This window comes from Mixophyes fleayi, chromosome 8 (assembly GCF_038048845.1).
Source record: "Mixophyes fleayi isolate aMixFle1 chromosome 8, aMixFle1.hap1, whole genome shotgun sequence".
NCBI lineage: Eukaryota > Metazoa > Chordata > Amphibia > Anura > Limnodynastidae > Mixophyes > Mixophyes fleayi.
This window is the reverse complement of record NC_134409.1, coordinates 139824843-139894554: the sequence shown is the minus strand read 5'-3', so window position 1 is coordinate 139894554 and position 69712 is coordinate 139824843. Positions and strand designations below refer to the sequence as shown.

The following is a 69712-nucleotide window of genomic DNA, read 5'->3' as shown; positions in this document are numbered from 1 at the left end:
TGTGTCCTCTCATTATATGTACAGCTGTCCTCTCATTATATGTACAGCTGTCCTCTCATTATATGTACAGGTGTCCTCTCATTATATGTATAGGTGTCCCTCTCATTATATGTACAGCTGTCCTCTCATTATATGTACAGGTGTCCTCTCATTATATGTATAGGTGTCCCTCTCATTATATGTACAGGTGTCCTCTCATTATATGTACAGGTGTCCTCTCATTATATGTATAGGTGTCCTCTCATTATATGTACAGGTGTCCTCTCATTATATGTACAGGTGTCCTCTCATTATATGTATAGGTGTCCTCTCATTATATTTACAGGTGTCCCTCTCATTATATGTATATGTGTGCTCTCATTATATGTATAGGTGTCCCCTCATTATATGTATAGGTGTCCTCTCATTATATGTATAGTATCCCTCTCATTATATGTATAGGTACCCTCTCATTATATATATAGTATCCCTCTCATTATATGTATACTATCCCTCTCACTATAAGTATTGGCACCCTCTCATTATATGTATAGGACACCTATACATATAATGAGAGGACACCTCTACATACAATGAGAGGACACCTATACATATAATGAGAGGACACCTATACATATAATGAGAGGGACACCTATACTATGAGAGGACACCTATACATATAATGAGAGAGATACCTATACATATAATGAGAGGACACCTATACATATAATGAGAGGACACCTATACATATAATGAGGGGACACCTATACATATAATGAGAGAGATATCTATACATATAATGAGGGGACACCTATACATATAATGAGAGAGATACCTATACATATAATGAGAGAGATACCTATACATATAATGAGAGCGATACCTATACATATAATGAGAGGACACCTGTACATATAATGAGAGGACACCTATACATATAATGAGAGGACACCTATACATATAATTAGAGAGCACCTATACACATAGAGAGAGATACCTATACATATAATGAGAGGACACCTATACATATAATGAGAGGACACCTATACACATAATGAGAGGACACCTATACATATAGTGAGAGGACACCTATACATATAATGAGAGGACACCTGTACATATAATGAGAGAGATACCTATACATATAATTAGAGAACACCTATACATATAGTGAGAGGACACCTTATACATATAATGAGAGGACACCTATACTATGAGAGGACACCTATACATACAATGAGAGGACACCTATACATATAGTGAGAGGACACCTATACATATAATGAGAGGACACCTATACATATAATGAGAGGACACCTATACATATAATGAGAGGACACCTATACATATAATGAGAGGGACACCTATACTATGAGAGGACACCTATACATATAATGAGAGAGATACCTATACATATAATGAGAGGACACCTATACATATAATGAGAGGACACCTATACATATAATGAGGGGACACCTATACATATAATGAGAGAACACCTATACATATAATGAGAGAGATATCTATACATATAATGAGGGGACACCTATACATATAATGAGAGAGATACCTATACATATAATGAGAGAGATACCTATACATATAATGAGAGGGGTACTATACATATTATGAGAGGACACCTGTACATATAATGAGAGGACACCTATACATATAATGAGAGGACACCTGTACATATAATTAGAGAGCACCTATACACATAGAGAGAGATACCTATACATATAATGAGAGGACACCTATACATATAATGAGAGGACACCTATACACATAATGAGAGGGACACCTATACATATAGTGAGAGGACACCTATACATATAATGAGAGGACACCTGTACATATAATGAGAGAGATACCTATACATATAATTAGAGAACACCTATACATATAGTGAGAGGACACCTATACATATAATGAGAGGACACCTATACTATGAGAGGACACCTATACATACAATGAGAGGACACCTATACATATAGTGAGAGGACACCTATACATATAATGAGAGGACACCTATACATATAATGAGAGGGACACCTATACATATAATAAGAGGACACCTATACATATAATGAGAGGACACCTATACTATGAGAGGACACCTATACATATAATGAGAGGACACCTATACATATAATGAGAGGACACCTATACATATAATGAGAGGACACCTATACTATGAGAGGACACCTATACATATAATGAGAGGACACCTATACATATTATGAGAGGACACCTATACATATAATGAGAGGACACCTATACATATAATGAGAGGGACACCTATACTATGAGAGGACACCTATACATATAATGAGAGAGATACCTATACATATAATGAAAGGATACCTATACATACAATGAGAGGACACCTATACATATAGTGAGAGGACACCTATACATATAATGAGAGGACACCTATACTATGAGAGGACACCTATACATACAATGAGAGGACACCTATACATATAGTGAGAGGACACCTATACATATAATGAGAGGACACCTATACATATAATGAGAGGGACACCTATACTATGAGAGGACACCTATACATATAATGAGAGAGGTACCTATACATATAATGAGAGGACACCTATACATATAATGAGAGGACACCTATACATATAGTGAGAGGACACCTATACATATAATGAGAGGGACACCTATACTATGAGAGGACACCTATACATATAATGAGAGAGATACCTATACATATAATGAGAGAGTACCTGTACATATAATGAGAGGGACACCTATACATATAATGAGAGGACACCTATACATATAATGAGAGGGACACCTATACATATGAGAGGACACCTATACATATAATGAGAGGACACCTATACATATAATGAGAGAGATACCTATACATATAATGAGAGAGATACCTATACATATAATGAGAGGACACCTATACATATAATGAGAGAGATACCTATACATATAATGAGAGAGATACCTATACATATAATGAGAGAGATACCTATACATATAATGAGAGGACACCTATACATATAATGAGAGAGATACCTATACATATAATGAGAGGACACCTGTACATATAATGAGAGGACACCTATACATATAATGAGAGAGATACCTATACATATAATGAGAGAGATACCTATACATATAATGAGAGGTCACCTATACATATAATGAGGGGATACCTATACATATAATGAGAGAGATACCTATACATATAATGAGAGGACACCTATACATATAATGAGAGGACACCTATACATATAATGAGAGAGATACCTATACATATAATGAGAGAGATACCTATACATATAATGAGAGGACACCTATACATATAATGAGAGGACACCTATACATATAATGAGAGAGATACCTATACATATGAGAGGACACCTATACATATAATGAGGGGACACCTATACATATACCTATATATGTATAGGTGTCCTCTCATTATATGTATAGATGTCCTCTCATTATATGTATAGGTGTCCTCTCATTATATGTATAGGTGTCCTCTCCTTATATGTATAGTATCCCTCATTATATGTATAGGTGTCCTCTCATTGTAATTCTAGTTGTCCTCTCATTATATGTATCCCCAAATATTATCCTAATTTTTACATGTACTTGTACCCCTCTCATTATATGTATAGGCACCCCTCTCCTGGTTAGCGGGCATAGTGTATAGTGTTGGTACTGGATGCTGGGTTCCAACCTCAGAACAGCCGGATAACAGATTGGATTGGTCCAATCTGCTGGTCTCAGTTACTGTCGCAGGTAAGTAGGCGTCAAAGCAGGATCTTGAAGCAGTGATGTTTCATTAGCTCAAGCAGTCCTTATAAGGACAGTTACACGCCAGTCTATGGTACTAGCGATCTTTCCAGAAATTACAAATGGAATAATACATTACATGGTCAAACAGTGCTCTTTTTATACAGATTCTGACATTCATGTGGGCAGGGTGTAACCCAGCCCCCTGATTCCAGCTGGCAATGCAACGTCTGAGATATTACATTCAATAATTAACATCAGGATGCAATATGTTCTCTATCCTTAGCGTTAACACATTTTTATAACTTAACAGAATTTAAACCAATCTGTTTTTTTCTAAAATTTGCTGGTTACATTATTCAGACAGGTTCTAAGATACAGGATGAAAACTGCACATGAAAGGAAGGTAACGACTTCCTGCGGTGCATTTAGACTAAACTTTCCTCCCCAATTTGCATACTGTATCAGAAATCAGTACATTTGCAATTATGTAAATTGGCACCTGCGCCAATAGAATAAATGTATGCAATAAGTTATTTATAAATGATCCAGCTACTCTATCTATCTATCTATCTATCTATCTATCTATCTATCTATCTATCTATCTATCTATCTATCTATCTATCTATCTATCTATTGTTGGAGATTACAAGACTACAAGTCCCTTAATTACTACATAAGATGTAAAATTATTACCCCCCCCCCCCCCATCCCCTGGGGTCTCCAGCTTTACTCCTAATATTATGCCAGCAGCAAATATTCCATTGTGTCAGCAATTCCATCAGTGATAAATACTGTCCTATCCCATCAGTGATACAAACTATCCTATCCCATCAGTGATACATACTGTCCTTTCCCATCAGTGATACATACTGTCCTATCCCATCAGTGATACATACTGTCCTATCCCATCAGTGATACATACTGTCCTATCCCATCAGTTATACATAGTTTCCTATCCCATCAGTGATACATACTGTGCTATCCCATCAGTGATACATACTGTCCTATCCCATCAGTTATACATACTGTCCTATCCCATCAGTGATACATACTGTCCTATCCCATCAGTGATACATACTGTCCTATCCCATCAGTGATACATACTGTCCTATCCCATCAGTGATACATACTGTCCTATCCCATTAGTGATACATACTGCCCTATCCCATCATTGATACATACTGTCCTATCCCATCAGTGATACATACTGTCCTATCCCATCAGTTATACATAGTTTCCTATCCCATCAGTTATACATAGTTTCCTATCCCATCAGTGATACATACTGTCCTATCCCATCAGTGATTACATACTGTCCTATCCCATCAGTGATACATACTGTCCTATCCCATCAGTGATACATACTGTCCTATCCCATCAGTTATACATAGTTTCCTATCCCATCAGTGATACATACTGTCCTATCCCACCAGTTATACCTAGTTTCCTATCCCATCAGTTATACATAGTATCCTATCCCATCAGTGATACATTCTGTCCTATCCCATCAGTGATACATACTGTCCTATCCCATCAGTGATACATACTGTGCTATTCCATCAGTGATACATACTGTCCTATCCCATTAGTTATACATACTGTCCTATCCCATCAGTGATACATACTGTCCTATCCCATCAGTTATACATAGTTTCCTATCCCATCAGTTATACATAGTTTCCTATCCCATCAGTGATACATACTGTCCTATCCCATCAGTGATACATACTGTCCTATCCCATCAGTGATACATACTGTCCTATCCCATCAGTGATACATACTGTCCTATCCCATCAGTGATACATACTGTCCTATCCCATCAGTGATACATACTGTCCTATCCCATCAGTTATACATAGTTTCCTATCCCATCAGTTATACATAGTTTCCTATCCCATCAGTGATACATACTGTCCTATCCCATCAGTGATACATACTGTCCTATCCCATCAGTTATACATAGTTTCCTATCCCATCAGTGATACATACTGTCCTATCCCATCAGTGATACTTACTGTCCTATCCCATCAGTGATACATACTGTCCTATCCCATCAGTTATACATACTGTCCTATCCCATCAGTGATACATACTGTCCTATCCCATCAGTGATACATACTGTCCTATCCCATCAGTGATACATACTGTCCTATCCCATCAGTGATACATACTGTCCTATCCCATTAGTGATACATACTGCCCTATCCCATCATTGATACATACTGTCCTATCCCATCAGTGATACATACTGTCCTATCCCATCAGTTATACATACTGTCCTATCCCATCAGTGATACATACTGTCCTATCCCATCAGTTATACATACTGTCCTATCCCACCAGTGATACATACTGTCCTATCCCATCAGTGATACATACTGTCCTATCCCATCAGTGATACATACTGTCCTATCCCATCAGTGATACATACTGTCCTATCCCATTAGTGATACATACTGCCCTATCCCATCATTGATACATACTGTCCTATCCCATCAGTGATACATACTGTCCTATCCCATCAGTTATACATACTGTCCTATCCCATCAGTGATACATACTGTCCTATCCCATCAGTTATACATACTGTCCTATCCCACCAGTTATACATAGTTTCCTATCCCATCAGTGATACATACTGTCCTATCCCATCAGTGATACATAATGTCCTATCCCACCAGTTATACCTAGTTTCCTATCCCATCAGTTATACATAGTATCCTATCCCATCAGTGATACATTCTGTCCTATCCCATCAGTGATACATACTGTGCTATTCCATCAGTGATACATAATGTCCTATCCCATCAGTTATACCTAGTTTCCTATCCCATCAGTTATACATAGTATCCTATCCCATCAGTGATACATACTGTCCTATCCCATCAGTGATACATACTGTGCTATTCCATCAGTGATACATACTGTCCTATCCCATTAGTTATACATACTGTCCTATCCCATCAGTGATACATACTGTCCTATCCCATCAGTTATACATAGTTTCCTATCCCATCAGTTATACATAGTTTCCTATCCCATCAGTGATACATACTGTCCTATCCCATCAGTGATACATACTGTCCTATCCCATCAGTGATACATACTGTCCTATCCCATTAGTTATACATACTGTCCTATCCCATCAGTGATACATACTGTCCTATCCCATCAGTTATACATAGTTTCCTATCCCATCAGTGATACATACTGTCCTATCCCATCAGTGATACATACTGTCCTATCCCATCAGTTATACATAGTTTCCTATCCCATCAGTGATACATACTGCCCTATCCCATCATTGATACATACTGTCCTATCCCATCAGTGATACATACTGTCCTATCCCATCAGTTATACATACTGTCCTATCCCATCAGTGATACATACTGTCCTATCCCATCAGTTATACATATTTTTCTATCCCATCAGTGATACATACTGTCCTATCCCATCAGTGATACATACTGTCCTATCCCATCAGTGATACATACTGTCCTATCCCATCAGTGATACATACTGTCCTATCCCATCAGTGATACATACTGTCCTATCCCATCAGTTATACATAGTTTCCTATCCCATCAGTGATACATACTGTCCTATCCTACCAGTTATACCTAGTTTCCTATCCCATCAGTTATACATAGTATCCTATCCCATCAGTGATACATTCTGTCCTATCCTATCAGTGATACATTCTGTCCTATCCCATCAGTGATACATACTGTCCTATCCCATCAGTTATACATAGTTTCCTATCCCATCAGTTATACATAGTTTCCTATCCCATCAGTGATACATACTGTCCTATCCCATCAGTGATACATACTGTCCTATCCCATCAGTGATACATACTGTCCTATCCCATTAGTTATACATACTGTCCTATCCCATCAGTGATACATACTGTCCTATCCCATCAGTTATACATAGTTTCCTATCCCATCAGTGATACATACTGTCCTATCCCATCAGTGATACATACTGTCCTATCCCATCAGTTATACATAGTTTCCTATCCCATCAGTGATACATACTGCCCTATCCCATCATTGATACATACTGTCCTATCCCATCAGTGATACATACTGTCCTATCCCATCAGTTATACATACTGTCCTATCCCATCAGTGATACATACTGTCCTATCCCATCAGTTATACATAGTTTCCTATCCCATCAGTGATACATACTGTCCTATCCCATTAGTGATACATACTGTCCTATCTCATCAGTGATACATACTGTCCTATCCCATCAGTGATACATACTGTCCTATCCCATCAGTGATACATACTGTCCTATCCCATCAGTTATACATAGTTTCCTATTTCATCAGTGATACATACTGTCCTATCCCATCAGTGATACATACTGTCCTATCCCATCAGTTATACATACTGTCCTATCCCATCAGTGATACATACTGTCCTATCCCATTAGTTATACATACTGTCCTATCCCATCAGTGATACATACTGTCCTATCCCATCAGTGATACATACTGTCCTATCCCATCAGTGATACATACTGTGCTATTCCATCAGTGATACATACTGTCCTATCCCATTAGTTATACATACTGTCCTATCCCATCAGTGATACATACTGTCCTATCCCATCAGTGATACATACTGTCCTATCCCATTAGTTATACATACTGTCCTATCCCATCAGTGATACATACTGTCCTATCCCATCAGTTATACATAGTTTCCTATCCCATCAGTGATACATACTGTCCTATCCCATCAGTGATACATACTGTCCTATCCCATCAGTGATACATACTGTCCTATCCCATCAGTGATACATACTGTCCTATCCCATCAGTGATACATACTGTCCTATCCCATCAGTGATACATACTGTCCTATCCCATCAGTTATACATACTGTCCTATCCCATCAGTGATACATACTGTCCTATCCCATCAGTGATACATACTGTCCTATCCCATCAGTGATACATACTGTCCTATCCCATCAGTGATACATACTGTCCTATCCCATTAGTGATACATACTGCCCTATCCCATCATTGATACATACTGTCCTATCCCATCAGTGATACATACTGTCCTATCCCATCAGTTATACATACTGTCCTATCCCATCAGTGATACATACTGTCCTATCCCATCAGTTATACATAGTTTCCTATCCCATCAGTTATACATAGTTTCCTATCCCATCAGTGATACATACTGTCCTATCCCATCAGTGATACATACTGTCCTATCCCATCATTGATACATACTGTCCTATCCCATCAGTGATACATACTGTCCTATCCCATCAGTTATACATACTGTCCTATCCCATCAGTGATACATACTGTCCTATCCCATCAGTGATACATACTGTCCTATCCCATCAGTGATACATACTGTCCTATCCCATCAGTGATACATACTGTCCTATCCCATCAGTGATACATACTGTCCTATCCCATCAGTGATACATACTGTTCTATCCCATCAGTGATACATACTGTCCTATCCCATCAGTTATACATAGTTTCCTATCCCATCAGTGATACATACTGTCCTATCCCACCAGTTATACCTAGTTTCCTATCCCATCAGTTATACATAGTATCCTATCCCATCAGTGATACATACTGTCCTATCCCATCAGTGATACATTCTGTCCTATCCCATCAGTGATACATACTGTCCTATCCCATCAGTGATACATACTGTGCTATTCCATCAGTGATACATACTGTCCTATCCCATTAGTTATACATACTGTCCTATCCCATCAGTGATACATACTGTCCTATCCCATCAGTTATACATAGTTTCCTATCCCATCAGTTATACATAGTTTCCTATCCCATCAGTGATACATACTGTCCTATCCCATCAGTGATACATACTGTCCTATCCCATCAGTGATACATACTGTCCTATCCCATTAGTTATACATACTGTCCTATCCCATCAGTGATACATACTGTCCTATCCCATCAGTTATACATAGTTTCCTATCCCATCAGTGATACATACTGTCCTATCCCATCAGTGATACATACTGTCCTATCCCATCAGTGATACATACTGTCCTATCCCATCAGTTATACATAGTTTCCTATCCCATCAGTTATACATAGTTTCCTATCCCATCAGTGATACATACTGTCCTATCCCATCAGTGATACATACTGTCCTATCCCATCAGTTATACATACTGTCCTATCCCATCAGTGATACTTACTGTCCTATCCCATCAGTGATACATACTGTCCTATCCCATCAGTGATACATACTGTCCTATCCCATCAGTTATACATACTGTCCTATCCCATCAGTGATACATACTGTCCTATCCCATCAGTGATACATACTGTCCTATCCCATCAGTGATACATACTGTCCTATTCCATCAGTGATACATACTGTCCTATCCCATTAGTGATACATACTGCCCTATCCCATCATTGATACATACTGTCCTATCCCATCAGTGATACATACTGTCCTATCCCATCAGTTATACATACTGTCCTATCCCATCAGTGATACATACTGTCCTATCCCATCAGTGATACATACTGTCCTATCCCATCAGTGATACATACTGTCCTATCCCATCAGTGATACATACTGTCCTATCCCATCAGTTATACATAGTTTCCTATCCCATCAGTTATACATAGTTTCCTATCCCAACTGTGATACATACTGTCCTATCCCATCAGTGATACATAATGTCCTATCCCACCAGTTATACCTAGTTTCCTATCCCATCAGTTATACATAGTATCCTATCCCATCAGTGATACATTCTGTCCTATCCCATCAGTGATACATACTGTGCTATTCCATCAGTGATACATACTGTCCTATCCCATCAGTTATACCTAGTTTCCTATCCCATCAGTTATACATAGTATCCTATCCCATCAGTGATACATACTGTCCTATCCCATCAGTGATACATACTGTGCTATTCCATCAGTGATACATACTGTCCTATCCCATTAGTTATACATACTGTCCTATCCCATCAGTGATACATACTGTCCTATCCCATCAGTTATACATAGTTTCCTATCCCATCAGTGATACATACTGTCCTATCCCATCAGTGATACATACTGTCCTATCCCATCAGTTATACATAGTTTCCTATCCCATCAGTGATACATACTGCCCTATCCCATCATTGATACATACTGTCCTATCCCATCAGTGATACATACTGTCCTATTCCATCAGTTATACATACTGTCCTATCCCATCAGTGATACATACTGTCCTATCCCATCAGTTATACATAGTTTCCTATCCCATCAGTGATACATACTGTCCTATCCCATCAGTGATACATACTGTCCTATCCCATCAGTTATACATAGTTTCCTATCCCATCAGTGATACATACTGTCCTATCCCATCAGTGATACATACTGTCCTATCCCATCAGTTATACATAGTTTCCTATCCCATCAGTGATACATACTGCCCTATCCCATCATTGATACATACTGTCCTATCCCATCAGTGATACATACTGTCCTATCCCATCAGTTATACATACTGTCCTATCCCATCAGTGATACATACTGTCCTATCCCATCAGTTATACATATTTTTCTATCCCATCAGTGATACATACTGTCCTATCCCATCAGTGATACATACTGTCCTATCCCATCAGTGATACATACTGTCCTATCCCATCAGTGATACATACTGTCCTATCCCATCAGTGATACATACTGTCCTATCCCATCAGTTATACATAGTTTCCTATCCCATCAGTGATACATACTGTCCTATCCTACCAGTTATACCTAGTTTCCTATCCCATCAGTTATACATAGTATCCTATCCCATCAGTGATACATTCTGTCCTATCCTATCAGTGATACATTCTGTCCTATCCCATCAGTGATACATACTGTCCTATCCCATCAGTTATACATAGTTTCCTATCCCATCAGTTATACATAGTTTCCTATCCCATCAGTGATACATACTGTCCTATCCCATCAGTGATACATACTGTCCTATCCCATCAGTGATACATACTGTCCTATCCCATTAGTTATACATACTGTCCTATCCCATCAGTGATACATACTGTCCTATCCCATCAGTTATACATAGTTTCCTATCCCATCAGTGATACATACTGTCCTATCCCATCAGTGATACATACTGTCCTATCCCATCAGTTATACATAGTTTCCTATCCCATCAGTGATACATACTGCCCTATCCCATCATTGATACATACTGTCCTATCCCATCAGTGATACATACTGTCCTATCCCATCAGTTATACATACTGTCCTATCCCATCAGTGATACATACTGTCCTATCCCATCAGTTATACATAGTTTCCTATCCCATCAGTGATACATACTGTCCTATCCCATTAGTGATACATACTGTCCTATCTCATCAGTGATACATACTGTCCTATCCCATCAGTGATACATACTGTCCTATCCCATCAGTGATACATACTGTCCTATCCCATCAGTTATACATAGTTTCCTATTTCATCAGTGATACATACTGTCCTATCCCATCAGTGATACATACTGTCCTATCCCATCAGTTATACATACTGTCCTATCCCATCAGTGATACATACTGTCCTATCCCATTAGTTATACATACTGTCCTATCCCATCAGTGATACATACTGTCCTATCCCATCAGTGATACATACTGTCCTATCCCATCAGTGATACATACTGTGCTATTCCATCAGTGATACATACTGTCCTATCCCATTAGTTATACATACTGTCCTATCCCATCAGTGATACATACTGTCCTATCCCATCAGTGATACATACTGTCCTATCCCATTAGTTATACATACTGTCCTATCCCATCAGTGATACATACTGTCCTATCCCATCAGTTATACATAGTTTCCTATCCCATCAGTGATACATACTGTCCTATCCCATCAGTGATACATACTGTCCTATCCCATCAGTGATACATACTGTCCTATCCCATCAGTGATACATACTGTCCTATCCCATCAGTGATACATACTGTCCTATCCCATCAGTGATACATACTGTCCTATCCCATCAGTTATACATACTGTCCTATCCCATCAGTGATACATACTGTCCTATCCCATCAGTGATACATACTGTCCTATCCCATCAGTGATACATACTGTCCTATCCCATCAGTGATACATACTGTCCTATCCCATTAGTGATACATACTGCCCTATCCCATCATTGATACATACTGTCCTATCCCATCAGTGATACATACTGTCCTATCCCATCAGTTATACATACTGTCCTATCCCATCAGTGATACATACTGTCCTATCCCATCAGTTATACATAGTTTCCTATCCCATCAGTTATACATAGTTTCCTATCCCATCAGTGATACATACTGTCCTATCCCATCAGTGATACATACTGTCCTATCCCATCATTGATACATACTGTCCTATCCCATCAGTGATACATACTGTCCTATCCCATCAGTTATACATACTGTCCTATCCCATCAGTGATACATACTGTCCTATCCCATCAGTGATACATACTGTCCTATCCCATCAGTGATACATACTGTCCTATCCCATCAGTGATACATACTGTCCTATCCCATCAGTGATACATACTGTCCTATCCCATCAGTGATACATACTGTTCTATCCCATCAGTGATACATACTGTCCTATCCCATCAGTTATACATAGTTTCCTATCCCATCAGTGATACATACTGTCCTATCCCACCAGTTATACCTAGTTTCCTATCCCATCAGTTATACATAGTATCCTATCCCATCAGTGATACATACTGTCCTATCCCATCAGTGATACATTCTGTCCTATCCCATCAGTGATACATACTGTCCTATCCCATCAGTGATACATACTGTGCTATTCCATCAGTGATACATACTGTCCTATCCCATTAGTTATACATACTGTCCTATCCCATCAGTGATACATACTGTCCTATCCCATCAGTTATACATAGTTTCCTATCCCATCAGTTATACATAGTTTCCTATCCCATCAGTGATACATACTGTCCTATCCCATCAGTGATACATACTGTCCTATCCCATCAGTGATACATACTGTCCTATCCCATTAGTTATACATACTGTCCTATCCCATCAGTGATACATACTGTCCTATCCCATCAGTTATACATAGTTTCCTATCCCATCAGTGATACATACTGTCCTATCCCATCAGTGATACATACTGTCCTATCCCATCAGTGATACATACTGTCCTATCCCATCAGTTATACATAGTTTCCTATCCCATCAGTTATACATAGTTTCCTATCCCATCAGTGATACATACTGTCCTATCCCATCAGTGATACATACTGTCCTATCCCATCAGTTATACATACTGTCCTATCCCATCAGTGATACTTACTGTCCTATCCCATCAGTGATACATACTGTCCTATCCCATCAGTGATACATACTGTCCTATCCCATCAGTTATACATACTGTCCTATCCCATCAGTGATACATACTGTCCTATCCCATCAGTGATACATACTGTCCTATCCCATCAGTGATACATACTGTCCTATTCCATCAGTGATACATACTGTCCTATCCCATTAGTGATACATACTGCCCTATCCCATCATTGATACATACTGTCCTATCCCATCAGTGATACATACTGTCCTATCCCATCAGTTATACATACTGTCCTATCCCATCAGTGATACATACTGTCCTATCCCATCAGTGATACATACTGTCCTATCCCATCAGTGATACATACTGTCCTATCCCATCAGTGATACATACTGTCCTATCCCATCAGTTATACATAGTTTCCTATCCCATCAGTTATACATAGTTTCCTATCCCAACTGTGATACATACTGTCCTATCCCATCAGTGATACATAATGTCCTATCCCACCAGTTATACCTAGTTTCCTATCCCATCAGTTATACATAGTATCCTATCCCATCAGTGATACATTCTGTCCTATCCCATCAGTGATACATACTGTGCTATTCCATCAGTGATACATACTGTCCTATCCCATCAGTTATACCTAGTTTCCTATCCCATCAGTTATACATAGTATCCTATCCCATCAGTGATACATACTGTCCTATCCCATCAGTGATACATACTGTGCTATTCCATCAGTGATACATACTGTCCTATCCCATTAGTTATACATACTGTCCTATCCCATCAGTGATACATACTGTCCTATCCCATCAGTTATACATAGTTTCCTATCCCATCAGTGATACATACTGTCCTATCCCATCAGTGATACATACTGTCCTATCCCATCAGTTATACATAGTTTCCTATCCCATCAGTGATACATACTGCCCTATCCCATCATTGATACATACTGTCCTATCCCATCAGTGATACATACTGTCCTATTCCATCAGTTATACATACTGTCCTATCCCATCAGTGATACATACTGTCCTATCCCATCAGTTATACATAGTTTCCTATCCCATCAGTGATACATACTGTCCTATCCCATCAGTGATACATACTGTCCTATCCCATCAGTGATACATACTGTCCTATCCCATCAGTGATACATACTGTCCTATCCCATCAGTGATACATACTGTCCTATCCCATCAGTTATACATAGTTTCCTATCCCATCAGTGATACATACTGTCCTATCCCACCAGTTATACCTAGTTTCCTATCCCATCAGTTATACATAGTATCCTATCCCATCAGTGATACATTCTGTCCTATCCCATCAGTGATACATACTGTCCTATCCCATCAGTGATACATACTGTCCTATCCCATCAGTGATACATACTGTCCTATCCCATTAGTTATACATACTGTCCTATCCCATCAGTGATACATACTGTCCTATCCCATCAGTTATACATAGTTTCCTATCCCATCAGTTATACATAGTTTCCTATCCCATCAGTGATACATACTGTCCTATCCCATCAGTGATACATACTGTGCTATTCCATCAGTGATACATACTGTCCTATCCCATTAGTTATACATACTGTCCTATCCCATCAGTTATACATAGTTTCCTATCCCATCAGTTATACATAGTTTCCTATCCCATCAGTGATACATACTGTCCTATCCCATCAGTGATACATACTGTCCTATCCCATCAGTGATACATACTGTCCTATCCCATTAGTTATACATACTGTCCTATCCTATCAGTGATACATACTGTCCTATCCTATCAGTTATACATAGTTTCCTATCCCATCAGTTATACATACTGTGCTATCCCATCAGTGATACATACTGTCCTATCCCATTAGTTATACATACTGTCCTATCCCATCAGTGATACATACTGTCCTATCCCATCAGTTATACATAGTTTCCTATCCCATCAGTTATACATAGTTTCCTATCCCATCAGTGATACATACTGTCCTATCCCATCAGTGATACATACTGTCCTATCCCATCAGTGATACATACTGTCCTATCCCATTAGTTATACATACTGTCCTATCCCATCAGTGATACATACTGTCCTATCCCATCAGTTATACATAGTTTCCTATCCCATCAGTGATACATACTGTCCTATCCCATCAGTGATACATACTGTCCTATCCCATCAGTGATACATACTGTCCTATCCCATCAGTGATACATACTGTCCTATCCCATCAGTGATACATACTGTCCTATCCCATCAGTTATACATAGTTTCCTATCCCATCAGTTATACATAGTTTCCTATCCCATCAGTGATACATACTGTCCTATCCCATCAGTGATACATACTGTCCTATCCCATCAGTTATACATAGTTTCCTATCCCATCAGTGATACATACTGTCCTATCCCATCAGTGATACTTACTGTCCTATCCCATCAGTGATACATACTGTCCTATCCCATCAGTTATACATACTGTCCTATCCCATCAGTGATACATACTGTCCTATCCCATCAGTGATACATACTGTCCTATCCCATCAGTGATACATACTGTCCTATCCCATCAGTGATACATACTGTCCTATCCCATTAGTGATACATACTGCCCTATCCCATCATTGATACATACTGTCCTATCCCATCAGTGATACATACTGTCCTATCCCATCAGTTATACATACTGTCCTATCCCATCAGTGATACATACTGTCCTATCCCATCAGTTATACATAGTTTCCTATCCCATCAGTTATACATAGTTTCCTATCCCATCAGTGATACATACTGTCCTATCCCATCAGTGATACATACTGTCCTATCCCACCAGTTATACCTAGTTTCCTATCCCATCAGTTATACATAGTATCCTATCCCATCAGTGATACATTCTGTCCTATCCCATCAGTGATACATACTGTGCTATTCCATCAGTGATACATACTGTCCTATCCCATCAGTTATACCTAGTTTCCTATCCCATCAGTTATACATAGTATCCTATCCCATCAGTGATACACTGTCCTATCCCATCAGTGATACATACTGTGCTATTCCATCAGTGATACATACTGTCCTATCCCATCAGTGATACATATTGTCCTATCCCATCAGTTATACATAGTTTCCTATCCCATCAGTTATACATACTGTCCTATCCCATCAGTGATACATACTGTCCTATCCCATCAGTTATACATAGTTTCCTATCCCATCAGTGATACATACTGTCCTATCCCATCAGTGATACATACTGTCCTATCCCATCAGTGATACATACTGTCCTATCCCATTAGTTATACATACTGTCCTATCCCATCAGTGATACATACTGTCCTATCCCATCAGTTATACATAGTTTCCTATCCCATCAGTGATACATACTGTCCTATCCCATCAGTGATACATACTGTCCTATCCCATCAGTGATACATACTGTCCTATCCCATCAGTGATACATACTGTCCTATCCCATCAGTTATACATAGTTTCCTATCCCATCAGTTATACATAGTTTCCTATCCCATCAGTTATACATAGTTTCCTATCCCATCAGTGATACATACTGTCCTATCCCATCAGTGATACTTACTGTCCTATCCCATCAGTGATACATACTGTCCTATCCCATCAGTGATACATACTGTCCTATCCCATCAGTTATACATACTGTCCTATCCCATCAGTGATACATACTGTCCTATCCCATCAGTGATACATACTGTCCTATCTCATCAGTGATACATACTGTCCTATCTCATCAGTTATACATACTGTCCTATCCCATCAGTGATACATACTGTCCTATCCCATCAGTGATACATACTGTCCTATCCCATCAGTTATACATAGTTTCCTATCCCATCAGTAATACATACAGTCCTATCCCATCAGTGATACATACTGTCCTATCCCATCAGTTATACATACTGTCCTATCCCATCAGTTATACATAGTTTCCTATCCCATCAGTAATACATACAGTCCTATCCCATCAGTGATACATACTGTGCTATTCCATCAGTGATACATACTGTCCTATCCCATCAGTTATACATACTGTCCTATCCCATCAGTGATACATACTGTCCTATCCCATCAGTGATACATACTGTCCTATCCCATCAGTGATACATACTGTCCTATCCCATCAGTGATACATACTGTCCTATCCCATCAGTGATACATACTGTCCTATCCCATCAGTGATACATACTGTCCTATCCCATCAGTGATACATACTGTCCTATCCCATCAGTGATACATACTGTCCTATCCCATCAGTTATACATACTGTCCTATCCCATCAGTTATACATACTGTCCTATCCCATCAGTGATACATACTGTCCTATCCCATCAGTGATACATAATTTCCTCTACATGAGTGAGGTTATCAAGATAACTTTAATAGTTGCATTGTATGTAAATATATATTTGCATATACACTGCATATCATTGAGATATGTTCTTCTATTGGTCACATATAAAACAAGACTGTAGAGCGTCACCTTATTGTACAGACGTGTAGCTGTATTGCTGTGTTTGGATGACACAATGTGAGGTCTGTGGCACAGGAGCTATAACGAGAGCTCAGTGACATCACACACACCTTATTATAGAATCCAGTGACAGGCTGGCTGAGAGATCACACGGAATTCAGTAATCTTCTGTCTTATTATACAACACGTGAAGTGTTTTATACTAACGCTGAGTTTCTCCACCTATAGCTTTTGATCTTGAATCCTGCCTGGTGATCCTCTTTTTTTTTTTTTTTTTTGAAACAAAGTTTTTTATTTTTTATTTAAACAGGATTTTACATATATAATATCAGCCAAGAGTTGTATGAATGGAGAAGAACATAAATACATGAGGATAACATGTTGACAACATTTGCAGGCATATAACAAATGAAGTGGTGTAAAATCTAGATGTAAATTTGGTGTATTGAATACAGAGAGAAATAGTTTGTAGGTGAGGGTAGACATACAGGGGGTTTGGGGGGAAGAGGAGGGAGGTATCTGATGAGGGAGAAAAAAAATAAATAAATAATAAGAATAAAAAAAAAAATAAATTTGAGGATGAGAGAGTTTGTCTATGGTAGCTAGAGCAAGAGAATGGCGTATTTAGTCAGTCGTCTCCAATCAAAATTAAGCAAATAAATAATAAGTTAAAATTAGTGAATGAATGTCAAACGGTAGATAGGGGCGGTTCTGCTTCATAAAAGGATGTCCAGGGGTTCCACACAGCTTTGAATTGAATAGGGGTATCGTTGAGGGTGGCGGTTATACTTTCCAATCTGTATGTTGACCAGATAAAATTTATGGTCATAGTAAGTGAGGGAGGGATCGGGCTCTTCCAGTGCGAAGCGATCAGACAGTTAGCTGCATTAAGAATATGTCTAATTAGTTTTTGGGTTGGGCGGGATATATTAGGAAGGGGTCTAGGGAGCAAAGAAAAGAGCGGTGAGTCAGGAATTTGAATATGAGTAATGGAGAATATTAACTTGTGGACTTGCTGCCAGAATGAGATTATCTTGGGGCATGACCACCAAATGTGCAGCAGGGAGCCTCTACAACCACACCCTCTCCAACATCTGTCCGAAGAGGCTGGGAATATCGTATGAAGACGCGATGGGACCAAGTACCATCTACTATATATTTTGAATGAATTTTCTTTGATTCGAACAGAGATAGAGGTTTTAGCCAGATTGGTTCTGATCTTGGTCCACTCTTTAGGATCTATAGCCTCTCCTGTGTCTTTTTCCCAAGCGACTTCATGTGGTTCTTTAGTTGGAAGGCCGTAGTTATTTAAAAGTTGGTATAATGTGGATATGAGGTCTCTCGTTGAGTTTGGGTGCTTGCAAAATGATTCTAGGGGGGAGCACTGGGCTGCGAGGGCTGGTTTAGGTAGGGAGTTGTAGAAGTGTCTAATTTGTAGGTACTGATAAAATATTGAATTGGGAAAATTGTATCTTTTTTTAAGCTCCGCAAATGTAGGGAAGATGTTCATTGGGGCAATGTCCCATGGAAATAGAAGGTGGTGGCGAGTCCAGTAATGGAAGGCTTTATGATTTATCCCTGGAGGGAAATCAGGAGAGTTCCATAATGGGACGAGCAGCGGGTATTGGGAACGAAGTTCATAGATACGTGTCACTCGGTCCCAAATAGATAATGAGAATTTAGCTGTGGGGATATGGTTTAAGAGTTTGGTTCTGTGCTGGGGCTTGGTCCAAAGCAGTGAGGAGGGTGAGTATATGTTGAGTAAATCAGCTTCTATATGTGTCCAGACCCGCCGATTTGGGGGAGAGTGCCAAAGTACGCATTGCACTAAGTGAGTGGCTTGATAATATTTTATTAAATTTGGTAAACCCAGGCCTCCTATACTTTGGTGTTTGAATGAAAGCTGGAGTCGAATTCTTGGTTTACGACCAGCCCATATGAATTTTGACAGGGATTGCTGTAAGTTTTTAAGAACATGTGTGGGAACATGTATGGGAAGGGTCTGCCATAAATAGAGGAGGCGGGGTAATATATTCATTTTTATAGTGGCTATACGACCAAACCATGAGACCGTAAGTTTAGACCACTGTGTGAGGTCAGTTTTTATTGTATTAATGAGTTTTGGAAAGTTAGCAGCGTAAAGTTGGGAGTAAGATTTAGTTAGGTATACGCCCAGATATTTGAGTTGTTTAGATTGCCACCTAAATTTGAAGTTAGTTTTGAGTGTCTGAGTTTCCCCGGGTGCAATATTTAAACTCAAAATCTCGGATTTGTCAGCGTTAATCTTATAGTTGGAAAGGGAGCTGTATGTGTCAATTTCTTTTATAAGATTCGGGAGCGTAATATGAGGATTAGTCAGTGATAAAATGACATCATCAGCGTATAAAGCTATTTTATGGTCCCTAGTGGAGGTTGGTATACCCGTGATATCGGGGTTGTTTCGTATGCGTGCTGCAAGGGGCTCCATAATGAGGGCAAATATAAGGGGGGAAAGTGGGCATCCCTGTCTGGTGCCATTGTGTATAGAAAAGGGAGTAGAGGTGAAGCCATTGGCTAATATTGAGGCTGTTGGGTTATGGTATAATGCTGAGATACCACGACAGAAGTCTCCCTGAATTCCCATAGAAACTAATGTTTGTTGCATGAAGGGCCATGCGACTCTATCAAAGGCCTTTTCGGCATCTAAGGCGACCACCAGAGCCGGGAGAGCGTCCGTGTTAGCTATGTGAATCAGATTAATCAGTCTTCTGGTGTTGTCCGAAGGTTGTCTACCCGGGATGAAGCCCACCTGGTCTGGGTGAACTATTGAGGGTAGTACTGGGCTCAATCTATTGGCAAGAACCTTAGCAAAGATTTTTAGATCAACATTTAAAAGTGAGATGGGGCGGTAACTGCCTGCCTCTGTAGGATCTCTCCCAGGTTTAGGAATGACTACGATCCCTGCTCCAGTGGTCGCCCCGTCGGTGATCCTCTTTAGTATAGGTCCTTTATTCACACATTTATATTGTATAAATGTGACATAATATTGTCATCTGGCTGAGTCAGCCTCACATTTGGATGGTTCCACAATGATAATACCTGACTGTCAGGTTGTCAGTCATACAAGATCTGACACAACAGCTTGCAGTCTCTCCAATCATGTGCCAGCCCCTTACAGTAGGTGCCAACTTCTTCCACCAGCCGGATAATGTATTAAATCACGAAACTCTGACATGCGTTACCAATATTTTCTATAAATGTGCTCACTAGTCTCTAACATAAATTGTTACTAATTGTCTTTTGATGTCTTACAATGGCCATCTACTTTAGTGCAGGGTAATTACTGTAATATCTATTATCTGGCGTCTGGCAGCCTCGATTACTGCATTCTCCTATCTGAGATCCCCCTGACCTATCCAGCCGATCAACGAGTGATCTCCCTCTCGCCGTTCACATCCGGCGCAGCCCTCAAATCTTTAAACTCGGTCTGAAAATCCACTTTTTTATTAGATCTTACCCTACCCCCATCCTTTACTGCTGACCTCACAGCTGTCCATCCCCCATTCTGAGTCACACTCGCTCCTCTTGTCTCAGATCTGTTCTTTGGAGGGAAAGATTTTGGACCGGAGGTGGGTTGATCAGTATTTGGGAGGTACTCATGTTTTTGTCATATTATGTGTGAGAATGGGACTGTGACAGGATGGACGCTTATGCCACCCTGTCTGTTGTTGTTGGGAACCAGCTGGGCTTACTTTGCCATGGTCCCCTATCTCCCAAACTGCGCCCTCTAACCGCAGTAGGAGGGGCTTACCATACTGCCACCACTGGACTCCTATAACGGCTCCTAGAATGGCTTTCTTCTGGGTAACTGTCACTGCTCGTGTACCCCCTGACTGCGCACCTGGGCTGGGACCCCTGACATCTTCCAGTAGATCAGGATGCTGTGGATGGTTCCCCCCCTGGCCTATCACACTGACTAGAGCTGCCGGTAGCGGGCAGAGCGTTGGTACTGGATGCTGGGTTCCAAAGGAATACTAGGATTAGACTGCACTCTGTGAGTAGAACAGAGAGAGGGACCAGCATTAGGAGAGACATCTCCAGAAACTAGGAAGAGGAGAAGGGAGAGAGAGAGAGTGGAATATGGAAGTGTGAGGTGAGTACTTGGAGGGGGAGAGGAGAACAGCCCATGAGAACAGACCGAGGAGATAAGGTGCAATGTGAATAGAATCACAAACAGTTGGTGAATAGATGGTGTTGGAGCATTTCTGGGAGAGAGAAAAACAAACTGAAATGTTGGGTGAACAGTGACGGAAAGATGGAAATAGAGAAACGAGCGTTGGAGAGGAAGTCGGTGTCCTTGGTGACTGCAGGTAGAGGGCTGTGGTTGTTTCTGCACGGTGATTGGGCTGTGATCTGAGCAGTGGTTCCATTTCTTCCAGATAATATGGCAGCAGAACATTTGCAAAATATCATCCAAACTTAAAAAAATTAGACTTATTCAGTGAACTGTTATTACTGGGGTGAGGGGTAATTCACAGGGGGTATATTACTACCTCTGTAGGTTCCATATGATAGTATCATGTTACTGTCTTTCTGCCATTTCATCTTGGATGTCCTCTCTTCCACTCAAACTCAATCTTTCAAAAACTGAGCTAATAATATTCCCACCCGCTATCAGCTACCTGACATTTCTATTTCTGTTGATAACATGACCATAAATCCCACCCCACAAGCTCGCTGCCTAGGTGTAATCCATGACTCACACCTATCCTTTGTTCCCCTCATCAACTCTATATTTACATCATGCTGCGTACATCTAAAAACATTTCCAGAATACGCACATATCTCACACAAGACAACTCAAAAACCTTAATTCATGCACTCATCATCTCCCGCATCGACTATTGCAATTCCCTCCTTACTGGTCTTCCCAAAATCAGACTCTCACCCTTACAATCTATTCTGCACGCAGCGCCTACACTGATTTTTCTTGCAAATCGTTCTTCCTCTGCTGAGCCACTATGTCAGTCTCACATTGTTGGCCTGATTTTCAGCTAATCTTATATATAAAATTCATTGGTCTGTTTGTCTGTCTGGTTATGCATTCGGACACCTCCGATTGAGATGAAGGCAACGCGATGTGGTCCAGTTGGATCCTGCCCAGGTTTTTAGTGGGGTTAATGTCCCGGTCGGACCTCCTGTTGGTGTACACTACGCAGAACTTTTGACCGGGGAGCCTGTTCTGGACCTTTCACTAGATGGATTTGGATGACATTTAAAATAAAAAACAAAAAGGACACTGGGCAGCCACCTCATGGGTGCGTTGGAAGAGCTGCTAATTATTTTTAAAAGGTTGACAGTTGCATCCAACTCATTGGTAACTTAATAAATTGATTTAAACCCGGGCAACACGCCGGGTACTTCAGCTAATCCAATATAAATCTCTTCTACTAACATACAAGGCCATTAACAAGATTGCACCGACATACATTTCCTCACTTGTCTCAAAATATCTCCCAACTCGACACCTCCGTTCTGCACAAGATCTGCGTCTCTCTTTCACTCTCATCACATCCTCTCATTCTCGGTTACAGGACTTTTTTCGGGCTGCACCCACTTTGTGGAATTCCCTCCCTCGCACAGTAAGACTTTCCTCTAGTCTTCAAAACTTCAAGCGTTCTTTGAAAACCCACCTCTTCAGACAAGCTTATAATATTCCTCTACCACTGTCTTAATCTCCCTAGGTTACCCTATTACCACCCTCTACACAGCTAACACAAGACAACAACCCTCTGACCAACATTGCTGTGTGACTGATCACACAGCCCACTCAATACTTTTACTTTTGCATTCTAGCTGGACCAATGTGCAGTATGATGTAGCACATGCCCTCGTGTTTCAAACTCCCATTGTCCCATAGATTATAAGCTTGTGAGCAGGGTTCTCTTACCTCTCTATCTGTATTACCCAGTATTGGTTTTTTTCACAGTTGTAAAGCACTATAGGATTTGCTGGCACTTTATAAATAAATGTTGATGATGATGATGATCATCATGTATATAACAAACTGGAAATTAATATTGGTAAGCTAATAGCACCCTCTAGTGGCACATGGACAAAATGCAGCTGTTATGCACAATTGGGAATAGCTATTTCTCATGATAGCCTAGTGACGTCTCTGGGAACATCTTTTGCAGATGTGAAGTCTGCAAAATAACATTTCCTATCTAGCAAACATATAACTAAGGTTACATAGCTGAAACTCCCCCCTGACCTCGGAGTCAAATCAGACGTGTATGTACCAATGTAGATTATTTATTGTAACACCCAGTTTCCACTTTACACAGGAGGTGATATCATTATGCTCCTCATTCAGAGAGATTCCTGTAATTGAACAAGTCTTGCTGTAGTTTCCTCTATTGCGAAGTCTGTGGGCCCTAAAATTAGTGCCACAGAGAGGAAATTTTGGGCCCTAGAGCAGGAACTTCTTGTACCCCCTGTATACAGCCTGGGGGGGGGGGGGGGGGGAGACTGACTGGACCAATATGAAGCTATTAGTCCACACAGACACCTGCCCCCCACTATCCTGCAGTGAGCACCGCCTGAAGGCTGCAGATCTCAGAGACCAGACTTAGGGGTCTTTATAAATTCTGAGGAGTTAGCACAAGACAGTAGTTTGGGAGGTTAAGGTGTATTTTCCTGTTTACTAAAAGTTTCATTATATTTTGATACTGTGTTTAAAGGCTCATTCTCCTGCAATATATTGTGCTCAAACTCTTTTCACTGAGCCTCACATATTAATTGTCTGCAGGAACTGAGCCTCGCATGTTAATTGTCTGCAGGAACTGAGTCTCAGTATTAATTACCTGCAGGAATTACTTTCATTTAGGATTGCCATGTCAGCAAAGTACATCCACATACATGACACATGCAGGAACCTGCACAGTAGAAGCGGCATCATGTGATCTACATGCAGTACAGCCGTGCAGCCTGTGTGTTCCAAGCGTGTTCAGATGTATGTAGCTGATGCGGTAACATGACTGACATCTTTTTAGTTTAATCTCTAAGGTGATATTAGAGCGACTGTGTGCTTAGTTGTATGAGACAAACTGCAAGTCATATAACCATCAGATCCCGCGGCCTACACCGCTGTATAAAACACGTGTGTAGCTGGATCCATCATGTGATTTGTGTGTCATGCACAATAGCGAATTAGGAATCGGCAGAGTCGCCCTAGACTTATATCCGGGGACATTTAGCCCTTGTGGCTCCTCCGTCTCTTTATATTCAATGGGGTAATTGCAGCGGATGCTCTGTGGATGCCCTAAGCGTTGCCTCTCCCACCTTGGAGGTGGAGACCCCCAGCCCCTCCGCTTCTTACCATGGCAGGGGGAGGTAGGGCAGTATATTCTGCTCATACTGGGTGTGTGGCGTTTAGCTGTGACATCATAGCGACAGACTCTCAGGGTATCGCTGAAATGGAAGAGAAGCAGCCGCCAGCGCTGACATTATACCAGTGTTTTAGGCTGACCGATAGATGGGGCCAGTTAAAGTCTCTTGTCCTGGCTCCTCCAGAGATGTCCTTGGTTAGTTCTATCTGTTCCAGTGAGTTCCAAACTACAACCTGCATATACCTCTCAGTCACGCCTGGTATCCCTCTACCTGCCGCCACGTCCGATACCTGTGCGGGGGATAGCGGTTAGGCCCATACTTCCTTGTGGGGGTCCCTGATGAGTACCTGACCTTTGTTAGACTCCGCCCCTCTTTCCAGGGTCTGACTGTTCCCATTGTGATTCCTGATATAGTCCATAAAATAGAAGGATTGGGACTATAGCTCATATTTAGGGTCGTCCTTCTTGTCCTCCATATTTTATCACATTATTTCGCCATTTTTCCGTCACTTCTTATGCCGAGTATAACGTGGTTGTGATGTTTAATGCCCAAATAAAATGTTACGTTCATATAATGCACATTTTAGCCATTTTTTATATATATAATTTTTTCCTGATGCAATTAAGACTTCGGCTTTCAAAAAGTATGAAATGTTATTGTCTGAAAATTATAGAGAACTCTAAAAATATATATACAAAGAAATTACTTTTATAAGGACTAAAACAGGACAATATGGGACTTTTACATCCCAACGATCTTATATTAGAATATGGTGGAAAAGTTCCACCAAAGAATCCTCCAGTTTATGCAACAACATTAATGAGCACAGCACTCTGAAATTCATATATAATTAAATAGATGGTCCCGGACTCCTACGTAAGACATTATTATTTTGCCATGACTGGGAGAAGAATTTGGGACATCCTCCTGTGGCGATTTGGCTCAACATATGTAAGTAAATGCGCGTTACTCACATAGTGAAGATGTCCAACTGTAAACAAGGCCCTAAGAACACGTAGACATCACGTCAGACGTAGTGCAGGATGCACTTATGGGAGAAATGGCTCCAGCTACCATTTAATATAAAACTATGAATCTAGCTGTAACGATGCGGATTAGAGCACCAGGCCTCTCTGTGTGTCATGCACAAGACAGCAGAAATAAGGATGGAATGTGTCTTATGTTACATTTATCTCCTTATTCTACAGGAAACAGCTTTCATCCATCTCCTCGCTGTTCTCTCACTGCTACAATGTTGCACTTGGAGAAGACAGGAAAACAAATCTGTCTCTGTGGGCTCATTTCGCCAATCCTAAAGAAACCACGACCTAGGCTAATCTGGCTCTAAGAGAGGATGGATGAGCCACGAGCCACAAGGCAGAGAGGGAGGATTTAAGGTCAAGTCTGCACAGAGCTGGTATTACCACAAGGCAACCTAAGCAGTCACCTAGGGCACCTAAAATCTTTACTGTCACTGTGGCGCCCCCACCTATGAAGAGGCAATGGCTGGAAAGTTTTCTATGCCATCTGGTGCTCCTCCATATTGGTGACAGGCTGGCAGTGTGGTGTTGGGCTATAAAGTCACAGTCTAGCGCCACACTCTCAAAAATAAAAGATGCCATCCCACCCCTCTCCACACAAGGTAAGAAGCAGGGAACAGGGGGAAGGCGGCTGGGGAGGAGGGGGCAGGATGCACGCCCCAGCCCTGGCCAGGTGAATGGCCGCTGTGTGTAGGTAGAGTAAGTATAACCTTTATAATGTGCTCCACCTCTGCAAACCACAATCAGCAACAACACTTCACCGCAGCAATCGCAGTGGGAGGAGCTGACGCGCTTCAAATGCCAAATACAGTAAAGACTTTTATCAACAATTCAGTTCCATAAATATTTATATGTATGTACACACAGGGTATGTTATCCCAATACCCAACAGTGAAGTGTTTAAAATATACTACAGTTAAACAAAAGACCATAAAAATATCTAAGAGCCACAGAAAATCTCCGATGATCGGAGATGTGCACAGCCACGTTCTCCACCAGGATTTTGCGCAGTCCTATTGGTTGTTACAGCTAGTAGGAGGCGTAGATCCGTCACCTTGTTTCTTGCGTCGCTTGTTGAGTAATTTGTTCGTGGACGAGTTGAGATCTTTTATCTTCACTTGGTCGTAATCCACTCTCATTGTGGCCAGAGCACTCGTCATTTCCTCCTGATGAGAAAGAAGAACAATGAGTGAGGAGTGAGGAGTGACCAGGGCAATGAGGGAGAAGGAAACAGAAGAGACAGTAGGAGAAGAGGATCAGGACTAAAATAAATGAGAGGGGCAAGAGGAACAGAGAAGAGATGGAGGTGGGAAGAGAAGAGCCGCAAAAAACGTTTAGGAGCAGAAGAAGAAGACATAATGGACCGGTATGGGCAGGATAATGAGTAGAGAATAAATAGGAGAGACGATCAGCGAGAGAAAAGCTGGGGGTATGGACAGAAGGTCTGGGAGAGAAGAACAAGGGAAGGGTAGAGAACGTCTGGGAGCAGTGAGAGAAGATTAGTAAGAGAATATCTGAGAGCAGGGGAAAGAAGAGAAGGGAGAGAATATTTGGTAATGGGAAAAAGAGGATCTGGGAGTTGGGAGAGAATAGAGCTTGGAACAGCTGGAAGTGGGGACAGAGGAGCCGGGAGTGGGGACAGAAGACCCGGTAGTGGGGACAGAGGAGCAGGGAGCGGGGACAGAAGACCCGGGAGTGAGGACAGAAGAGGTGGGAGTGGGGACAGAGGAGCTGTGAGTGAGGACAGAAGAGATGGGAGTGAGGACAGAAGAGATGGGAGTGGGGACAGAAGACACGGGAGTGGGGACAGAGGAGCTAGGAGTGGGGACAGAAGAGATGGAAGTGAGGTCAGAGGAGCTGGGAGTAGGGACAGAAGACCCGGGAGTTGGGACAGAAGAGCTGGGAGTGGGGACAGAAGAGCTGGTAGTGAGGACAGAAGAGCTGGGAGTGAGGACAGAAGAGCTGGGAGTGGGGACAGAAGAGCTGGGAGTGGGGACAGAAGAGCTGGTAGTGAGGACAGAAGAGCTGGGAGTGAGGACAGAAGAGCTGGGAGTGGGGACAGAAGAGCTGGGAGTGGGGACAGAAGAGGTGGGAGTAGGGACAGAAGAGATGGGAGTGAGGACAGAAGAGATGGGAGTGAGGACAGAAGAGCTGGGAGTGGGGACAGAAGACCCGGGAGTGGGCACAGAAGACCCGGGAGTGGGGACAGAAGAGCTGGGAGTGGGGACAGAGGAGATGGGAGTGGGGACAGAGGAGATGGGAGTGGGGACAGAAGAGTCGGGAGTGGGGACAGAAGAGCTGGGAGTGGGGACAGAAGAGCTGGGAGTGGGTACAGAAAAGTCAGGAGTGGTGACAGAGGAGAAGGGAGTGGGGACAGAAGAGATGGGAGTGGGGACAGAAGAGATGAGAGTGGGGGCAGAGGAGCTGGGAGTGAGGACAGAAGAGATGGGAGTGAGGACAGAAGAGATGGGAGTGGGGACAGAAGACACGGGAGTGGGGACAGAGGAGCTGGGAGTGGGGACAGAAGAGATGGGAGTGAGGTCAGAGGAGCTGGGAGTTGGGACAGAAGACCCGGGAGTGGGCACAGAAGACCCGGGAGTGGGGACAGAAGAGCTGGGAGTTGGGACAGAAGAGCTGGAAGTGGGGACAGAAGAGCTGGGAGTGGGGACAGAAGAGGTGGGAGTAGGGACAGAAGAGATGGGAGTAAGGACAGAAGAGATGGGAGTGAGGACAGAAGAGGTGGGAGTGGGGATAGAAGAGGTGGGAGTGGGGACAGAAGACCCGGGAGTGGGGACAAAAGAGCTGGGAGTGGGGACAGAGGAGATGTGAGTGGGGACAGAAGAGTCGGGAGTGGGGACAGAAGAGCTGGGAGTGGGGACAGAGGAGATGGGAGTGGGGACAGAAGAGATGAGAGTGGGGACAGCAGAGCTGGGAGTGGGGACAGAAGAGATGGGAGTGGGGACAGAGGAGATGGGAGTGGGGACAGAAGAGATGGGAGTGGGGACAGAAGAGATGGGAGTGGGGACAGAAGAGCCGGAAGTGAGGACAGAAGAGATGGGAGTGAGGACAGAAGAGATGGGAGTGAGGACAGAAGAGATGGGAGGATAGAGGAGCTGGGAGTGAGGACACAAGATCCGGGAGTGGGGACAGAAGAGCTGGGAGTGGGGACAGAGGAGATGGGAGTGGGGACACAAGAGATGGGAGTTGGGACAGCAGTGCTGGGAGTGGGGACAGAAGAATCGGGAGTAGGGATAGAAGAGATGGGAGTGGGGACAGAAGACCCGGGAGTGGGGACAGAAGAGCTAGGAGTGAGGACAGAAGAGCTGGGAGTGGGGACAGAGGGGATGGGAGTGAGGACAGAGGAGATGGGAGCGGGGACAGAAGAGATGGGAGTGGGGACAGAAGAGGTGGGAGTGGGGACAAAAGAGTCGGGAGTGGGGACAGAGGAGATGGGAGTGGGGACAGAAGAGATGGGAGTGGGGACAGAAGAGATGAGAGTGGGGGCAGAGGAGCTGGGAGTGAGGACAGAAGAGATGGGAGTGAGGACAGAAGAGATGGGAGTGGGGACAGAAGACACGGGAGTGGGGACAGAGGAGCTGGGAGTGGGGACAGAAGAGATGGGAGTGAGGTCAGAGGAGCTGGGAGTTGGGACAGAAGACCCGGGAGTGGGCACAGAAGACCCGGGAGTGGGGACAGAAGAGCTGGGAGTTGGGACAGAAGAGCTGGAAGTGGGGACAGAAGAGCTGGGAGTGGGGACAGAAGAGGTGGGAGTAGGGACAGAAGAGATGGGAGTAAGGACAGAAGAGATGGGAGTGAGGACAGAAGAGGTGGGAGTGGGGATAGAAGAGGTGGGAGTGGGGACAGAAGACCCGGGAGTGGGGACAAAAGAGCTGGGAGTGGGGACAGAGGAGATGTGAGTGGGGACAGAAGAGTCGGGAGTGGGGACAGAAGAGCTGGGAGTGGGGACAGAGGAGATGGGAGTGGGGACAGAAGAGATGAGAGTGGGGACAGCAGAGCTGGGAGTGGGGACAGAAGAGATGGGAGTGGGGACAGAGGAGATGGGAGTGGGGACAGAAGAGATGGGAGTGGGGACAGAAGAGATGGGAGTGGGGACAGAAGAGCCGGAAGTGAGGACAGAAGAGATGGGAGTGAGGACAGAAGAGATGGGAGTGAGGACAGAAGAGATGGGAGGATAGAGGAGCTGGGAGTGAGGACACAAGATCCGGGAGTGGGGACAGAAGAGCTGGGAGTGGGGACAGAGGAGATGGGAGTGGGGACACAAGAGATGGGAGTTGGGACAGCAGTGCTGGGAGTGGGGACAGAAGAATCGGGAGTAGGGATAGAAGAGATGGGAGTGGGGACAGAAGACCCGGGAGTGGGGACAGAAGAGCTAGGAGTGAGGACAGAAGAGCTGGGAGTGGGGACAGAGGGGATGGGAGTGAGGACAGAGGAGATGGGAGCGGGGACAGAAGAGATGGGAGTGGGGACAGAAGAGGTGGGAGTGGGGACAAAAGAGTCGGGAGTGGGGACAGAGGAGATGGGAGTGGGGACAGAAGAGATGGGAGTGGGGACAGAAGAGGTGGGAGTGGGGACAGAAGAGTCGGGAGTGGGGACAGAGGAGATTGGAGTGGGGACAGAAGAGATGGGAGTGGGGACAGAAGAGGTGGGAGTGGGGACAGAAGACCCGGGAGTGGGGACAGAAGAGCCGGGAGTGGGGACAGAAGAGTCGGGAGTAGAGATAGAAAACATGGGAGTTGGGACAGAAGAGCCGGGAGTGGGGACAGAAGAGCCAGGAGTGAGGACAGAGGAGAAGGGAGTGAGGACAGAGGAGAAGGGAGTGAGGACAGAGGAGAAGGGAGTGAGGACAGCAGAGCTGGGAGTGAGGACAGCAGAGCTGGGAGTGGGGACAGAAGAGCCGGGAGTGAGGACAGAGGAGAAGGGAGTGAGGACAGCAGAGCTGGGAGTGAGGACAGCAGAGCTGGGAGTGTGGACAGAAGAACCGGGAGTGAGGACAGAGGAGAAGGGAGTGAGGACAGAGGAGAAGGGAGTGAGGACAGCAGAGCTGGGAGTGAGGACAGCAGAGCTGGGAGTGAGGACAGCAGAGCTGGGAGTGAGGACAGCAGAGCCGGGAGTGAGGACAGAGGAGAAGGGAGTGAGGACAGAAGAGATGGGACTGAGGACAGAAGAGATGGGAGGATAGAGGAGCTGGGAGTGAGGACACAAGATCCGGGAGTGGGGACAGAAGAGCTGGGAGTGTGGACAGAGGAGATGGGAGTGGGGACACAAGAGATGGGAGTTGGGACAGCAGTGCTGGGAGTGGGGACAGAAGAATCGGGAGTAGGGATAGAAGAGATGGGAGTGGGGACAGAAGAGATGGGAGTGGGGACAGAAGACCCGGGAGTGGGGACAGAAGAGCTAGGAGTGAGGACAGAAGAGCTGGGAGTGGGGACAGAGGGGATGGGAGTGAGGACAGAGGAGATGGGAGCGGGGACAGAAGAGATGGGAGTGGGGACAGAAGAGGTGGGAGTGGGGACAGAAGAGTCGGGAGTGGGGACAGAGGAGATGGGAGTGGGGACAGAAGAGTCGGGAGTGGGGACAGAGGAGATGGGAGTGGGGACAGAAGAGGTGGGAGTGGGGACAGAGGAGATGGGAGTGGGGACAGAGGAGATGGGAGTGGGGACAGAAGAGGTGGGAGTGGGGACAGAAGACCCGGGAGTGGGGACAGAAGAGCCGGGAGTGGGGACAGAAGAGTCGGGAGTAGAGATAGAAGACATGGGAGTTGGGACAGAAGAGCCGGGAGTGGGGACAGAAGAGCCAGGAGTGAGGACAGAGGAGAAGGGAGTGAGGACAGAGGAGAAGGGAGTGAGGACAGCAGAGCTGGGAGTGGGGACAGAAGAGCCGGGAGTGAGGACAGAGGAGAAGGGAGTGAGGACAGAGGAGAAGGGAGTGAGGACAGCAGAGCTGGAAGTGAGGACAGCAGAGCTGGGAGTGTGGACAGAAGAACCGGGAGTGGGGACAGAAGAGTCGGGAGTAGGGATAGAAGACATGGGAGTTGGGACAGAAGAGCCGGGAGTGGGGAGAGAAGAGATGGGAGTGGGGACAGAAGACCCGGGAGTGGGGACAGAAGAGTCGGGAGTAGGGATAGAAGACATGGGAGTTGGGACAGAAGAGCCGGGAGTGGGGACAGAAGAGCCAGGAGTGAGGACAGAGGAGAAGGGAGTGAGGACAGAGGAGAAGGGAGTGAGGACAGCAGAGCTGGGAGTGAGGACAGCAGAGCTGGGAGTGGGGACAGAAGAGCCGGGAGTGAGGACAGAGGAGAAGGGAGTGAGGACAGCAGAGCTGGAAGTGAGGACAGCAGAGCTGGGAGTGTGGACAGAAGAACCGGGAGTGGGGCAGCAGAGCTGGGAGTGGGGACAGAAGAGTCGGGAGTAGAGATAGAAGACATGGGAGTTGGGACAGAAGAGCCGGGAGTGGGGACAGAAGAGCCAGGAGTGAGGACAGAGGAGAAGGGAGTGAGGACAGAGGAGAAGGGAGTGAGGACAGCAGAGCTGGGAGTGGGGACAGAAGAGCCGGGAGTGAGGACAGAGGAGAAGGGAGTGAGGACAGCAGAGCTGGGAGTGAGGACAGCAGAGCTGGGAGTGGGGACAGAAGAGCCGGGAGTGAGGACAGAGGAGAAGGGAGTGAGGACAGCAGAGCTGGAAGTGAGGACAGCAGAGCTGGGAGTGGGGACAGAAGAGCCGGGAGTGGGGCAGCAGAGCTGGGAGTGAGGACAGCAGAGCTGGGAGTGGGGACAGAAGAGCCGGGAGTGGGGACAGAAGAGCCGGGAGTGAGGACAGAGGAGAAGGGAGTGAGGACAGCAGAGCTGGAAGTGAGGACAGAAGAGTCGGGAGTAGAGATAGAAAACATGGGAGTTGGGACAGAAGAGCCGGGAGTGGGGACAGAAGAGCCGGGAGTGAGGACAGAGGAGAAGGGAGTGAGGACAGAGGAGAAGGGAGTGAGGACAGAGGAGAAGGGAGTGAGGACAGAGGAGAAGGGAGTGAGGACAGCAGAGCTGGAAGTGAGGACAGCAGAGCTGGGAGTGTGGACAGAAGAGCCGGGAGTGGGGCAGCAGAGCTGGGAGTGGGGACAGAAGAGCCGGGAGTGGGGCAGCAGAGCTGGGTGTGGGGCAGAAGAGCCGGGAGTGAGGACAGAGGAGAAGGGAGTGAGGACAGCAGAGCTGGGAGTGAGGACAGAGGAGAAGGAAGTGAGGACAGCAGAGCTGGGTGTGAGGACAGCAGAGCTGGGAGTGTGGACAGAAGAGCCGGGAGTGAGGACAGAGGAGAAGGGAGTGAGGACAGAGGAGAAGGGAGTGAGGACAGAGGAGAAGGGAGTGAGGACAGAGGAGAAGGGAGTGAGGACAGCAGAGCTGGGAGTGAGGACAGCAGAGCTGGAAGTGAGGACAGAGGAGAAGGGAGTGAGGACAGAGGAGAAGGGAGTGAGGACAGCAGAGCTGGAAGTGAGGACAGCAGAGCTGGGAGTGGGGACAGAGGAGCCGGGAGTGAGGACAGAGGAGAAGGGAGTGAGGACAGCAGAGCTGGGAGTGAGGACAGCAGAGCTGGGAGTGGGGACAGAAGAACCGGGAGTGTGGACAGAAGAGCCGGGAGTGGGGATAATGGATCAGGAAGACCCTGACATGAGAAAATCATGACTGGTAGAATGTGGTCAGAGGATCTACAAATCCAACATGGAAACCAACACTGCACGTGGATAATAATGTGATCCACTCACCTTGACCTCATCCCAGTGTTCTCTGTCCTCCTGCAGTACACGAGCTGTATGTAGTGGGGTCTGAGGCACCACCATAGATTGCTGTACAGGGGAAAATCATTAGCACCAAATAGCAAAGAACCAACATGTAAACTACCTTAATAAATGAGTATTAAAGGAATATAATGCTGGTTAATTGGTAAAATATTACATACAAGGACATTGCTGGTCCCAGAAAATGCAACATTAAGAAACTGAACTTTACTGTAATTTAACAGGTGATGCATTTCCTCTCCTGGCCTGTAGGGGGAGTCATGTACCTATGCCATCTATGGAAAGCTCTTCGTTATAAATACATTATAATACCACCCACCGGCTGCAGGGCTCACTCAGATCTATTCATATAAAGCTTTTAGCTTCTCTGTAGCCAAACAAAACTGACACACAAGGATCATGTCACATCCGATGCCGGGCAGTGAGATTGATCCCTTCTAACTCTGTTTCATCTTGTTTAGAAACATTTGTTTTCTCATCACAACTACAGTGAATATTTATATCATTGTCTGGGCGACGCAGGGGGTGGAGCTCGCTGCTGCTGGGCGCCCTGTGATCTCTTGTCCTGTAGAGTACGGAAAGCAAATCCATCTGGGGCCAACTTAGGGTTCCCAGGGGAAAGACCCCCTCAAACTGATACAAATAACAGGGGGCTAAGTTGTCAATGCTCCATAACTTCCAAGGACAGTCCCAGGATCTAAAGATTTATCCCAGTAAATTATATTAAAATGTTGGCAATGATGAGAGTGATGTGTGAAAGAAACCAGGTGAGAACCAGGTGATTCAGGACCATATAATATTCAACTTACATTATAATTGTAGTGTTAGAATCATATTGATAGTTGGATTATGTTTATTAAATACTGCACCAATTAGGCACCCCAGATCTCCGCACCCAGGGGCTGGCAAATGTTAACCTAGGGGCAGGGCCGGTGCTAGGGTCCACGGCGCCCTAGGCATTTTTAAAAAAGCGGCGCCCCCCCCTGCAAAAATCGCCGTCTCCTCCCCTCCACTCACTGACACTAGTAAGTGGAGGGGAGGAGACAGAGCAGAGAGGCGGCGGTGGTGACAAAATAGCCTCTTCCCCCCTCCCCGTGCATCTGAATGCTGTGCGGCGGCCGTGACAGGTATGGTCAGCGGTCGCCGCACAGTTTTAAAGTCTTTTAGTATTCTGTGGCGCCCTCCAGAGCCCTGCGCCCTAGGCAAGTGCCTAACCTTGCCTAATGGGAGCGCCGGGCCTGCCTAGGGGGCAAGTGACCCAGCCCAAGCGCTATGGAACCAGCCCACGGGGCAGATGCCCTCCTGCCCCCCAGTCCACCCCGCCCCTGTCCGCAGCTGTGGTTATTTTGCAGACAAGTTGCTGCTAGATGTTGAGTCTTTATTTGCAGTCTGTAACCGCAGCCATTGGAATATATAGCGTGACGAGTCTCTTCCTCTTTCTTGTATACAGCAACTGATTTCCAGAAATAGGTTTGAGGTTGTAGAGTGTTCTTACCACCGAGAGATGTTTCGTAATCACTGAGCTGAAAAGTTTGTGCAATTTCATATTACGGTTCACATTAGGCAATCCTGACGTTTACCAGAGGGGCCGGTTTGTCTACTTTCCCTCAGTCACCTCCCCGGCCTCCGCCCTTTAACAAAATACTCTGCACTTGGCCCCCACAACTGTGCTGGGTCAGAGGAGTATTTATTGTATATCTATTACTGGGATGATGGAGAGCTGTTCTGCTAAATTTCTTCAGACCTAAGAGACCAGTTAGCTGAACCCTTACACTCTCCTGTGAGTGATACAGTCGGTCTGGCCAACCTGTGGATCTCCAGGTGTTGTGAAACTACAAGCCCCAGCATGCTTTGTCAGTAGATAGCCAGCCGCTGGCTGGTAAGATATGCTGGGACTTGTAGTTTTCACAAGACCTGGAAAGCCACAGGTTCGCCAGGTCTGCTATATAGACTATATCTGACTCCTCATATGATACAAAGGGGGAGCAATGAGCCTGTGTCTGAGGTGAAATGAGGTGCTTGGCCCCAGGAGACTGTTTACATTGCTTTGTCTAAGTGTATGATAAAGTGTAACCAGCTGATTGTAAGGGTGATACATCTGGTGACAGATCCGGTTTACTCGCCACTGGGCTGGGAAGGCTACAACAAGATGGCGTCAGACACACTGTAATTCACAACCAGCAACAGACAGATCACGTTCTGCTGAGGAGTTCAACCTACGTTTATCCACAGGTGGTTCATAAACTGAGTGATTGTCATCCGCTCCGTCGGGTCCGTCCTCAGAAGCTGCTGGATTATCTGTTTAGCTATTAGCGGACAGACAAAAAGGAGGCGATTATTAACGGCGTCTTTATGTGATTGCATCCACAGATGCGCCTATTAGGAGCGATGGTACAATGATAGTGTTAATGATAATGAGCGGTACTATCTGCCACTTCTGATTGGCAGACTGTATATTGACCCCTTAAATCATTAGCAGAGTTCATAGTCTTACTCAGTGTTATGAAACAGGTCTGTCTTATATATAACTGTATTCAGAGAGCAGCATCTGTGTCAGATCTCAGGCCAGTAAAGCTGGGTTCACACTGATGCGATTATTGTGCAGATCACACGATTCACAACCGGTTGGTCAGATATTGGAAGAGTGAGCACGCTGCCACCACCATGTTTTATCGCACTAAAACACATCGCATCTGTTGATTTGGTTTTAGAAACTTCCTAAAAATCACGATCAGCGATAGAACAATGTCGGGCAAATATGGCAGTGTGTACACACTCACCACCAGCAGTGTAGGCAGATATCTGTACAGTGTACATGAGTCACGATCATTTCAGCAGATGGTTATGAGAGATGAAGATGACAGATCTGAAGGTAAGTTGTGTAGGTGTGTACACATGGATCGGCTCATCTGGACTTTTAGTCGTTGCTGAAATCGTTACAGAAATCTCATCTGCAGTAAGATTACATAGGTGTGTTCCCAGCTTTAGACTAAACCCCCTTTGCCTGATGATGTAACACAAGGCTGAAAACAAAGGTAAGCTAGTTAATGTTGCGGACTGCAGCTCGGTACCTTCTGCCGACACATCGTTCCACTCCGGTGCTGGGAACTCGTACTGGCCCATGCGGATTCTCTTCTTCATCCCGGGAGAGATGGCCTGGCCGGTGTTAGAATAAAAAGGGGGATAACCACAGAGCCTGGGGATAAGAACAGACATCAATACATGCTGGACTGGTAGATATGTGCAGAGGATGAATGGAGGACGGACAGGGAGGCCAGAGGCCGAGTAGACGGTCGACACGTGGAGGATGGATTCAATAATGTCTATTATACTTGCAGGATATACATGATGACCCCGAGAGACCACATGTCGCAGGACTTGTCGTACTTCTCTGGACCCAGGACCTCGGGAGCTGCGGAGAAGGGAACAAATTACCAATGTTATCAGGGAACGGCCATCACTCAGCTGAACCGCCTATAACCCCGGGTCTTCCAACATGGCTAGCGGGTGCCCTAATCCACCCTCCCCATCAGATGCCCCCCATAGGGATCGCCCCACACCTTGTGTGAAGTGTGGGGCAGGATGGCATCTGTCTGGGCAGAGTGGCGCTGTCTGTGACATCATAGCGCCACACTCCCAGCACATTACCAACATGGCATCAGGTAAGACGCTCCCAGCTGCTCCTATAGTCGCACCGGGCCACAGTAAGAATAAGGACACTGAATGACTCAATTAGTGTTTTAGCCTCTTACCCCCAGAACGTCCCCAGTTGCACCCTCCCTGGATGTCTTCACCCCCCTCCCCCTGCCCTTTACTCACCCACATAGTATGGGGTATAACACGGGGTCTGCAGGGCGTTCTGTATGGTGGTCTCTTTGGAGAAGCCGAAGTCAGTGATCTTCAGCTCGGCGTTGGTGTCCTTGGACGTGTACAGCAGATTCTCCGGCTGGGGGGATGTACAAACAATGACATAGAGTCACAAAGAAACTCACGTGTAGCCGTCACGGGACATAAACATGTATGTACTGACCTTAACATCCCTGTGAGCAATATTCAGCTCATGTAGGTGCTGTATGGCCATCCCTATGTCACGCATGATCTCTGAGGCCTCTGATGGAGGAGAGCGGATTGTGAGCCCTTATCAAACTAAACTTCACTTTCATATTTTTTCTCACATTAAACGTGTCACAATGGGGCTCATTGTCTTATATTAACCAGACACTCATAATACACAGATAAAAGGTAATTGCAACGGTAGTGAAGGCGCCATTATCCTGCACCTCTCAAACGATCCCCACTGTGGTTGCAAGACGAGAGCACATATAGGCCGTACATATAAACATGTGATAATCCGTCTCCTTACCTCGCTCAGTGAAGGCCTGGTCTCCTCTCTGTTGGATGCGAGTGAACAGCTCCCCGCCCTGCATACTGACACACAACACAGAAGCAGAAATCAATGTATATACAATGTAAAGATCGCCCGTCTGCAGTACATCAGTGATGTCACTGCCTCTTGTACAGGAAGCCTAAATGCCAATTTCACATATGGACCATGAACACATGGCCCAGTGCTAACATGACATCCCACCAGCTCTGTTATAAAGTACCAGTCCATTTGTTTAAAGACAGCTGGAGTACAGTGTCCAAACGGGATCTACTGCAAAGCAGAGACTGCAGTCTGTTGAGCTGCTGTGACATCACTGGTTTAAATCACATCAAGTTTATCTATTGCCCTCTGTATGGATTAACCTCCTTATCACCTATAAATCCTTGTTAAATGAAGGACACTCTATGGGTGTGAAGACTACTATTTCCTAAATATTTCTCAAGGCGAGTTTGTAGTTCTGCAATTGTGACAGCAAGAACGTTGATGGAATTCACAAGACTCCAGCTGCTTCCTGTTGCTCAGCGCTGGGTAATAACATCAGGTTAAGGATTATTCAATAGATGACAGCTACAGCCCTATCTCTGGGCATCAGTCTTTCATTACTCAGCGATACATGAATCTCTGTGATTACATCAGACTTAGGCAGCCAGTGGGTGTCCAGCAGTTGTAGCACTACAAGTCTCAGCATACCCAGCCAGCCAGGAGCAGCTGAAGAGCCACCGATTATGATTTATATGACCAGGTTGCAGTTCTTGTCCCATCGCTGTGTCCCAGCCTGTTAATGACCATCCACCGTGCAGCGCTATAATTATATTATTATAATGATGTTCCCCTATGGCCGTCTTTCACTATGTACATACGTGTCATATGAAGTGGGTCACGTGTTGTCATACCATTCCATGACGATGAGCAGACATCGCTTCCCTCTGTGTATGTTCTCGTAGATGTCCAGCACGGGTACGATGTGGGGACCCCCTGACGCTCTGGTGTGGTACTCCACTTCCCGTCTGGATTTGGGGCAGTCGTGGAGAATCTGGGGGGTCACAGAGCAGGGGGTAAAAACTCACATTATGGGCACATGAGGAATTAGGAAAATATTTTGATGAACATTTTAGAAATTTTGAGGAACAAAGAGGCTCAGACAATGACCTGGCAGACTGTAACCAGAGGCAGAAATGATTCAGAGAATGTCTGTGGTGTCTGTAGAGACGGATAATGAGACAATCAGTGCACGGGACGGGGGGGACCTTGTGGGGCTGCAAAAAGACTTTGTTTTTTCACATCTCACATTTTGAAGTTACTTCCAGGAACATATTGGTGCGATCTGTAACCCTGGCCGTCCGGCACGACCACGTGTACTGGAACTAATGATGATGGTGGTGATGACTGTTACATTTGTACTTTTAATGCTTCTATTAAGTATTAAGCTATAAAGCACAGAGATGAGACGGTGAGATTTACATTCAGCGCACACAATGACTGTGCAGTCGGCCAATAGCAAACTTGGGATTGTCCCGGTCATTAGGGATAGTCTGGCAGCTAACATGAAGGTGGCGCTACTAAACTGTTGATGGGCGGAGCTTTCTAATCATCATAATTTATTTATATAGCGCCAACATATTCCGTAGCGCTCTTTACAATTGGGGACAAACACAGTAAACTAATAAACAAACTGGGTAAAACAGACAAAGAGGTGAGAAGGCTGCTCGCAAGCTTACAATCTATGGGGCGTTTCTACTGTCTACAGCGGATATTCAGGTGGAGACCCCCAAACAATGACAGATGGTCTGAGGGCTGGGAAGACGGAAGCGTGAAATGCGCTTGGAGGGCAATGTGCTGTAGATAAAGAAGCGCTGTAGACAGGGCTGACACTACAACTAGGCGGACCTAAGTGGTCGTCCAGAGTGCCAGGCTTTAGGGGCCATCTAAAACATTGAAGGGCCTGATTCATTAAAGAAAGGAAAGCAAAAAAAATTAGTAACTTTGCAACTTGGCAAAACCATGTTACAAAACAAGGGGAGCACATTAGTTTATTATTTTGCACATAAGTTAAACACTGGCTGCTTTGTCATGTAGCACAAATACATGATAGCTTTATTTTTATACTGAAATGTAAAGCTGATCTAGGACATGTCCGACCCCAAATATAAATAAGTCCCCACATTTTATATTTACCTCCCCCTCCAATGCAACATGGTTTTGCCAAGGTGCAAAGTTACTCATTTGTTTTGCTTTACTTTCTTTAACAAATCAGGCCCTGAATGCGCCACATAATGTATTTATGTTCCTTACTGTGGTGGCCGCGGACACGGAGGGGCTGCAGTAGTAGTGGGCGGAGAGTGCGGCGCAGGGTTATGATGTCACAGCCTGGCACCACACTCTGTCTTCACGTTCCACACAAGCATACCTCCCAACGTCCCGGTTCAGGCAGGATAGTCCTGATTTGAGGGCTCTGACCAGGGCCGGATTAAGGGAAGGGAGGTCCCCGGGCTAAGGGTTCTGTGAGCCCCCCCCCCGTGAGCTTACCTCCTTCCGTTGTTCCACTCGCTGTAGTGCTTCCGCGGTGCACAATAATCTCCTTACTAAGGAGATCTCGTGAGAGTGAGACTATGAGTCATTGTCTCACTCTCAAGAGATCTCCTCAGTAAGGAGATTACTGCTCACCGTATAAGTACTACAGTGACAGCAGGCAGCTAACAGCATAACATTTGCTGTTAGCTGCCAGCCATTCTCCTTGAACAGACGACAGTCGGAGCCGGGGGCGGGGATGCCCCCAACCCGATGAATGCTGACGGGCCCCCAAGCTGCCTGAGGCCCCTGGGCTGTAGCCCCATTAGCCCTATTGTTAATCCAGCTCTGGCTCAGCCTCTGACCCGCTATCCCAATCAGTATTGTCCCACATGGTAGGTACACCTCATTCTCTGCTGCTCTGCACTGCTGGACGGACGCCGCCTGCACTGCTGTGTGTGAGGTGTTTGGAGAGGAGGACATTAGGGATCAGTCTAGCACTTCAGGGGTGTGGCCATGCCCCCATTATGTCATGGCCACACCCCCTGTACCCATGTTAGATACCCAAATATTAGGAGGTATCATCATCATCATCATTTATTTATATAGCGCCAGCAAATTCCGCAGCGCTTTACAATGAGGTCAGAAGTGCGTGCAGGGAGGGGATACCAAGGATGGGTGAATTTTCTTTCTGCATCTATAGAAGCAGATGTGCTGTTGTAAACAAAGGACAATGCAAAAAACGTATTAATTTATTAATGTACAGAATAAACAGCATTATATAACCATGTGTACAGAACACGTTTGTCCTTTGTCTCATTTCATAAGCGACAGACCCGTCCTCCGCTGCTGTTGACGAGAATCTGCCTCACACTGTTGCTATGCAAACAATTACTGGAATTGCTTTTAAAGTGATTTAATGGCACCTATAAAGCAGGATTACCGCAGGTACATTCTCTGCATGTGTAGGTTGTATATAACGATTCTGTGCTTCAGTAAACAAGTAACATCCCCCAATGACTTATATTTCTGTAGCCCAGAGGCTGTTTTATTAGGTGAAAATAACTAGTAAACTAATATTACAATTCCCTTTATCAGTGGACGTCGTTTATAGCTCAGCTGCTAACACCGCCGTTGGCTCCTTAAATGGGCGCATTACAGAGTCCATCTGATTAGGTGAAGAATGGGTAATTCCTGACTGACTATAAGGACTATTTGTAGATATATTTACATCAATGACATTGTTAGGTGGCAATTAATCCTTATATTACGGTTTGTTTACATTTATTTTATGACAGAATCTGGTTGGATTACGTCAATGCTTATTTTGTCGGCAAACTTGGGCTGAAGACGATGAATTTACGAAGTAACGTCAGTAATGTACCCACAGAAATCGTATTTCATCCCTCAATTCCTCAGCCATCGTGTCGTTATTCTACAAACTTAGTAAAAGTAGATGAACCCAACCCCCCCCCCCCCCCCCAAAAAAATGTATAACTCTCAAATGAAAAATGTGCATCTCTATTCTACTAGCCGACATCTTATGTTGGAAATACAGGACTTCCTTTTAGTTTATAGTACAATGTGTTTTAAACCATAGCACAACATCGCTGCTGAGTTTTATGTACTGCTGGAGGTACTGTACATTATCAGGGTATTACAAGTCATGTGGGAGCTCCGGGGCCGTATATAAGTGCTCGGCTTGCGGCTTCGCACGGTACATGGTCAGAGAACCCCCTCGATCACACTTATGGATCAGCAGGTATTTTGGGCAGGTCCCAGTTACTAATCTGCCTTTATTAACGGCTGTGAATGCCGAGGGGACGTGTGAAATACAACAGGCAGCCGACAATAATACAGAACATTGAGTCTGTCCTTATGCTGTACGATGAAGGTGATTACCATCCCCCTACGCCCTTGTCACAGGATAATGATTAAGTCATTGACACAAGCTGCTTGTTAGATAAAACGTAATCAAGTGTGATTCAAAAAAATTATAATGCTGAACCTGGGCTCCTATCACTTCTACAGCACCAGCGTTATTCCCTCAGTCGTGGTTAATTGGAACAGAAAAGACCTGTAGATATATTTATGAAATTAATACTTATTGAGCGATAAAAAATGAGTTATCACCACAGTTTAACATTATATTCTGCAGAGTAACTACAGCTACTGATCGCTGAAGCCTTCGTTCCGCTGTGCTCGGTATGCGCGGGGCCCCAACGCGGAACTAGAATCACTGGTAGCATAAAAAAAAAGTATATAAAAGCTTTTATATATAAAGATATGTGGTATATATAATATATAACCTTTATTATATCTAGCGTTATGTCTTTTCTGTGACGGGACGATATTCTCATTCATTTTAAAAAAGATTAAGGGGTAAATGTATCAAGATGGGAGTTTCCGCCGCGTTTGCAAAGTGGAGATGTTGTCTGTAGCAACCAATCAGATTCTAGCTGTAATTCTGTAGAATGTCCTAAATACATGATAACTAGAATCTGATTGGTTGCTATAGGCAACATCTACACTTTTCAAACCCGGCGGAATCTCGCAGCTTGATACATTTACCCCACAGAGTGAAAAAACAAATGGCAAATAATTATTTTAGTCCTCTCTTTCTGAGATTTGGTTAATAGAACAGGTACAAGCGCTACAAGTACTACCTGCATCTGCGATGCTTGATAAATAGACTCCACCTTACAGTATTGGGAAGCCTGTGACGGCGAGAGCTGGCGACTTGGTGAAAGGGATCACTGATCATCATTGTCATCTATTTATATAGCGCCACTAAAACTCCACACAGATAAGGTCATGGAATCTAAATCATGACCCCAGTGCTGTGAGGCAGAAGTGCTAACCACTGAGCCACCATGCTGCCAATACATATATATATATATACAGTACATAGGAACGCTGGGAAAAACCCTTTGATAAATCTATCACAGAGTTCCGGCTGAATGATATAAATTTGGGAATTGGTGCTCTCTGATTGGACGCCATTACGCAAGGGGCGGACACCATTTCATCCAACCAGAAGAGTCTCAGAGAACACACAACATAATAAACAGGCACTAACCCTGGCAGCCTGGTAATGAATGCTGGACAGCTGCTAATTCTTCCATAGCCGGATCACCCATTAGGCTACCTAGGCTCCCACCTAAGGCCCCATGGGAACTGAGGGGCCCAGATTATCCAAACCCATTTGTTTTGTTTTTTTTTTTTAAAATGGATGTGGCTCCAACCAGTATGTTGCCTATGGGCCCCATGAGGTCTTAATCCAGCTCCCAGCTCCTCCCACCACTAGTGGGTCACATGACACGAGGAGAGGGGTGGGGTTCTGGGTGTGGCTGACAGGGATGGGGGGAGGGGGGGTTCTTGTTACCTGAACCTGAGAGTGGCCTTATGCAGATTATAGCGCTACGCACAACATGTAATAAGCCTCAGAGACAGACGGACCTTGTACAGGGAGCTTACATTTATTATGAGGACATATTACTATGCTATTTCTAGGGGTTCACTAACTGCTTTAAAATAATAATAAGAACAGTTGTGTAAAAGCAGAATTTAACCATTTTCATCTCATTTAGCTTTTATAATACAAAAAAGACAATTTATGTAAAATTGCAACAAAGGAAACGTTCTATCTGATCCCCTCACAAGCCCAACCTGTGACTGATTCTGGATTACAGAGACCCCGGCACTGACTGTCTCCCCCTGTAACAGATCCCGGGGGTATAACAGGGGCACATATCTGGGAGACGTTGTATGAACCACCTCGGGGTGAGTGGGGGCGGGGGGCAGCTCATAATCACTTTCTTTTTAAAGATCAGAAGTCATCAGGGTGAGAGGGGTATGTGCGTCTGTCACAAGCCACCCGGCTCTGGTTACGGCAGTAAAATATCCCCAGCCCCCTCCTCCAGCTACAGCACAGAGATCCCAGAAACTGTTACGTGGGCATCGTCTGCCCAGGTCCTACACATCAGGGGCCGTCGCTGGGCAGAACCTGCACCAACCGGCCCCTCGTACCTCAACCAGGCACTGGCACATTACGCCCACTGGAGGAGCCGCTTCACCGGCTGAACTGATATTCATGTTCACTAGTAACTAGTCACTGAGGCGTGAGGCACGTCATGTCTCGGTGATGTCACTAATTCCTAGTGAATCGATAGGCTGCAGTCATGAAGTGCCTCGTGCCTCAGTGATGTCACTAATTCCTAGTGAATCGATAGGCTGCAGTCATGAAATGCCTCGTGCCTCAGTGATGTCACTAATTCCTAGTGAATCGATAGGCTGCAGTCATGAAATGCCTCGTGCCTCAGTAATGTCACTAGTTTATAGCCTGTAATCTTATGAAAAAATGGTTCAGCCCTATACACTATAAACGACCCCCCCCCCCATTGCCAAACCATAGATAACAATAACATTTACATATACTGAGGTGGAACATTACCCCGTATATTGGCCACTGAGGGATGAAGTAATGACAGCGCTGATTAGTGACATCACAACTTTGTAGACCTCAGACCCCAGGTAGGCTCTCCAGCTGTTGGGGAACTACAAGAACCAGCATGCCCTACCAGCCAATAAGCATTGAACACAGTGTGTAAATCACTGGAAAACATCAGTTAATGACCATTATTTACATATCTACTTCCTCTTATGTCACCTTCTTATCAGCACCTCCTGATGTCTGCAACTCCAGGCGCAGGTTGTTAATACTGCTTATAGTGTGTACTTTGTACCTATAGTGTCCCATGGCTTTGTTTATAATGCTAGTGACAGCTATTGCTACTATTATATATATATAGATAGACATCTTTACCATTGGCCTCTATGCTACTAATACATATATATATATATACACACACACACACATATATGGGCTCTTCATGAAATACACTTAGTCAGCCAGCTTTTGGGGAGCAGCATCCCATAAGAATTAATTACACACTTGTCTGTGTCTGCCCTGAGCACAGACCTGTCCCCTATAGCTGTAACATTATGCATCATTCAGCATAAATCCTCCTGCACCAAATAACCGGCTCTGGGTCATAGTAACCACTCCCTACGACCTGTTTGCTGCATGCCGGGATACCTCCTGTCCTTATGGAGTCACATTCCTGAGCAGGAGAGTAACACACCCTCAATCATAACACAATCCGGCTTCCACCCTCACTGACTCACGGCCACAGCCGGCTACCTCCACATATTATGTCATATAAAGTTACCTCGTGCAGGTACACGTGACGTGCAGGTGTACAGTGCACGCTACGGCTCTCCAGCTGTCGGCCATGCTGGGACTTGTAGTTCCACACCGATCTATCACTGCTGTCTTCTATTGCACATCGTTCAGATGACCTATTACCCTCATCCGCTATTGTTACTGAATGTTGTTTACAATCAGATAGTAAGTTAGAAGCTACCCCCAGAACTGCACCTTGGCAAAGCCATGCTGCACCGCATGGGGGGCAAATTTAAAATGCGCGGACAGGATTAGATTTAAGAGGGGACACGTCCTGGGTCAACTACAGTGTAAAAATAAAGCCGCCCAGTATTTGTGTGCTACGTGTAAGGAGCCAGAATAGTCCCTGCTTGTAAATAAGATTGTTGTATAGTAACATGGTGTGTTCAGGTCCATCTTCTACTAACCCTAAATGTATCCATCGTTCTGACCCTCATTACAGGACAGTTAGGAGGTGATTGGGGTTAAAGATAAAGAGGTATATTTACTAAACTGAGTGTTTGAAAAAGTGGAGATGTTGCCTATAGCAACCAATCACATTCTAGCTGTCATTTTGTAGCATGCACTAAATAAATGAAAGCTAGAATCTGATTGGTTGCTATAGGCAACATCTCCACTTTTTCAAACACGCAGTTTAGTAAATATATGGAGAGATGAGAATAATATTAGAAGAGGAAAATAAAGTATAGACCATAAAAGTATCACATATCTGGGGCCGGAGTGTGGGAGGGAAGGTAACGGGTAAGTAACGAGTACAATTTAAATTAAGAAAGTGAATATGAAGTAGTCAATCAGTAAAGGAACAATTAAGCCCAACAATCAATTTGTTACCTGAAATGTGCCACAGTTTATATATATGTGTGTGTGTGTGTGTGTGTGTGTGTGTGTGTGTGTGTGTGTGTGTGTGTGTGTGTGTGTGTGTGTGTGTATATATATATATATATAAACTTCTACATAAATTACTTTAAAGTAGACATTTCATTTATACATAGTTCATGAAACAATAGTAACAGAAATCACCTTTCTTTTTAAACTGCTAGAAATCCAGCTGGACCTGTCTCCTCCACTATATGAGATAAATAATATACTGAGCCGCATGGCATCCTCCCTCCGCCTGTGCCTGGGCCCCTGATAGGCAGAGCCAGCTCTTACCCATCTTATTATTAGATTCTTATATCTCATCTCCGAGCCTCTTGTTCTATAAAGGAGAACTCCGACTGACACTACTTATATTGTTACCAGGTAGAAGGGAGAGGACCAGAGGAATCATCACTGGGCTCCACAGCGAGCAGCCGTTATATTATTCTGTTATTCTCATGAATATTCTTATTGTCTCCTCCATGTGCCGGTGATAACTTGTTGCTCCGCTGTTAGAGCAACATTGTTACATCTTAGAGGAACATTGTTACATGTTATGGTCCATTAAGCTTTCACAGAGGATGTCTTATAAAAGAGCTACTAAATAAATTCATACACAGGTGAGTTCCTGAAATGTATTTACATTTGATCTCTGATATTGGGGCGTAGAAAATATTTATGTGCCCCCCCCACCCCAATCAGAGCCCCGTAATACGGAACCGACCTTAATGACGGTGAGTGGACGACCCATCAGAAATGTAGGGATTAGTCCTCCCGTTAGTAACACCCCCAAGGACCTGGTTTTGGGCTGTAAGAAGAATGGGGGGAACCTGGGGACAAACAGCTGCACAGAGATCCCAGGTGGTAGAACACCAGTTGTACACAGGAATTAAGGGACTTATTTGTTAAATAAACAATTATCTTGTGGTTTCATACTTTATCTCCACTTACTGTGGTCATAAAATATGTCTCATTTCTGCTATTTAACATAATTTCGTCACCGTGGCAGCTGAGTACAGCGCTGTGGAAGCAGTGGCGCTATATAAATAGATGATGATGATGATGATGAGTATCGCTATAAGGATTACTTATCGCTATGAAGCCCCCGTTCTGCTCTATTGACCAAGCGCAGGGTCGCAGGGCTGGCAGCGTAGGTGGAGCTTCTGGTTCCGCAGGTAGCACAAACAAAATGTTTAATAAATATAAAACATTAAACAAAATCTATTCCATTAAAAATATAGTGGTAAACATGATATATATTATATTTACCTTCCCCCCCCCAAAAAAAATATTATTTTTGGGGGGACAGGGCAATGCATATTTCATCAGTAAATGATCTCTGTTCAGTCCCCTCTGTCTGATCCCGCCATCCTCAGATGACATAATAACAGGACAGGTATCACAGCAATACAAATATATAGGGCTAGATTTACTAAGCTGCGGGTTTGAAAAAGTGGGGATGTTGCCTATAGCAACCAATCAGATTCTAGCTTTCATTTATTTAGTACGTTCTACAAAATGATAGCTAGAATCTGATTGGTTGCTATAGGCAACATCCCCACTTTTTCAAAATCGCAGCTTAGTAAATCTAGCCCATAGTCTCTTTCCTGTGCAAAGTCCTCGTGATACATAGCGCTGGCGTTAAGCCCCTATATACATATATATATATAGGGCGAAGCAAAATAAATCCTGTGAATTTTTGTTGAATCCCCCCCTCTATATTCCATCATGATCTTAGCTGTCTCACATATCTTCTGTTATGAGAAGCTCCTGAGGTATATATGTGTGAATGATATCAGTTTTATATGGTATCATGTATCTCACAGAGGACATGAGACACTGAATTTATCTTACACACCACAGGTCCTCTCTGTAGGAACAGTCCATCTATAGATAAATAGCCAAAGATCATAAGTATTTCCCCGACAAATCATTTCACCACATACAGACCTGGGTTTGGGCTAATTAGATGATAAATAAGGGTGACAGCTCAGCCCCAGACCATAAAACATCTGTGTTTAGTTTCCATGTCAAATTCCTGACATATTGATTTACTGACTCGTTGTCACCTCCTGCAGGTCATAGATTGTCATCGTCTAGGAATCGTGCGGTCTGGTCACACAGTAATGGAGCGACTTTATCACTACTGTCTGCGACAACGAGCAGAGAGACACAGCACCCCTCCCCCCAAACTGATAATCACACTGTACCCTCACATCCATGCACTGTACCCCCGGAGGCTGGCACTCACACTGTACCCCGATATAAAGCTGGCACTGTACCCCCGGAGGCTGGCACTCACACTGTACCCCGATATAAAGCTGGCACTGTACCCCCGGAGGCTGGCACTCACACTGTACCCCGATATAAAGCTGGCACTGTACCCTCCGGAGGCTGGCACTCACACTGTACCCCGATATAAAGCTGGCACTGTACCCTCCGGAGGCTGGCACTCACACTGCCCACCTGTACACCCCCCCTCCCCCCAGCTGCCTCTGCCCCTGCCCCCAGTACAGGGTACCTGAGCTGCCCCTGCCCCCAGTAACAGAGCACTTGAGCTGCCCCTGCCACCAGTACAGGGTACCTGAGCTGCCCTGGCACACCCGCTGCCAGCCTGTGCCATACCTTCAGCGCACACTTCTGCCCGGAGTCCCTGCGGTAACACTCCAGCACTTTGCCATTGATGCCCAGGCCGAGCACCTGCTTGGACACCTTGTAGTCATCAGTGATGGCATGGCGCTTGATCTCCTGCTTGGTGCCCTGTGCCAGGCTCGGGGGGCAGTCAGTGGTCATCTCCTGCACATTGGCATTCTCCTCCATGGTGCCCCCTCAGGACTCAGCCCCCAGTCTCATGGCCGCAGCTCGGTGCTAAAGTCCTGGAAGCTTGTGACAGAGACACCCACAGTAATTCTGTGCTGCCACCAGGGGGGGCGGAGACTGGCAGAGGGGGAGGGGCTTCTGATTAACCTCTTCCATTCCAGTAATCACTGATTGCTAGGATACACACATCACACTTCTACATATCTGTATATTTACCGAGTACACACTGCAGGGATCAGGACAGAGATACAATGTATATATCTCATAGAAATAGAATGAGGCACTTTCTCAGCACAGTAATAGTGTTACAGTGATACAATGTTACAGACAGTGATACAATGTTACAGACAGTGAGTGATACAATGTTACAGACAGGAATGCATGTTACAGTGATACAATGTTACAGACCATGTTACATACAGTGATACATGTTAAGGACAGTGATAAAATGTTACAGACAGCGAGTAATACATGTTACAGACCATGTTACAATGTGACAATGTTACACACAGTGATACAATGGTACAGACCATGTTACAGTGATACAATGTTACAGACAGCGATACATTGTTACAGCCCATGTTACAGTGATACAATGTTACAGACAGCAATACATTGTTACAGTCAATGATACAATGTCACAGACCATGTTACAGTGATACAATGTTACAGACAGTGATACATTGTTACAGACAGTGATACAATGTTACAGGCCATGTTACAGTGATACAATGTTAGGCTAGGTACATACTCCAGAAAATTTCTCCCGATGCAACATTTTTAACGATTACCAACGTCAGAAGAAAAAGTCCCGATCAGCCGCCGATTCCTGTGTACACACTGTACATGTTTTACAAGATTTACCCAGGGCCATCTTTTCCATTGGGCACGATAGGCAGCTGCCAGGGGGCCCCACGGGCAAGGGGGCCCCATAGGCACGGCTCTTAATGAGAATAAATAATACTGCAAAAGAAAAAAACCTGCAAAAAAATCCTTCAAGGGTCACATCTATCTATCTCTATCTCTATATATCTATATCTATATCTATATCTGTATCTGTATACATCTATATATCTATATCTGTATCTGTAGCTGTATACATCTATATAATATATCTATATCTATTTCTAGGGGCCCAGGTGCACTGCTTTGCCCGGGGGCCCCTAATGTTGTTAAGATGGCCCTGGATTTACCATCAGATCTGTGCTTTTCATCTGTCATAACCATCGGCTGAAAAGATGGTGACTCTGTAAACTCCATAGAGATCTATGGACACTGCTGGTCCTGAGTGTGTACACACTGCAGGATTGGAGCATCGTTTCATCACTGAACAAGATTTTTAGTCCAGTTTACACATTGAATGGAACGATAATCGTTCATCGTTGGAGTATACACACTGATTCGATATCGGTCCGCACGGTCGTTTATCGTGTGATTGCCACGAAAACCCTGCAGTGTGTACCCAGCCTTACAGACCATGTCACAATGTTACAGACAGTGATACAGTGTTACAGACCATGTCACAATGTTACAGACAGTGATACAGTGTTACAGACAATGTTACAGACAGTGATACAGTGTTACAGACCATGTCACAATGTTACAAACAGTGATACAGTGTTACAGACAATGTTACAGACAGTGATACAGTGTTACAGACCATGTCACAATGTTACAGACAGTGATACAGTGTTACAGACAGTGATATACAGTGTTATAGACCATGTTACAGACAGTGATTCAGTGTTACAGACAATGTGACAATGTTACAGACAGTGATACAGTGTTACAGACAATATGACAATGTTACAGACAGTGATACAGTGTTACAGACCATGTCACAATGTTACAGACATTGATACAGTGTTACAGACAATGTTACAGACAGTGATACAGTGTTACAGACATGTCACAATGTTACAGACAGTGATACAGTGTTACAGACAATGTTACAGACAGTGATACAGTGTTACAGACCATGTCACAATGTTACAGACAGTGAAACAGTGTTACAGACAATGTTACAGACAGTGATACAGTGTTACAGACCATGTCACAATGTTACAGACAGTGATATACAGTGTTACAGACCATGCTACAGACAGTGATACAGTGTTGCAATGTGACAATGTTACAGACAGTGATATACAGTGTTACAGACCATGTTACAGACAGTGATACAGTGTTACAATGTGACAATGTTACAGACAGTGATACTGGATGTTCTGTAGGATATTAGGACAAAATGACTCTTGAATGAGTGAGGGGCTGTACTGAGGATCCATGCAATGTAAGTAACAAACATAAAAGTCATTGTTTTTCAATATTTACCAAATTCCCTTTATAATCCATTTTTCCTGCTTGTTAGATGCAATTCTCACCACCCGATTTAATTCTCCCGGATGTAAGTTATTAATAGATAAATAAAATGCAATAAGTACAATGTAATATAATTTATTACATATGACACAATGGGAGTACTGCAGCCGTGCGGTTCTCGCAGACTGTATCGGCAGTGATGCGTTTAGATGTAACAGTGTCGCGTGGAAACCAAACACCACAAAGGACACAATTCTCTGCTACAATATAAATAACATCTTCCACAACCGACAAATGATAAATCTGCTTTTCCTCTAACATGTCCCTTATTAAGTATCTGCATATCTTATATTGTACATCCTCTCATGGGCCTGAGTCATTAAGGAAAGTAAGGCAAAAAAAGGAGTAAATGTTCTTTGGGACAAATCATTTTACACTATAATGGGTGCAAATTAGTTTATAATCTAGCACACAAATACTTGATCACTTTATTTTTACACAGAAATTTAAAGTCCAAGATCTAGGACATGCCCTACCCCAACTATAAATCTGTCCCTACATTTTAAATGTACCCCCTCCTCCAATGCAACATGATTTTGCCCAGGTGCAAAGTTACTCCTTTTTAATGCTTTACTCTCCTTAATGACTCAGGCCCATTATGTTTATATGGTCTAATAGTGAATTCTTATACAGTACATTTTATACATATTGTGAAGACCGGTATTTGTTATTTATATATTAATGTGCAAATATTTATATTGTTTGTGGATAGTAGTTACTATTATCTTATGCAGAGCTCCCAATGTTGTTTTATATATTGATGTCATTAAGATATATTTTGCTAAATTGTTTCTTTTAGTAATGAGTTCTATACAGTAGTAATAAATATTGAGTATTTAACTATAAAGAACTTTATCCTGTTTAATGCTCTTTTTAAAGATTGCATTAATGTATATAAATGTTTATTATGTTATTTTAGTAGCGCTACAATAATTCTTTATTCTTTATTTTAGGATGTCAGTTACTCTGTGGTATTTCATGATTTAGTGTCACAAAGTTTACACAATAGTGTTGGGCAGGGGTGGAGTCGGGACGGATAAAGGGGATATTCCAAGGGGCAGATTCAATTACCCGCGAGGTGCTGCCGGATATCACTTCGACGTTTGCCTGTGCACCTTGCCGGTTAATACGGTACAGAAATCTCCGCTCATTTATCCTCATATCTCTATGGGACGCAACAGAAAATGAGCAGTGATCTCTGTAGACACATCACGTCCCCTGTGTCACACTGAATCTATCCCTAAACTGTGCTACACAGCAGCAGCTACACAGGTGGGGAGAGATCCAGGTATACTGCGAGCCATACTCAGTCTGACTGAGAACACAGAGGGACGGATGTAGACTTAAATGTATAACTGCGACTTTTGTGTACATGTGTTAATGTGTCCGTCGTCGTCATTAGCTCAGAGACTTGCACCGGGTCTATAGGACAGAAATACACCTCCTGAAAGACGTATATTAAAGATACTTGTAAGTAAAATCAGACGTATCTCTAATGAGTATAGTCGGCTTGTGTCTCATTCCTCTACTGTACTGACCTTACACGTGAACGCCCGCAATCCGCCTCTCCAAGCGCAAGTGTGCAATACGCTCAACTCAAAATACAGCCACAAGATCATGCGCGGTGGAACACATTCTGCACAAGTCAGATTTATTACATGGCGTAAATGGACTAACGTCCAATCAGGACCTGAGCGAACCAGCAGAAGACACTCTGGGGGAAATCAATTCCCCCCAAAGTACCGCTGCGTTAAAACTATTACCGTTTTTATGGTAGTTTTAACCGGCTTTCTGCTCGCAGCTCAGGGAGCTGCGAGCAAAAAGCCGGCGTTGAGTCTACCGTAATAACGGTAATAATGCACAGTAAAAGTAACGCGGCCAATTGAATTCACCCCCTCTGAGACCCTTATAAATGGTATAATCCCAGTGTGAGGAGGGGGTGGATCACCCCTATACTGCTCCCGAAATTAACCCCTTCCTCACATGTCACAGCCCCCTCCCTGCCACACGTGTACATACATGTAGGACTGGGTATGTTTGCTCAGATAAGGGAAGTCGCTTTCTCAAGTTAACATTTCACATTACTGCGCAGATGAGATCTGTCGTGGAAAGGCCACTGCGTGCAGCCGTGTTACATGTTACACGCTACATACGTGGTTACTCACAAATTGCTTCTATGCTTTTTTTCTCACATTTTATTTGTAGTTCGGTGTTTATAGACTTTTCCCTCATTTTACGCTTTTCAAAAATCGGCACCAATTTTTTCCTCGTCCCTTGAAAAACATCAAAGGGTTTTACTGTAACGGCGACTGCCTACATGTTATATATCACCCTGTCGCTGTGCGGTGCGCCCAACACGTAGCAACGGTCGGCAACATTTCTGTTTACACTAAAAACAGCATTTGGTACTTGTTTTTATAATGTTTTTTCCTTGTAACTGACCAATATGAAAGTTTATAAGGCCATGCGTTGGGTGTAAATATACACGTTTCTGTACTACATACATGACTTCTTCAGATCCCCAGATACGCTTCCTAGGAGCGAGATCTTTGCGGGTACCGTAAGTCTGGTGTAAAGATACATGGTGATGATGATGATGGGGACACCATCAGCGCTGTCCAGCCATCTCTGATTGGCTGATTGCGCACTGACCCCTCCGGCTGAGACTCAATTCATTAGTATCCCGGTTATATTACAACAAGTCGCTGTTGTCTATTCAGAATTTTTTATTTGTAATTTCCATTTGGACTACAGCAGGGAAGAAGATTCTCATTGGATTTAAACAATGGACGTTGGGGTAAATTTTATTTTATTTATTTGGAAAATGTAACTTTATGAGAGATCATTACATTATACTGAGTAGGAATAGGGTAATGTGACATATACTGACTCCTACAAGCTGCAGCTCTGCGCTATTGTTAGCAGTAAGTGCACATTTATACGTCTAATACATAAATGCGGCTGTGGTGTTAGTTGGACATATCTCCAGATAAACGTGACTCAATACACACATGTAAGTCTGCAATTTTTAAGATGGAGCTTTTAATCCCACGCGCTCTTTGTGGGTGTCCAAATCAGACATTGATCAACTCCTGTGTGGCCAGATTAACTGTGATATCAGTTTCTGATTGGAGTTATGTACAGGACCAGCGAGTATGGGCTGGTGTCTGCTGTGTATCTAATAGTGGGGTCCTGGGCTGGGGGTCACTGAGTCACATGCATTTTTTTCATTTGAAACCTTCCTAATAGGCTGCTGAGTTGAGTCTTGCCACCCCCCCCCCCCTCCCGGGCTAAAATTTACCAGCTTTCCCCTCGTCCTGGGAGAGGGCAAGTATTAGAGTTCCCTGAGAGGCCAATAGGAAATTTCTGCTCCAGAAAAGGGTGATGCAATGATGTCACCCTGTGGTTCATGGGCCACAAGATGGGCATAAAAGACTTACAAATAAGTTCCTTTCAGCAAAACGCGTGGAGTTTGTGGCATGTGCGACTATGATTCACCATATTCATACTCCATGTAACATACAACCCAAGGAAATGGTTGAGTGAAACGCGTTGAGCAGCAGTCTGCGTAATGCGTTGAGAAGCAGTCAGTGAAATCATCAACATCATCATCAACATTTATTTATATAGCGCCAGCAAATTCAGTAGCGCTTTACAATTGGGAACAAACATTAATAAGACAATACTGGGTAGTACATACAGACAGAGAGGTAAGAGAACCCTGCTCGAAAGCTTACAATCTATAGGACAATGGGAGTTAGAAACACAAGGGCATGTGCTACATCATATTGCACAATGGACCAGCCAGACTGCAAAGGTAAAAGTACTGAGTGTGCTGTGTGTGGCAATGTTGGTCAGAAGGTTGCTGTCTTGCGTTAGCTGTGTAGAGGATGGCAATAGGGTAATCTAGGGAAATTAAGTTGATGGTTGAGGAATATCATAACCTTGTCTGAAGAGGTGGGTTTTCAGTGAACGCTTGAAGGTTTGAAGACTAGAGGAAAGTCTTACTGAGCGTGGGAGGGAATTCCACAAAATAGGTGCAGCCCGGAAAAAATCCTGTAACCGAGAATGGGAGGATGTGATGAGAGTGGAGGAGAGACGCAGATCTTGTGCAGAACAGAGGTGCCGAGTCGGGAGATATTTCGAGACACGTGAGGAGATGTATGTCGGTGCAATTTTGTTGATGGCCTTGTATGTTAGTAGAAGAATTTTATATTGGATTCGTTGAAATACAGGCAGCCAATGTAAAGACTGACAGAGTGGCTCAGCAGAGGAGTAACGGTTTGTAAGGAAAATCAGTCTAGCCGCTGTGTGCAAAATAGATTGTAGGGGTTCAAGTCTGACTTTGGGAAGACCAGTAAGGAGGGAATTGCAATAGTCGATGCAGGAGATGATGAGTGCATGAATTAATGTTTTTGCAGTGTCTTGTGTCAGATATGTGTGTATTCTGGAAATGTTCTTTAGGTGTATGTAACATTATTTAGATATAGAGTTGATGTGGGGAATAAACGACAGTTGTGAATCAAGGATTACACGTAGGTAACAAGCTTGCCGGGTGGGATTTATGGTCATGTTATCGACAGAAATAGAAATGTCAGGCAGGAAGCTTCTGTTCTTGGGTGGGAATATTATTAATTCAGTTTTTGAAAGATTGAGTTTGAGTTGGCGAGAAGACATCCAAGATGAAATGGCAGAAAGACAGTCAGTAACGTGAGACAACACAGATGGTGAGAGATCAGGAGAGGATAGACAGATTTGTGTATCATCCGCATAGAGATGATACTGAAATCCAAAGGAGCTTATTAGTTTTCCAAGAGAAGTGGTGTATATAGAGAATAGCAGAGGACCTAGGACTGAGCCTTGAGGAACTCCAACTGATAAAGGAAGCAGAGCAGAGGTGGATCCAGAGAAATTAACTCTGAAAGAGCGATTAGATAGGTAGGATGAGAACCAGGGAGGCAGTCTGTGAACTACATTGATCAGCAATCAGTGAAACGCGTTGAACAGCAGGCAGCACTTATAACTCTTACATATGTTTTCTGTGCTCACCAGTTGGACAGCCCTGAATTAGGATATTACTGAGTGGAATCTCAGTCTTTGTTTCAGAGATTTTCATATCTGTACATAGACGTTCTCTTTGGCTTCTTATGGGAAACTTCTCTTAATTGCCATCTGTTTGTGGATGAATGTTTTAAAACTATGGGATATGCTGCTGTCTCCCATGTATATTATGTTTATAAGCCACTGAGGTGCTCGTGTGATCGGTGAGAAACATTATAACTTTTTCCTAAATTCTTGCACTTTTTGGGAGGACTGTATAAGGTGACAAAATGTCCCTAAAGTTATTCTGTGGTTAGAGCGACTGTCCTCATAGTTTGGGTGACAATCAGCTAGTTAATGTGTCATATAATAGAATATATAATCGAAGGGTCCTATTCTAGGGTCTGGCTGACACTATTATAAGGGCTCTTAGAGTTTGACACCAATCCACAGAGTCCTGATACATTGGTCTAGGACTGAGATTGCTCTGTGGAAAACCAGAGGAGACCTTTAATGAGGAAACACAAAGTCTCAAGCAGCACATTTTGGGGTGCATCAAAATGAAGGGAATTCAAGATGGAAATATAGAAATTATTGGTATTTAATTTGTTGCCAGATCTGATGATGCTTAAAAATCACACAATTTGTATTTCAAGGTAGATACAACTTATATAAAGATGTTTCTGGTGGTTGGTATAAGGGATAGCATCCATGTCAGTTCCGGCAGTAGCCGGACTGACCCGTACTAGATAGAAGCTGGGGATTTTGCAGGAGGGAATCTGGTTTGGGGACCAGAACATCCAGAACATCCTCTCTAGAAGCACCATGACCACGCAGTGGAATACGCTGATATCCCGAGCCTCACATAAATGTTCCCCCATTCATACAATGACCAGTCGTGCTGGTTATTAATCACCTAGCTCCTGACTCTGAGTAGAACCTTCTATTAGACTAAATAGAGCAAATATGCACCAGAACAAACCATGTTGCAGAAATCACATATATTGTTATATAACTATTTATACTGATTAAAAATAAGGACCGTGGGGAATTCTTTATTAATGGTATCACAAACAAACCAGTGTTAGGCTGTAGTTTATTGGGAAGCAATGCCCACTAACAACCTGTAGGTGGCAGGAGTGCTTAGAAATATGGTTTGCTGCAAATGGTTAAACAGTTGCAGATGAGATGCAGATCGCCACAAACACTAAGTGTAACCAAACATTATACAGCTTGCAGATTACAGAAACTGCAGCATCCTATCACATCTATCACATAATCTGACACATTTATCATACAATCACAATGAAAGATAAGCCCAACAATGTAAATGTTCATATAAGAAGCTGAGGGTAAGGTGCATTGATCATGCATGACGTATCCCACATCCTGTGCTGGTCTGAAGGTTGAGCCCCCCCATCCCCCACATGAAGCACCTGCAGCTTTATTATATGTCTTGAGGTAATATCTGATATAGAGATGTTTGTGAGGTTTTCCCATGATGTCATAATGGTTTAATTAGGCCTAGGCCCATATGGTAACTTCAAAATCCAGCTTGGGTCAAATGACTGAAATTATGCTAATACAGGACAAAAAGCTATAATGGAAAAGCATAGGATGTTAGTTATAGTGACATTGATCATGCCCTATATGTGAAATCCACCAATATGCATAGAGTATTTATGTTACCCCATCACTATTTAGTGAGGGATGCAAAATATTTACCTTTCTAAGCAGCTTTTTAAAATATCACCTGTCCGTAAAGAGATGGGACAGATTGCATGCTGGGCAGATTTATTTAAGTATAAACTCCTCTGTTACTTCATGTACATGATTTGCCCAGTTTACTTTCCTATAAATGTTTAATCGAGATTTCATTTAAATTTTAAAAAATAAAACAAAAACAAAAATATTCTGCCAGTGCAGTCCCTAACTATCCTAAACTTTGCTGAATATTCCTGAATATTTGTCTTTGCAAAACTTCTCGGAGAGAAATGTCTCCTTGACCACAAAGCTGACAATCTATTTCATTATTTCAGCAAGGCAGGAGATTCCTCACTTTCACTGTGAAGTAAGATATAAATAAAATGTCTCAGCCTTGTATAGTGGATAATAGTGTCGTATCTATTCCCAGCTGTCCACGTTTTCTGTGCAGCCTTTATGTTGTGCAGAGTGTGAGTGACAGGTGGCAGATGTCACAGGGCTGACATTTGTCATCCACATCCATGTCTGCACTGTACAGACTACAGCAAAGATCACAAACCACTAGAGCTGGACAGCCCCATCTCTGGCTCTGCGGGTTATGAACGTCCAGTTTCTGTTTCCAGAGTCAGCAGACTTTGGACAAGACCTGTCTAGAAACTGATTGCCCTAGTCCTGAAGAAGTCGTGGGAGATTTCCCTTAATCGACCAGCCACCGACTACTTTCATATAAATAAAAGGTACATGTATCAATGTTTATTGTCACAATGTAACAAAGTTCTAAAATTAGTAAGAAAAAAATGGTTCTTGGCTGCTTAGATAAGAAATAGTAATCCCAGAATTACCAACATTCCAAAACATTTTCCAGCAACACAAGAGCAGAGCTGGTGCCCAGCGCAGGCTACAAGTTACTGTCTCCCTGGACCCAGGAACATCATTGTGACAGAATGCACCACCTATGCCATCCTCTCTGTTGTTGCTGGGAACCGGCTGGGCTTGTCTTGCTACCGTCCCCTTTTCTTTATCCTAAATCTATCCGCAGTTGGAGGAGCTTATACTGCTTCCACCACTGGACTCCTTGCTGACATCCAGAACCGGGTTCCTTCTGGGTAACTGTTGCTGCTAGGGTACCCCCTTGCTGGTGCACCTGGGCTGGTACTCATGACCTCTTCCGTGGGCAGCACGGTGGCTCAGTGGTTAGTACTTCTGCTTCCAGCACTGGGGTCATGAGTTAGATTCCCGACCATGGCCTTATATGTGTGGAGTTTGTATGTTCCCCCCGTGTTTGCGTGGGTTTCCTCAGGGTGCTCTGGTTTCCTCCCACACTCCAAAAACATACTGGTAGGTTAATTGGCTGCTATCAAAATTGACCCTAGTCTCTCCCTTTCTGTCTGTGTGTATATTAGGGAATTTAGACTGTAAGCTCCAATGGGGCAGGGACTGATGTGAATGAGTTCTCTGTACAGCGCTGCGGAATTAGTGGCGCTATATAAATAAATGGTGATGATGATGATGATAGATCAGGGTTGCTGTGGATGGATCCTCCCTGGCCTATCACACTGGCCAGAGCTGCTGGGTAGCGGGCAGAGCGGTGGTAACAGAAAGCTGGGTCCAAACCTCAATACAGTCGGGAACGGATTAGAGTTGGGTCTAATCTGTAGGACACAGGAATTCCAGCAGGGAAGAAGTTGTTAAGCAGGTCTTTGAAGTAAGTGATGTTTATTTAGCTCCATTGTCCTAACAAGGACACTGGTTGAAGTTACCAGTGAAACAATAATGATACATTCAGTACAAACCAGTGCTGTTTTATACAGTGTTGAACACAGCCCCGCAGGGGGTAAAACAGCCCTCAGAAGTCTGAGTTATTTTTAGTATCAGGATTCTATGTGTTTCCCCAAACATGGTTTTAAATGCAATTTATACTTAACAAAATTTGCAGTAATCTGTGATATCCTAAATCACATTGATCAGAGATTTCCTTTCACTTTAACCCGGATACAGGTAATGGCTCCCTGCCGGACCATTGGACCCTGAGGGGGTATAATCAGTTGGGGTAGGATAGTCTATAGTGAAGACTCACCCAAGGATCTGGAGGGAAGAAAGATTTTATAGGATAAATCATATCAGATCCTTGGAGATCACACACATTTCATTCAGTATCGTAATTTCTGACCCTGCTACAGTTACTGTAACTGGTTGGAGTTTGTGGACTATAATTTGGAACTTTGGAACAAGTTAATCTTTTTTAGGAAACTTCAAAAGCAGTTTAATGGGTCACGTGATAGGTGACCAGGCCTAGAGCAAGAGGGACTATATCTCACGTATGACGCTTCCTAATGTCTGAGGCCTTTGTGGTTTATATGGCAAATACCATAGAAGATTCACTAGAGTTTTATATGATAAACAGATTTTAGAAAACTTTCTATCGTCAAATGGCCAAATAAAGTTTAAACTAATCCGAGAATAGATTCTGTAGGTGGGGAAACAAAACAGGGAAGTTTGTAGTTAATAAGACCAGACCGCAAAGAAGAAAACAACAGGTTTAATAATCAATGAGCGAAAGTTACACATCTACTTCATATATTATGACAAATATTCATTCTTTACATGAAAACTTATACACAGCTCAGACAATAGCACTTAATACCGATTATTACTGGACAAAGCTAAAAATCCCAAGTTATCATATTGTGAAAGTCTAAGGGGTAAATTTACCAAGCTGTGAGTTTACGGCTGTTTTCAAAAGTGGAGATTCTAGTTATCATTTATTTAGTACATTCTACAGAATGACAGCTAGAATCTAACTGGTTGCTATAGGCAACATCTCCACTTTTCAAACCTGCAGCTTGATAAATTTACCCCTAAGGGTCATTTTTCCATACTCATCCTCCTGGACCTCTCTGCTGCTCTTGATACTGTTGATCACCCTCTTCTCCTACACACCCTACACACCCTTCACTCCATTGACCTTCGTGACACAGTTCTTTCCTGGTTCACTTCCAACCTATCAATCCGCTCCTTTAGTGTTTCTACCTCTGGCACATCCTCCCCTCCACTCCACTATCTGTTGTGGTCCCACAATGCTCTGTCCTTGGCCCTTTACTTTTTTCATTATACACCTTTTCTCTTGGGGCACTAATTCGCTCATTCAGCCTCCAATACCTCCTCTACGCTGATGACACCCAAATCTATATCTCTTCCCCTAACCTCTCTCCTTATGTACTATCTTGTGTAACCAACTGTCTGCTATCTCCACATGGATGTCCCAACGCTACCTAAAGCTCAACATGTCCAAAACAGATCTTATTATCTTCCCTCCAGCCAGAGTCCCCACCTGCCCTCAGTTCTCCCTCACTGTCAGTAACACCACAATTTCCTCAGTCTCCCAATCCCGCTGCCTTGGTGTCACACGTTACTCCGCCCTCTGCTTTATTCCTCACATCCAGACTCTCTCCCAGTCCTGTAAACTCCACCTTAAAATCATTGCCAGAATATGCCCTTTTCTTACTCAACATGTTATCAAAACTCTTATCCATTCTCTCATCATCTCCCGTCTTGATTATTGTAACCCCCTGCTATCTGGTATTCCTGACACCCATATATCCACACTTCAATCCATCCTAAATGCTGCTGCAAGACTGATCTTCCTCTATCACCGCTCCACATCTGCTGCACCACTTTGCAAATCCCTACACTGGCTCCCTGTGTTCTCCAGAATCAAATTCAAATTACTCACCCTTACCTACAAAGCCCTCAACAACACCACCCTGCATACATCTCACATCTCCTATCATAATACTCTCCCTCCCGCCCTCTTAGATCTACCTCTGACCTGCGCCTTGTCTCCTCTGGTAACCACCTCTCACTCCCACCTACAAGACTTCTCCCGTGCTGCTCCCCACTTATGGAATTCCTACCACGCCCAATCAGACTCTCCCACAGCCCTCAAATCTTTAGATACTCTTTGAAAGCCCATCTATTTTTTAGAGGTGACTTTATCCTCGATAACACTACTCACACTAATACACCCTCACAACTGTCTTAATCTCCACTCTGAGCCCCACTCGCTCCTCTTGTTTCAGCTGTGTCCTCTTCCACTTAGAATGTAAGTTCTCTAATGAGCAGGGTGCTCCGTACGCTTTGTTTTCGTGTTTATTTTGTCTGCCTTGTATGTCCTTGTTTTATGTTTTATGTATGTCCCTGTGTTATGTATGTACTATTTTATGTATGTACTATTTTATGTATGTACTGTTTTATGTGTGTCCATGTTTTATGTATGTACTGTTTCCCTACTGTACGGCGTTGCAGAGCACTGTGGCACCTTACAAATCTATGAAAATAATAATAACAATATCATCTACCCAGAGAGACGCACTAAATGCAGATATAAGTGATACTGCAGTCAGATCGAGTCCTGGTGGTTTCAGCACTGAGTATTTTAACATTTTGGAATTGAATATTCTATCGTATTCTCTTCCCTATTCCAACAATTACACAAAGATACAATGACTTTTCTGATATTTAGTGATCCTGGCACCACCTTTAGATCGAACCCCAGAATGCATTTCTTCTTATAGGCCGATAACACTATTAAACAAAGATTTACAAATTGAATAAGTATAAACTTACCCCTCGTCAGCTGGGATTTACACCCGTTAGACGTCCTGTAAGTGTCGCAGATACTCACCGCCCCCTATTACAGCTGTGCACAATATTACATTCATAGCATTCTGTACAGAACATGGGGACGGCTCTAACCGCAGCAGCTGCCATCAGATCTACAACTCATCTGTTGTTAAGTTTGGTGCCAAAATACCTTTACGCAAATTTTAACATCTACATTGATGCTCTGCACTCACCAAGTAACGCAGGTGTAACTGTGCTACTGTATAAACCCAGGGAATGTTAGTTCCATAGACTGCAATATATGTTAAGCCAAACAACTCACACCAAAGTCTTCTCCGACTGGCCTAACATCAGGGGCGGGCTGGGCCGGGGGGCAGTGGGGCATCGCCCCCCCCCCCCGGGCCGCTCAGTCTAACCACGGTTGTTGTTTATCTGTTACCCCAAAGGCGATATGTGGTTGGGTTGCCAGAATCAAGTTCATGTTACGAATCTCACTCAGCGACTACCACTTATAGGGGCAGAGTCAATTCAGCGCAATGTGACGCGATGTATCTCCGCAGAGACAAACTGCATCAGAGTATATATTTAAATCTCTGCTCATTTTCCCTCGCGTCCATAGAGATCTAAGGGGTAAATGAGCGGAGATTTCTGTACCGCATCAGCCATGTCCAGCGGCACCTCGCGGCTAATTGCCCCATAGTGTCTATTGTCCACTATCATGAAACAATGATTTAGACAGTTGCAATAATTGTTTCTATTTATCTATTACACTTTGTTGCTCTGTCCCCCGAGTGGGAGGTATTGGGGGTGATTACTGCACCCTCGCACTTTACTAGGGGGAGTAGAATCTTTTTATTATTGGCAGTTGCTAGAAAGTGTTTAAAAATAAGTTACTTTATGTCTTTAGAATGGACAGGGTGGAAGAGATACGTCCCACGGCTGTTTCTGAGTTTTGCTAATATGCTCCGAAGTTCTAAATTTACTGACGCTTTTAAAATAGTTGTTGATATGAAACCAGGTGACTTCTGAAGGATCCTCTCAGGTGCGTTAGATACTGCAGATCATTAGTCTGTTCTCATTCATATTTATGTAGCAAACGAATCTGATACATAATATCCTCTGGGATATCTGTGATCTACCCAGGAATTGTAAAATGTAGAAAGTTATTCATTGCGAATTGTGCGTAAGGTAATTATTCATTATTTTGCTATTTTAATAATAATATTTATTGTAATAAAAATATATTATAAAAAAATTAAAATAGTTGTTTGAGGATTTAAATGCTTAATATAATATAATATTATATTATCATTATAATACAATGAGTTTTGTTACTCAATTCTCCTCCTTCTAAAACGAGGCATCAAAATGTAGGAAAAATGCAGATATATAATAAAAATAAAATGTGTTTTATTACTATGAACTTAGCAGACATATAAGTGGGTTCATCTCTGACTAGGGGCTAGATTTACTAAGCTGCGGGTTTGAAAAATTGGGGATGTTGCCTATAGCAACCAATCAGATTCTAGCTGTCATTTTGTAGAAGGTACTAAATAAATGAAAGCTAGATTCTGATTGGTTGCTATAGGCAACATCCCCACTTTTTCAAACCCGCAGCTTAGTAAATCTAGCCCTAGGTGTCGATTCCATGTGTGTAAGATGAGCAAAATGTTCAAAACTGACATTTCACACATTCTCCTGTGTAATTCAGTAGAATGACTTGTCAGCCTCATCTCAGCTCTATATATACCATGAAATACAGAAGTTACAAGTACTGGTGGAAATGGTGATACAAACCATTTAACATGACCATAAATCCCACCCCACAAGCTCGCTGCCTAGGTGTAATCCTTGATTCACGCCTATCCTTTGTTCCCCACATTGACTCTATATCTAAATCATGTTACATACATCTAAAGAACATTTCCAGAATCCGCACATATCTCACACAAGACACTGCTAAAACCTTAATTCATGCACTAATCATCTCCCGCATTGACTATTGCAATTCCCTCCTTACTGGTCTTCCCAAAAACAGACTCAAACCCCTAAAATCTATTTTGCATGCTTCGGCAAGACTGATTTTCCTTGCAAATAGCTATTCCTCTGTTGAATCACTCTGTATGTCTCTACACTGGCTGCCTGTCTTCTACCGAATCCAACATAAAATACTTTTACTAACCTACAAGGCCATCAACAAAGCTGCACCAACATACATCTCCTCTCTTGTCTCAAAATATCTCCCAACTCGGCAACTCCGTTCTGCAAAAGATCTGCGTCTCTCATCCACCCTCATTACATCCTCCCATTCCCGGTTACAGGACTTTTTTCGGGCTGCACCCACTCTATGGAACTCTCTCCCTCGCACAATAAGACTCTCTTCTGTTCTACAAACTTTCAAGCGTTCTCTGAAAACCTACCTATTCAGACAAGCTTATAATATTCCTCAACCACCATCTTAACCTCACTACCTTTAGCCTGTTACACAATTTCACACAAGACAACTACCCCCGGACCAACATTGTTGTGTGACAGGATCATTTAGCTTATGAGTCACCCTACCTTTGCAGTCTGGCTGGGCCAAGATGCAAAATGTATACTTAACCTCATGTGTCAATCTCCCATTGTCCCATAGATTGTAAGCTTGCGAGCAGCGGCCTTCTCACCTCTTTGTCTGTTTTACCCAGTTTGTTTATTAGTTTATTACGTTTGTCCCCAATTGTAAAGCGCTACGGAATATGTTGGCGCTATATAAATAAATGATGATGATGATGATGATGATAGTATCATGGTAACATCATTGATACGATACAATGCAGTGCGGATTCTCTGACAAACACCACTAGAGGGAGACAAAGGGCTGGAAATGTTTCTTGGTCTTTACAATGTCATTATGATTATTATTATGAACATAGCGCCAACATACTCTGCAGCGTTTTACAATTGGAAACAAACTCCATAATAAAACAAGCAGAGGTAAGAGGGCTCTGCTCACAGGCAACCAGTGTCACATTCATTAGTGTCCCCTTAACTCCCCATGGAGTATATTTAAGAAAGCACAGTAGTGCACTATCGTGCACTTACCGTGTAAATTAGGCCATGATGTGCTCTCCGCAAATTTATTAAAGGTGCATCTCAGCAGATATCATGGATATCTGCTGCTTTGCACTCCTGATCGTTTTTGCGAGCAGTCACCATTCAACAGAATGGTGACTGCTCCTGGCCGCAATCTAACAAGTCCCGAAAAAATCTTTTTTTCGGGAACTTGTTGTGTTAATGTACCAGCTGTACATCATAGGAAATGCTGGTAAAACTTCTGTTCTTCGGTATGTCCAGCTCTGCTCCGGAGAGCAGAGCTGGACAGCGCATGGGCAGGGAGTGATCTTGTGATCCCTCCCTGTCACAGCCTCAAGCTCTCCGGACGGCACATGCGCAGTTGCATGAAGAAGAGAAAGTACACCGAAGAGGAGGAGATCGGGAGCCAGCGCGACCGAAGAGCCAGTGGTGAGTATGGTTTTTTTTATCACAGAAACAGCAGTTTTTCGGAACTGTTCCATTTTTCATAAATTTGAGAAATACATCAATCCTTATCCGTGCGATAAGGATTGATAAGTATTTCTCGTTTTGCCCGATAAATGTGCCCCCATGTGTCACATTCATTAGTGTCCCCTCCACTCTCTGTCACATTCATTAGTGTCCCCTCCACTCCCCATGTGTCACATTCATTAGTGTCCCCTCCACTCTTTGTGTCACATTCATTAGTGTCCCCTCCACTCCCCATGTGTCACATTCATTAGTGTCCCCTTCACTCTCTGTCACATTCATTAGTGTCCCCTCCACTCCCCATGTGTCACATTCATTAGTGTCCCCTCCACTCTTTGTGTCACATTCATTAGTGTCCCCTCCACTCCCCATGTGTCACATTCATTAGTGTCCCCTCCACTCTTTGTGTCACACTCATTAGTGTCCCCTCAACTCTGTCACATTCATTAGTGTCCCCTCCACTCTGTGTCACATTCATTAGTGTCCCCTCCACTCTGTCACATTCATTAGTGTCCCCTCCACTCTGTGTCACATTCATTAGTGTCCCCTCCACTCCCCATGTGTCACACTCATTAGTGTCCCCTCAACTTCCCATGTGTCACATTCATTAGTGTCCCCTCAACTCCCCATGTGTCACATTCATTAGTGTCCCCTTCACTATCTGTCACATTCATTAGTGTCCCCTCAGATCTGTGTCAGTCATTAGTGTCCCCTCCACTTCCTGTGTCACATTCATTAGTGTCCCCTTAGATCTGTGTCAGAGCTGCATGTATATATGACTGGAACTTTGCAGTGGGGCCCACAAATGTCTAGTTAATACCTCTGGCACATTGGAATTAGGGACGGTGGAACACAGGAAGCCCAGTAAGTATGGGAGGAGGTCGCCGTGCCAGCCGTCTGCTGTGGCAGGATGGACCTCCTATGCCACCCTACTGTTGTTGCTGGGGATCGCCTTCACAGTCCCCATTCTTTCTCCCAAATGCGCCCTCTAACCGCAGTAGGAGGGGCTTATGCTGCTGCCACCACTGGACTCCTTAGCGGCGTCCAGAACCGCGTCCTTCTGGGTAACTGTTGCTGTTAGTGTACCCCCTCACTGGGCACCTGGACTGGTACCCCTGCCCTCTTCCTTTAGATTATGGTTGATGTGGATGGTCACCCGTGGCCTATCACACTGGCCAGAGCTGCAGGTAGCGGGCAGAGCGATGGTACTGGATGCTGGGTCCAAACCTCAGAGCAGCCGGATAACGGGTTGGATTGGTCACAAGAATTACAGCAGGTAAGAAGGCGTCAAAGCAGGATCTTGAAGCAGTAATGTTTTATTAGCTCAGGAAGTCCTAATAAGGACTGAAATGAATTTCCTCTTCTGGCACTGTCTCAGAAATAAATACATTTCCTATACAAGTGCATCACAATATGATAAAAATCAGAACATTTGTACTGTGCTAATAATTTAAACATATTTATACAATAAGTAATTGATAAGTGATCCAGCCACACCTGCGTTGAGTAAATATTTATTTTTCATGTTACCGACTTTCTGCTGTCACAGTCTGTGTGTTACAGTTACTGTCTGTGTATGATAGTCCATCATATTTCACATTCTGCAGGATGACAAGTTCTATGTAACAACGATCTCATGCTGCTATCTTCTCACTTGTCTCAAAATATCTCCCAACTAGACACCTCCGTTCTGCACAA

The 69712-nt window shown here is 43.7% G+C and overlaps 1 protein-coding gene across 1 annotated transcript; it reads right to left on the bottom strand.

Annotated features, from left to right (window-relative positions):
• Positions 1-27937: 27937 nt before the first annotated feature.
• MAPKAPK3 (MAPK activated protein kinase 3) lies at positions 27938-50815 on the bottom strand. The gene is made up of 10 exons (XM_075183848.1): positions 50531-50815; positions 40188-40327; positions 39271-39335; positions 38938-39017; positions 38727-38853; positions 38244-38319; positions 37979-38103; positions 37128-37213; positions 34875-34955; positions 27938-28273 (listed from the first exon to the last, which is right to left on the bottom strand). Exons 1-10 carry the CDS (start codon positions 50723-50725, stop codon positions 28121-28123), a joined length of 1128 nt encoding a protein of 375 aa, XP_075039949.1. The 5' UTR covers positions 50726-50815; the 3' UTR covers positions 27938-28120.
• Between the last annotated feature and the right edge of the window lie 18897 nt (positions 50816-69712).

What these genes read in the sequence shown, in the direction of transcription:
- MAPKAPK3 (XM_075183848.1), bottom strand. Translation starts at nt 50,725, where the DNA reads ATGGAGGAGAATGCCAATGTGCAGGAGATGACCACTGACTGCCCCCCG. An exon ending in TTATACCCCATACTATGTGG is followed by an intron (nt 38,320 to 38,726) that starts GTGAGTAAAGGG and finishes CCTTCTCCGCAG; the next exon opens with CTCCCGAGGTCCTGGGTCCA. An exon ending in TGAACCACCTGTGGATAAAC is followed by an intron (nt 34,956 to 37,127) that starts GTAGGTTGAACT and finishes TCCCCTGTACAG; the next exon opens with CAATCTATGGTGGTGCCTCA.